Source organism: Phasianus colchicus, chromosome 4 (assembly GCF_987193195.1).
Source record: "Phasianus colchicus chromosome 4, bPhaCol1.hap1.1, whole genome shotgun sequence".
NCBI classification, from domain to species: domain Eukaryota; kingdom Metazoa; phylum Chordata; class Aves; order Galliformes; family Phasianidae; genus Phasianus; species Phasianus colchicus.
Genome location: NC_143439.1, coordinates 64,754,599 through 64,825,909, shown reverse-complemented (window position 1 = coordinate 64,825,909; position 71,311 = coordinate 64,754,599). Strand labels below are relative to the sequence as shown.

The window sequence follows — 71,311 nt, the reverse complement described above, 5'->3', positions numbered from 1 at the left end:
GTCTCTCACAGCCTGTATGATACAAAACAGTGATCTTAGTCAGATCCACACTTCTCCTTCATTTTTCCTCTCCTTCTCCATCATTTTGTCTCTTCTTCTCCTTCATTTTCTCTCTCTTCCCTCTCCTCCATCTCCTTTTCAATTTCCCCTCCTTCTCCTTCCTTCTTTTCTCTCATTTTTTGGGTATTGCCAGGAGAAGCTGTCGTGTTTAGAAACACATATCCTGAAATTGCACCCCTCAGCTTGCTATGATGCTCTTGAGCATTTGGCTGCACAACAAAGTGGCACACCAACACATCCAGGATCAGCTCCAATTAGCTTACATCACAGGGTGTAAGGGCCACAAGACGTGGAAATGGGTTCATAATCATAATTCTTGTCCCTTATTCATCCTATATCCATCACCAGCAAGCATCTTGTGATATATAATTTTTCCTGAACCACAAATCCCTCCTACCTGTGCCTGGACTCACTGCTGCTGCTGATGAAGCACATGCTGCACTACATTGTAAACCATGAGGCACCATCTGCAGAGCAGCAGCTGGCTCTGCCAGAGTGATCCCAGCTTCTGCAAAATCCAACAAAACTCTGTGTAAATACATCACACCAACAAGCTTTCTGGAGTTGCTACTCCTCCATGAGATCAACCAATCATAGAATCACAGAATCATTAAGCTTGGAAAAGACCACTGAGATAATCTAGTTCCAACCATCAACTCATCCCCACCATGCACACTAATCCATGTCCCTCAGTGCAGCACTTACATCAATGATCTCATTGACTGTGTCCCCCTTCCTACATCCCTTGGAAGCTCCTAACTTTGAGCTAGTGAGCAAAATCCTACACCCAGGGAATATGCTGCAGAGTTGGATTGCTGAGTGACGGGATCATAAAGCAACACCAAATTGACACAGCAAGTATGCCAGAAATCAAAGAGTTTAAGAAGATAAAATTTGGATTGCAAATTCAGGGTCATCTGAGCTAACAATTTCAGCCAGAGGGAAAAAAAAAGAAAAGAAAAAAAAAAAGAGAGAGAAAAAAGTAGGAGGGGAATTCTGAAAAAAAATTGAAACATATTGTTTCAACATCTTCTAAACAAAATGGATTGTTTTCTTTCTCAAATACAAAAATGTTTCATTTCAACATCTTCACATTCATATCTCAACACAGCTTTTTTGCTTGTTTGTTTTTAAAAGAATATAAATTAAAAGAAAAGAAAACAAGCTTGAATGAAAAGGTTAATAAACCCAGTAAAATATTTTGGGTTTGGATTGAAGAAACTATTTCAGGGTTGACCCTACAATAATCTTTTCCTTTTTTTTTTTTTTTTTTTTTTTTTTCTAGTTTCCCAAGAAAACTGAAATGATTTGCTTTGGTTTGACCCAGAGAAATTTATGTATCGTTTTTGGAACCCAAAATCAATTGTTTATGTAGAAGAACACATCAGCTCCCTGACAACTTTTTCTTGGGGGAATTAGGAAGACCAAGCGGGTTAAAGAAGATAGCATTGAGTTGGCTGTGAAGGGGGTTGAAATGGGGTCTGGATTTTCTGATCACAATCAAGGTGTTTTGGTGCTGCCATAGCCACAGCCCCCTCAGGACTTAAACCAGATATGGGGAGATACGGGATATTCTATTAGACTAAAATAAAAGATCTAATAGGTAATTAATCTGCACACACAAGACTTACTATGCTTGGAGGATGAAGCATGGTCACTGCTGAAGCACAGCTCTGTCCCAGAGGGCATCATAGCATCCTCACCAATTTTTTGACATCTTGGATCAAAAAACAGCAGGACCAGGTTCCTTGGCTTGCTTTCTTCTTGAGAAAACAAGGAATAAACTCCATTCCTGCCAAGCCCATTGAGGATGTCAAGCATCCCACCCCAAGTATGGTGATGACGTGGAAGCCCCAGAAATGGGACCTGGCCCTAGGTTGCACTCCTTGCTGTGCTATGCCAGGGACTCTTGCATACATGCTATTCATTTCAATTGCATAACGCTGAGCTGTAAGATCTCGTCAGCTGCTATTCATTACATGGGCACAGCCCTTCTTGAATAGAAACCATAGCAGAAAATAGATCTTGGGACGCAAAAACTGACATCTTGAATTCATAAACTGAGCGACAGCATTCTTGTTTAGAGTCTGAGGGTGGCCTGTTCTGAACTTGCCTACCAGATGAATCTAACCTCAGAGTCAGGATGACTCCAGCAAGTATCATTACCCTCAAGTGAAGAAAAGAACATGACTCAAGTTGACATGTTTGAGTCGCTACAAAGCGCCCAAGCGGGGGACACTGAGTCTGATTGCTGCCATCCAGCCAGCCCCATCGCCTCAGTCTCCTCAGTCCCACAACAGCAGCAACAAATGGTCTGGGCTGCAGGCAGGCTGCTTTCCTCACACATGCAGATTTTCTGACAGGGAAGTGATTTGGAAAACTCCAGCTGCTAGGAAGAGGTGGATAAATAAGCCAAGAAACTGCCTACTTCCACTTACAATCAAACCAGCTCTGTGCCTACTCCAAGCAACCACCTTGAAGTGGTGAAGTGGTTCCAAGGCCAACGGCCCTCTCTACCAACACAAGGCTAAAGGAAGGCAAGTTCTGATGCAGCTTTCATCTGAATAGCAGGCCTGGAGACACAAGACCTTGCGAAGCTGCAGTATCCGTCAGCAAAGCTGTGACAACTCCATCCCCATCACTGAAGTTGCCTCTTCTTTGCTGCTATAGAAAATCAGATAAAGGAGATAAATCATTCCTCCCCAGGTGGCTAGAAGCTCAGCTGCAGTTTTCAGAGTGTAGCTGTCATGAAGGAAGAAAAGCTGAAGGAATCAATACCTATTACCTCCTGCCCCCAGAGCTGTGCAAAAGAGAGGGCCAAGCTAGCTGATTTTCATCAGGCAGCGGAAGAGCTGAAGGAAGGACTCAATGACCTCCCAAGGTCTTCTACAACTTGATTTTTTACAGTTTTATGAACATGTTTCATTAAGCCACAGGCTTGGAGACATTGGGGAATTATGCCAGATTTCCTGTAGGAGATATCTAACCTCTCCCTGCCTTTACAAAACCAGGATAACACATACTGATAGTCCCATCCATGTTACCTGGGTACTTGGACAATTGTGCTGGGGACATATGGCAATGCAAGTCCCCTTCTCACCTACTTGGTAAGAGGGAAGAAGACAAATATACAACATAAAAACACATCCTGTGCAGCAGTCTGGATTAAACATTGTCACTGGGGTCTGTCTATTTATTCTTTATCGACTCTCTCTACTAGCTCCATCTTTCCTCACATATTTTAAATCTGTGTCTAATCCAAGTACCGAAACTATTTATTTTCTTAATACTTTTATTCCTCCGAACAGTGTTTTCATGGTGGGTAGTCACTGCTGCAAGTACAGTGCTGAAATGAGGCACTTATTGGCTGCAGCTCCAGGGATTTTAACCGGATATCTGCCTTTGTTTAAACTAAGTAAATCAGGATGTTTCCTAAACACCATACGGACAGAAGTTTAGACTTCTACTGAAATCAACTTTTTGACCTCAAGCCAGCAATGTTTCAGTCGAGCCTGAATATCCCCATCAGAGTTCTCTGGAGCTCTAGGGTTCCCCTGCTGGAGACACCAGTCTTGGAGGGGATGCCTATCCCTACCAAGGTTAAAGAGACTGCTTGAAGATGAACCTGTAGTCACTCAAGATTGACTGAGATACATCCCACCGTTCAATTTTTAATCAAATGTTTTGGTACAGGACTAGTTCACATACTCATCCATACCCTCAGATGAAAAAAATCCTGCAGCTGTGATAGGGTAGGTACAGCTTGAGATGTGCTATAAACACATCTTTGATGCGGAATTTAATAGAGCTATGTGCTGGTGGATATTGCCTTCACTTTTTACTTGGTGAGGAGTTTCTAATTGCTCAAAGCTGGGCATAGTAGTAAGTCGAAAGAGTCCTTTCTTGCACTGGTATCTTTTGGAAGCCCAGAAGTCAGGTAACATCTATAAGGAAGAACAAATGTCAGAGACCAGACTATGGCTAGAGACAGAGTCCCAACAACTTTCCAAAGGATCTGTGCATCCTGGGACATGCAGCCCGATTTCCTTCAGAGCAGACAACTGCAGTGGGCCAGCCATGGTCCACAGGCACTCAAGTGAACTGGCTGGGGAGTTTCAGCTCACCCAGAGGAAATGGAGGCTGCTTCAAATATCAATGAATAATTCCTATCAGAAATTGGCCAAATTATTGGAAATGCTGACAGAACTAAATGCAAAATAAGCTACAGTTGTGCCCAGCACTGAGATGCTCTGAGCCAGCAGGAGTTTTAGTGTCCTTCAGCCAGAGGCCACTGACAGAGAAAACAGAAACTGCTGATGAAATTAATCATTAATTGCCTTAATTAAGCAACCAAGAAAAAGCTTTGTCATCAAAGGTCCACCTTTGTCTTGTTAAAGAAAGCTAACGTTTATAACACAAGGCTGGGAGAAGAACAGTCTCCCAAGGCCAGATTTAAACAGGTTTCTTAACCCTATTCCCATTTGAGTCTTTGAGGTGCTCAACTCAGTTGTTTCAGTGCTTCACTCTCAAACTATTACTTGAGTTTTAGGCTTTCAACCATTTCTTAAAGTTGTCTGGTCTATGTATGGCACAAGGTGCTTCTCCTTATGGATGATGTTAGTAAAATATGACCAGCAGTGCTTACTTTAGTGTACCTATGGAGGTCACTTGGCTTTGAAGACCTTCTTAAACATGGTTTATTTATCTCAGCTAGTATCACTGTGGTGATTCACCCTGGAACATGTCAGCGTGTTCTTCCATGCCAGCAAAATGAATGAGCATCATTAATGCTTTAAATGAAGGTGCAGAGTTAATGTTAAGCTGGGCAAATGCTTTCATACAGGCACTGACATCACAAAATGATGTTTTCCTTCACCTTTCCTCCTTGGCATTGCCCAGGAAAAAAAAAGAATACATAGATACAACCCAGGCTCATTGTGACTCCCCAGTAGTTTCCTATATTGCTTAGGTTTTACTAGCAGTGCAGTTTTCTAGATGAAAGCAGTACTGACATATAAACAGAGCTCAAAATATTGTCCAGATCAGCAAAGAAGGAGGTTAAGGAATTAGCTATAAAAAAGTAAACTTAATGAGAATCCAGGTAATGCCTAACTCAATGTAATGTTAGAAAGCAAAGGAATCACAGTGAGACAACTTACATATCTTGGCAGCTCAGTGTAGCTCAGTAGGAATGTCTGGAAGGAAATCACATCCACAGTCAGCACAGCAGTGTTAACCAAGGCATAAGCCTCAAAAATCCACAGCCATAAGCCCCATCACTCTGGCTCTGTTTTACATGTTATCCCCATGTTAACAAATGGGTAGAAAACCAGAAAAACCCTTCACAGGTCCAGCCAGCTAACTCAATTTTGGATGCAAATCCCTTGGGAAGAATGATGTACCTGATTAACTGAATTTATTGAAGAAAGTGCAGAACTTGATCAAAGCCTCTTCTGTAGAGGAGATAGCCAGCAGACACACCTTTAAACATGCTGAGCACTGCATCAACAGCAGCCTAACTCAGCAGCATTGTGCACTAACTGCCCACATCCTTACTATGTTCTTTGGGTGGGTTCTGTCACTATTTCCCCAACATCTGCTGCTAGGATGCCTGGTTTGAACCTAAGGCAGAAGTGTCTGCTCTGTGCTACGACCACACCTGTAAGGGCAGAGTGGATCCAAAGAATTCAACAGAGCTGAGTCTCCAGCATCACCCAGAAAGGGAAAAAACATGCACTCAATGTGTGCTAACACTGAAAGCAAAGCAGTGGTCATCATGCCACCAGACAACTGGAAGAAAACCCAGATGGAGGCTGCTCTAAGCCACTCAGCAAAACAAGCTGGGAGGGAACATTTGTGGGGCTTGAGTAACTCAGAGGACATGTGAAGAGCAGATCAAGCTAGACAGGGGTGACCAAGAAATGGCCTTAAGCCTCTGATGGTGAGGAAAGCATTCAAATTCAGATTTTTCTAAGTTTTGTAAGTGGGCAAGCAGAAGAACTGAAGACAAAAAGAAATAATTCACTTTTTGGTTTGTTTCCACTACTGTCCTTCAGTGTTTTCTGAGCTAAAAGTGACTGAAGCTCAGCTGGATAAACACAAACAAAATCCAAAACCAGCCTGCTTTATGAAAATGTCTCTACTAGCCTCTTGTTAGCAACTATTCTGATGCTCAAGCCTATGCTGGATTTTTAAACCTGACAGACCTGGGGATAGGGAGCAAAGGTCTTCCCCAGCTCAGCACTGCCCTGCATGATGGCCCTTGAGCAAACACGCTTTCAAGGGCAAATGCCCTATCTTTTTCTTTCACTTCTTTAATCTTATCAGTACTGCCTAAACCTGGTCTAACAGGCCATCCAGGGGACAGCAATTGCCTTAGGGGTGGACACGCAACTGGAGAGCACCAGCCAAGTATGCAGATGGTTGTTATCTGCAACAGCCTTGCTGTACAACAGGCTGAGCCAGGACTCTCTGGCCATCTCCTGAGGAAGAGTGTGCCCCAAGAGCACCGCATTTATCTTCAGCCTTTCGAATTTGGCCTCTGCAGAGGCTGCCTTTGATCAGAGCATCACCGAAGCCTCGCCAGATGAAACTCCACCAGCCAGACCCTCAGATGTGGCAGATTATTGCAGCTCCCCTGGGTCAGTGGAATTATGGTGTAAACCCCTCTGGAGAATCCAACCCTGTCCTTCATCCAGCTTGAGCACTAGTGATAAATGCAGCCCGTTTTAAATGCCTTTGTCCATTTCACTGTAAGAATGCTGATTGCGAAATGGGAATTTGTGATGATAACAAAATCCTGAGACAGGCAGAGGAAAATAACTACAAACACACCAGGCCAAATTGTCTCCTCACTCAGAAAACCCACAGCATCCCAAGGAGGTAGAGAGAGCATGTGAATCTCACTGCTTTAGGAGGAAGATACATGGGCAAAGGGCATCTGGTGCTACAGAGGCCAACTGCTCTGCTAGACTGCAGCACTGAGATATAGCGTTGTGTTGGTAGGTGGAAATGATCCCCTGTAAAAAAATATGCCTCTGTTCCTCAATTCTCTCTGTTTTTTTGCACCTTCTCTCATTTCTGAGAAACTTGCCCCAGGCTCATTTCCTCTGTCTGCAATGTCTTTCACCTGCAATTAAAAATGGGGTTGATGCTGGCAATGCCTTGAACTCAGCGTGAATATGAAGAGGTGAGAAGTGAAAACTAACTTCCCATCAATCCTAGCTCAAACAGCATGGATCTTACTTGTGCTTTCTGCCTGATTGAAAGGGCTGCACTGAAGACTTTGGTGAAGAGTCAGCTTCATTGCTTGGTCACAGAGGTACATTCCTCAGGCTCTGCATTTTAAGGTTTTGGCATCCTTGAGAAGCCAAAATAGTAACATAGACCAAGGTGAGACACATAGAAAATTATAAGAACAGGTGATCTGGGCATGGCAAGACCTCACTGTTTTAGCAACCACCACATTCTTCTGCAGATCTCAACATGGAGATCCCACACCTCCTCCCCCAGGTCCTCTCTCGTAGCTTATGCTCTCCATAGCTATGAGGCAGGTGATGCTTTCTTGTATTTTTTCACCCAAACAACAACGTGTCCTCTGACATATATTTCCAAACAGATCTTTTAAAGTTTTTGAACATCATCAAGCAAAAAGATAAAGACTCTTGGTTGCAAACAGCGCGGCAGCCATATCATAACATGAAAACCTCTCTGTCTGCAAAGTATGTGGCATGAGATGATGAAAGACTCTCCTGAATTCAGCATGATTGGAAAGGATAGACAGAGAATAAGGATGGGGTGAGGAATCCAATAGCAAGCTATTATTTGTTCCCTTTTAGACTACCATCGGCCTGAGATCATGGCCCTACACTGTGGCTTCTATCTGGATAAGTCATTGACAACATGGATAAACTATTTGCTTTGTGTAATTCAGGTATTTCATGGAATTATAGAATCACAGAATCATAGAATCATCATTATGATCCACAACATCTTACTTAAAATTGTGCTTACATTATACTAATATTATTTTTTTCCAATCATTCCATGAAGTCTTTCACTGATACAATTGAAACAGATGTTAACTTCATGGTCAGCCCCAACAGGACCAATATTTACAAGGTTTCTGAAATCTGCCCAAGTATATTTTCATAAGGAAAACATATTTTTCAAAGCTGTGGTGAAGTAGGAGCACATATGATATATTTCACACATTGTAAGAGACCGAGAAAATTAGAATTTAAAGTTGGAATATAACTTCATTTCCCAACACAACACTCATGTATTCTCTTCTCCTTTATCTGAACACAATATTCCTCCTGCAAAATGACCCACAACCAGCCATTGGTCTGACTTCAGAACCTCTCAATAATGCATATAATTTCCTCAACAGTCAACATTTATTTTCAACTGGCTGAGTCAGGCTACAGCTAATTTATTGGCTGAAATAAAAATTTAAAGTTGGGTATTTTGAAAGATAACGTATAACCCTGGATGAAATCCACAGTGCCGTGATTTGTTTGTAGATAGTAATAATACTTATGACCAACAATTGTCATCATCTGTTGTGCTTATCCCAAACATTACAGTGTTTTGTCATATTTTTCTGCACAGCCAAAACCCGTATTTTAATTTTAGAGCTGTCTCACAGCATACCATGAAAGAAATGTATGAGAAAAAAATAGCATACTTTAGTCATCTAGCATGTCTCTCCATCGACCTTATCTTTCTTATCTTTAAAGAAAACTATAATTGGATAATCTTTACTTAATGTAAACTTCTGAAAGCTGGAAGCCATTTCAAGATCGCTCAGATTAACTGTGGCTACCTGTGAGAACATGCTTCGACATTTCTATGAATTCAGGGAGGATAAAACCAAGTATTTCCAGTATTTATGAAACTATTTTGGCAAAGAAGTGGCTGGAAATTTGTCACAAAGCCTTCAAGAAAAAATGATAATTTCTTTGTAGTGTCCTTGCCTTTCTTATTACCCTGTGAGCTGCTCGATTTGCTGGGAGCAAATACTTGTTCTCTTTTTCTGCTGGATTGCAGATAGAGCACTGCCTGGCTCCCAGGTTAACTCCAGCACAGAGAGGAAGATATTTTCAAATTTTGGACTGTTTGATTTGGATATGCTTTTTCCTCTGCAGATATCTCTTGTAGCACGGCTGCACAGCAGCCTGCAGAAATCAGGCTGGCAGTGGATGATCCATCCCCCTTGTTTCTGTGTAGTGAGATTACAAATATTTTCATATTTCTATGGTTTGAGGCAACAACAGCCACAGAGAAAATATGCCCTTTTCAACCAACTTCTTACTTGTGTTCTCAATTGTAAGAGGAGCTAATATATTCCTGGCAATACGCAACCCTTTTGTCTTAACCATGGCATATTACTAATACTATGCTTGAGTTTTGGAAAACAACACGAATTTGCTGTCCCAGTTGGGTGACTTGTGTGAACACAATGGATGCTGCAGCTGCCCCTCATTGCTCTTTCTGAAGTGCTTATCTCCATATCCTTCTTCTCTTCCACAGTGAAATCAAGGCTTGTGCTCCAGAGCCGGGCTGGAGACATCTATATGATCTGCCCTGTTTGCATGTCACCTCCCATGAGCCTACCAAGAGGAATTAAGAATCAGTTAAGCAGCCATTTCTGTTTAAACTACATCAAGTCTTTCAACAATTACTGCTATTCTCCTGATTCACTTGAACTCTTCTCCACTCCTTGCATGAGGTTTGGCAACAAATGATTAAGTGGAGCAACTTGATTTGTTCATTAATGTTCCCAGCTAATGTCATAGTTATTGTCCACATAGGGATATCACTAAATCAATTGAAAATACCTAAATAATATTTCTATTATTATAATATTGCGTTGGAGCAAATTTCTTCCTCCTCACCACCAGACCCAGATTCCAGACACTACAGAGGCTGAAGTAGACAGTCTGTATAAATACAAGGCCAATATATATATATATATATATATATAATATATCATATTTAGTTACAGAAGAATAAATATATAGTAGTTTTCAATCGTTTTCATAGTAGTCTGTGGGTCTCTGGGGCACCCTGACTTCTTCTGAATGGTCTACAAAAACTTTACAAGAAAAATGAGCCTATTGTCAGTAGGCTTCAATTTAAGTATACAAGGGGCTGAACCTCTGCTGGAAAAAATGTCGATGTCTGCAAATGAAAAAGATGGAAAACCACTGACTGAAAACCACTGGTTATTCTGGCTGCATTTTTTTGGTTTTATTTTTTAAGGAAGACTAGGATTTTGCTGCAGATATGCCTTCAGAAGTACCTATTTGCCTCTTGGTTCTACCAAAGGCATACTTGGGTATGATTTGCAAAGAAATTATTTTTCAGATTTAAAGATGTTGCATCAGTGTGAAATAGTGGTGGGCACTGAGCTTGAACTCAAGCATGCTTGGAGAAATTAAGCTTTCAGTGATAGCAGCTTAGAATCAGAGGGACAGAGTTGAAATCTGTGCCTCTTTGCCATGAGAAAAGACGTTCCCAGCTCTTTTCTTTGCTCATGGCCAGATCCTTTGGCTGTTGAGCATCCAGGATCTCTCCATTATCACTGTAGAGAGACAGCCACCATGAGAACCAGTTTAGTTCAAAAAATCATATATTGAAAGCATCTCTCTCTCTCCGTTGGCCATAGGGATAGCCCAGTTCCATCAGGTTCCTAACTCATGCTTTGCTAGCTTCACTTTTTCAACTTACGCAGAGAAGGGTGGCAATCTGTGGCAGTGTCAGGAGATGCTCAAAGAGGGTGTGAAGCTTCCAGAGTTATGCAGTTAATAATAAATCTGAGAGTAAACTGTGGGTCTTCTCCATAAAAACAAAATTCACCTTTGACCAGCTGGTCAATCGTTGACAAAGTTCTCAAGACAAGCAGTACCTGGCATCCCGTGTTTCCAAATGCTCATCAATGATTCATCTGATCTATTGACTTAAACCAGAATCAGTGAGAAAAGCACGGCAAAGACTCATGGGGCTGATCTCAGAGATACATTTGTCCCCCAGCACTTTTCTGGTCACTTTTGAATGACTCAGTGTTTATTTTCAGAACAGATAGAGGTGATCTGTGCCAGCAATACATGCAAAAAAAAAAAAAAAAAAAAAAAAAAGGGGGGGTGCAAAATCCAACAGATGAAGGGAGACAACCACCATGCTCGATTCCCTATGATTGTAGAATCACAGAGTCATAGAATGGCTTGGGTTGGAATGGACCTTAAAGGTTGCCAAGATCCAACTCTGTCTGCCAGGGATCGGGTTGTCAACCACTAGGTTGGTCTGTCCAGGGCTCCAACCAAGCTGGCCTTGAACACTTCCAGGGTTGGGGCAAAGGATGGAGGGATAATCTAGAAAAGAATTTCTCAGGAGGAGCTTCCAGCGTTGAGCTCACCTCTCTTCCAACATGCCTGCAGGATAATCTGTGGGGACAAAATCAGTCCTTTATTAAAAGTAGCCACCAGCCCACCTCCAGCAGTGCCACCAGGGCACCTTCAGTGTGGCATGCACTGCCAAGGCTGCTCACACACAGTAAACCCTGATATAGCTTGAGCTATCAATTACCTTCCTAAGAAACCCGCTGCTAGAGCATCGCAGTGTTCCTGGAATGTTTGGAAATACTTGTCAAAACACAACTCTGGTTTCATTGTTAGCTCTATTAACATTCAAACATTTCCCTTGTTGATTAAAGGCACTGACTCCACGCAACATCTTAAAGTCAATACCTACCTGCCTCCAATCCAATTTCTTATGTAACTGCCACTTTACACACCACAAATGTTTTTCTCTTAATGATGAATGAAATTATTTCTGCCACAAATCCTAGATGGAGGCCTTTCAGGGATGATGGAGGCCAAACCCCCCAACCACAGGTTGCATTCTTCTCTGTGTTTGATCTGGGTATCACTACGCTCCGGGAGGGGATCACATTTCTGCAGTAGCACAGGGTCCCTGAGCTCAATGTCACTTTGCTAGAATGAAGATGGACATTGTCTTACAACCAAGAGCCACCAACCAGGAGTTGGCTTTCAAGAATGCTGCTCACTCTCCTGGGTTTAATAGTGATTGTTTGTGATGGAGTAATGATATTCAGCCATCCCCAAGAGCAGCTGCAGGAGTTATCTTTGCTAGTAAACTATCCTGAGATCCTTGGTTGCTTTTCCACTGTGCGCTGGATGCACACATTGGAGCTCAAACGTGCATGTGTATGAAGTTGTTCAACTCTGCAGGACAACTTGTTGGTTGAGTGCAGCAAAAGCTAGAGATAGAACAAGAGGTAACAGCTTTAAGCTGCACCAGGGGAGGTTCGGGTTGGATATTTGGAAAAATTTCTTCTCAGAAGGAGCGATAATGCACTGGCACAGGCTGCCCAGGGAAGTGATGGAGTCACCATCCCCGGAGGTGCTCAAGAACTGTGGAAATGTGGCAATGAAGGACATGGGTTAGTGGGCATGGGGGAGATGGGCTGATAGTTAGACTAGATTATCTTAGAGGTCTTTTCACAGAATCACAGAATTGCCAGGGTTGGAAGGGACCTCAAGGATGATGAATCTCCAACCCCCCTGCCACATGCAGGGCCACCAACCGTCCCACCTAATGCTAGACCAGACTGCCCAGGGCCCCATCCAATCTGGCCTTGAACACCTCCAGGGACGGGGCATCCACAACCTCTCTGGGCAGCTGTTCCAGCACCTCACCACTCTCTCTGTAAAGAACTTCCCCCTGACGTCCAACCTAAATCTCCCTTCCCTCAACTTAAAACCATTTCCCCTCGTCCTGCAGTTATCAACCCTTTCAAAGAGTTGATTCCCCTCCTGTTTGTAGACTCCCTTTTCTAACCTTAACAGTTCTATGATTATATATGCCTGACCCAGAGTGCTGCACTTTTTGGAACAATAAAACCACGGCAGGGACTGCAAGGAGATGGCTGTACAAGTGGGCCTGTCAGCGTGGCAGGGCTGGAAGCAGGCACTGTGTCAGCTCTGCCTTGTGGAGCACACAGGCAGTATTAAGACAGTGCAAAGAATGACCAATTTGTCCCCACGTTGCAGTCTTTGCCTGCAGTGAGATAATGCGCCATCCCTGTGTCCTCCCCTCCAGACTCCAGAGCATTGCTATCATTTACTCCAAGGACTGGGAAAACCCGGTGATCAGCATCTCAGAGGAAGGGATGCTCGTTGGGGACCGGCTGACTCAGCAGTATTTGGGGATCAGCTGGAAATCTGTGCTTCTCACACCCTCCTCAGGCTCTCTCCAGGCTTTTTCCTCACCGCTCTTCCAACTGTTTGCTCTCCAGGCTGTCAAATTACTGTACCTCTGCCAGCACCTCTCCATACACAATTCTTTCAGCAGAGGCGTGCGTCTCTCCAGCTCGCTCTTCTTACTTCACTCCAAATTTCTCATCCCAATAGGATTCAGACTCATGTGACCACAGCTCTCTGTAATTCTGATCTATCTTTCTTGGTTCTTAAATTTTATATTACAGTCTAACCCTCCCCACTTGTTTGCTCCAGCTCACGTTGATTTGAGCACTGCTTTCTGCATGCCATCCCCACACACATCAGCACACACAGTGTCATCAAAGAGGACTCATTAGGACCAAGGCCTTTGGGACACCTCACAGCCCACCTCATCCCTGTATTCTGGATAGAGAGGAAGAAGGAATGGCTCCAAGCACTCACAAGGCTCCCAAATTCCCCTTCCCAGAACAGTGATGGCAACAGGCTCAGACACTGAGCACATCACCAATATATGGCTCATGGCATCAAGTCCTAAAAAATGACAAAGCATTCCCAGAGTCTGCACTTCATATTAGTTCTACACGTTGCTTGGGAGTCACTCAGCAGAAAACATAAAAATGCCCCTGCTCCAAGGGAAAGTGCAAACCTGAAGTCCTTCATGCAGGAGTACCCTGATGCCCCTTTGATTTCCTGTGGAGATCAGAACTCAGCTTCGTTTTTCCAAAAAGCCACCTCAGTGACAGTGTCATAACCACACTGTATTTCGCCAACTGCTTTTCCCTCCATTGTTTTCCTTTAAGCACGCTGGTGTCAGCGGTGAGGGTCCGTCTGACATGGAGCATTTCCTCCCTGCTCTCACACAATGCGGTGCTATTGAGATGTCAGACCCCCATGCCTATTGGAGGTGTCAGGACAGAGCCTGGGAGCTCTGAGCCATCCCGAGCTCCGTGCACATCGTCGGGACCCAAACAGCCTGGAGCTTAGCTGTTACGCTCAGTCTTTGGTGCATTTGGGCCCCCGATGCCAACCATTCCCAGCTCTGATATTTGCATCTATTTTTGGTGAGTGCGCTGCTGCGTCAGGGGATTAGAGCAGCGCTGTGATTTCTCCTAGAGCAGCGCTGTGATTTCTCCCTGCGTGGAGGCAATGAGCGGTGCGCATCACTCAGGTGGGGTGGCGACGGTGGCGCGGGAGATGCCCACAAAACCACCCCCCATGGGAGCTGTTCACACACCGGTGACACTGGATCAGATTTTGCCACAGCTCAGAGCCCGAGTAAGCTGTGATTCCTCCTGTCGGTAACAAACTCCGGGTCCCTGGTGGGTGAAGGAGTGCTGGCGGCTTCACTTTGGGGTACAGTGAGCCAGTTCCCTTTCACCACGCTGCGCCCTCCTGGGTTGCCCCGACCAACAGATCCCTCTCCAGCTCTGCCCTCCCGCCTTCCTTCAGAATGCACACCCTTGCCGTTACAGGGCCACAAAACAAAACCAACGTGCGGACGTGTGTCCCGGCACAGAACCGCCGCGGACCGGCAGCCAACCCAGCACCGTTCGCTTCGCTTCACCCCCGGACAAAAAGCGTGCGCTCCCTCTCCCCGCTCCCACCTCCCCCCTCGGGCCCCCGCTGGGGCCGGGCGCGGAGCGGAGCGGGCGGCGGGCGCGGCCCCCCGCGGCGGCAGCGGGGCGGGGCGGGGCGGCGGGGCGGGCGGCTCGGCCCGGCGGGCGGGGACAGCGCGGCCGCCCCGCTCCGCTCCTGAGCCGCCGCGGGCAGACGCAGGAGCGCCGCGGCGGCGGGAGGGAGGCGGCGGCTCCTCCATGCGCGGTGCGCGGGCGGCCGCGGGGCTTGCGCAGGTACGGAGGGCCCCGCCGCGCTTCTTGGATCTCCTACTTTTTAATCGCTTTTTTCTTTTTTTTTTCCCATTTTATTACTTTTTATCTCTTACTACTATTTTGCTTCTGTTCGTATTTTTTCTATTACTGGTTTTCTTGTATTACTTTTTAAGTGCTGTATCCCCCTTTTATCACTTATTTTCCCCCTTTGTCACTTATTTTCCCCATTAATCGCTTATTTTCCTCTTTTGTCACTTATATTCTCGTTTTTAATCACAATTTTCCCTTCATATCCTCATTTCTCTTTCTACCCTCATTACCCTCTTTTACCCCCTTCTATCCCCATTCTACCTTTTTATCACTTGTTTTCCCCTTTTATCACTTGCTTTCCCTTTTTATCACTATTTCCCCTTTTTTCTAATCCCCATTTCCCCCTTTTACCCCCATTATCCTCTTTTATCCCCATTTCCCCTTTTCATTTCTATTTCCCCATTTATCCCCATCTTACCCCCATTCCCTTTTTTATCCCCATTTCCCCTTTCCCCCTCCCTCATCCCACCACTCCAACCTCGGGAGGACCGTGCGGAGCTCCTCCCGCATTCAGCTCCTCTCTCCCTCTCCCGGCAGCGCAGCAGCGGAGCGGAGCGCTGAGCGGCGGCAGCATGCGGCCGGGGGATGTCTGAGGCGGGCGGCGGTGCGGCGGCGGCGGCCTCGCTGCCCCGGAGCCGCGCCGGAGGGATGCGGGCGGCCTGGGGCTCCGTCTGGTGCCTGTGCCTGGCGGCGGCCGTCGGAGCGCTGCCGGCGGCGCGGCGGCGCGGAGCGGAGCGGAGCGGCGGACAGGCGGCAGGTAAGGAGGGCAGCGTACGCGGGGCGAATGGGAACAGCCGGAGCGGGAGTTATGAATGAAAGCGGCGGGATCGTGCGTGGTGGTGGTGGTGCTCTGGAGGGAAAATGGATTTTGAACAGTTGTTGAAAAGGCTCTCGCGGCGCTGAGTGCCGTTCGGGGATTTGTGCCTCCGGTTCTCTGCGGTGCTTGGGGCGGCGGGTGCTTCTTACGCACCGACAGTCGCAACTCATTGACTTAGGGACGAGGCGTTGGGGAAGGAGCCGCTAAACACCTCGTCTCGAGGAAAAGCCGGACAAAAGCTGCTTTAAGGAAAAAAATCTCTTCGGCTGGGTTTGCAACTTCTCGCTGATCCGCCTCAGCTGCTCCCTGAGCCCCTGTTTGTTTTTCGAAGCCCCTTCGCAGCCCCCCGGCTCCAGGGTTACATGTACCCGGCAGAAAGTTTCCATTGTTCACCATTGGGTTTCGGAGCCCCCGTTGCCAAAAAAGTGACAGGGGAATAAATGGGCTTCGCGGAGGCCGGGGGTGGGGGCATTACTTTCATACTCCTTTTGGTTAAAGCCATAAATCACGCCGGGGGTTGGTTTTGTTTTCGAGAAAGTCCTAATAAAACCCCAGATTCTTAGTGTAACTCGTTTGGCTCATTTTTCACAGCCAAAAGAATTGATTTATGGGTCAAACACGGCAGCGAGCGCATCGAGGTGGGCGTCTGGGTGGAAGCGAAGGAGCAGGGAGCGTGTGTCAGTCTCTGCTGTCATTTGGGGGACAGTTTGGAGGGGCTAACTTGGAGGGATATCACTGCTTTAGGATTTCTAGTGGAAATCACGGGATTGTAGATTCACTTGAGTTGGAAATCGTCGGGATGAGGCTCTCTCGCTGCTGTCGATGACCATATGGGTGTCAGTATCAACCTGACAGTGGCCATGTGGGTGTCACTGTCAACTCCAGGGAGTGGGACGAGACTCTGAGCATTCTGGGCTCTGTTCCTCATGGGCTACTCAGTGATATCCCTAGGAGTGACACTGGCCACGTGCGTGGAGATGTGGGAAGCCTGGCATCGCCTAGCCTGCAGCATCCGCTGGAGGGGAAAAGGTTGTGCAAAAGAAACTGTAAAGAACATAAACCCTCCGAGCCGGGTAAAAACACATTTTGCTTTTCAGCCTTTGAATGGAATGGTAAAAAGCAAATTCTTTCTCCTGATCAAATGGGCCATGGGGTGTTGGCTCATTACTGAGGATTGTTGTTCGCTGGGCTTTGCATTTACAGTCTAAGGCCTTATTTTCCATAAAGGGGCTTGGAAGGATTTTTCCCCAGTGATCTAATTCTCCACACGGGGCTGTGAAGGCTGTAACAGCTACTGCTTTGTGCCTGTCCCCGGCTCCATAAAACACACATTGAGGGGAGGCGTTCTGGAGGTATGTGTGTGTTTGCTAATACGGACGCGCGCTGCTGGCGGAGGTGGAGGGGTGCAGGTTTTAACATCTCCGCGGGGAGGTGTTGGGCTGCTGGCAGGAAGGAGGCAGATGGCGGGGCTGTTGCTGAATAGAAGCTCAACTCAAAACACCAGGGGCCTCATCTGGGCTGAGTTTCTCCCCTCTCTCTTTCTCGAGGCTGCCGCAGGAAGAACAATGTCAAAATTTCCTCCCTCCCCCCCCCAGCTCCCCCCCCCCCCGTTGTGTTTTTTCTCTTTTTTTTATGAATGAAAGCGGAGAGGCGAGGCAGGAGTGAATGTGTGTGTCATTCAGGGGCTATGGCAGAGATGATTAGGGAGGTCAGTGAACTCCTTTGCAGCCCTGAGCATGCGGTCACTCTATTCAGCAGTCACAGAATAGACATCCCTATAAAAAAGCCCGTCCAATTTGCATTAGTATTCAGATAAAGATATTACTGGGTACGATTTGTGCATGTCAAGTGATACTGCTTGCTCTGAGAGCAGGGCTGACCAACGGCAGCATTTCACTTTGCAAAACTTGTGATATCCATCCCATCTCCCAGAACTGTATGTAGAAAAAGAGGGAATTTCTGGGATTCCTGGTACTGGTGCTGTGGAGCCATGTCTGTGTGTTGAACTCTGAAGTTTGTGCAGAAAGCTGAGCTCTGTTAGGTGCCAGGACTGATGGTCCCTTTGCTGTGGTCACGTTGTCACTGAGCAGAATGTGTGAATTCAGGTTCTAGACAAGCAGAGGCACACAGGGGCTCTGGTGACTTCCCCATTTCAAAATGACTGGGGATGCACTGGTTGGGGCTGATAGGCTTTGTGCAGCTGATGGCAGAGGTTCAGGCTGCTCTGCTGGGCTTTGTGTACCCAGATGTTCCAAAGTTCAGCCTAAATTGCCCTTGTGCTGAGTTTGTGCCACACGGCACCGGAGCGGTTCCCTTCAGGAAAGTGTTCTGAAACTCTTTATAAAGGGCCCTTTGTAAATGGGTAGTGCTCCTGATCTTGTGCCCGAAACCTGAAATCCTTCAGATTCAGTGCTATGAGCGATGCAGTGCTGAGATAAAAAGTTGATCCATTTGTTCTCCAAGAATAGCTGTAGAAAAAGGTGATGAAGTCCTTTATGTTGAGTCTAGCATATTTTATTGAGGAATGAAATAAGAGGACAGAGGAAAAGGTGATGAAATATGGCTTTTTTTAGTTGTCCCTTACCTAGCAAATAGAGAAGCAGAGAGCCTGTGGCAGTGCAGGGACTGACTTGTTACAGCACCTGACAGTGGCTGTATAGCACCGCGTATTGACAGGGGTCACTCCAATTAAATTTGAGGGTTTTTTTCCCTTTAATTAAGACTTTATGAACAGCCACTGGGTAGGGAACGTGATGAAAGTAAATCTGAAGATTGTGTAGCGAAGTGCTGATCTGCTAATTAAATCCTGCAATTAAACTAAGCCACTCTGACCAGCACGTTCACTTTTATGACTCTCCCGAAAGCATCGGCACTGTTGGGGACTGTCTCTTTCCAGCAGCCCCAGAATGGGTTTTGGACTCTGGGCTGCAGCACCCACTGCCCCAGAGGTGATCCCATTCAGTCCTTCTGCATGGACGAAGCTGAAATGTTGTGTGAAGCTTTGAAGGTTTTTTTTCTCATCTATAACTCTGGGAAACAAAATTTTTCTTCTCTAGTGAACTGTGATGGCCAACTGTATGACATTTGAATGGACAGGAGGCAGTGCCAGGACTTCAGAGGAGCAGGAGATGTGGCCGCATCTTCCTCAGTGTTTTTGATGCTTTGTAGTATATGTGGATACTGATCGGGAATGCTACAAATTTACAGTAGCTCTATAAAGGATAGAGTGAAATCCCTTCCTAGTTTGGTGACTTTTCCCAGATAGGCTAAACCCGGGCGTCAATGAAACCCACTCGATTTTTATTTCCTTTCCCCATCTGAGAGGGCTTCCCTTTTTCCCAACGTGCTGCGTGCTCAGAACTTTCCCCGTGCTCTGCCAGTCGGTCGGTCTGGCTCTGCATAGCGTTTTGTCGGCTTTTTGAAGCAGCCTGCTGACTCAGCACCCTCCAGAGGAAAAGTCCCACAGCACCCCCTGAGCAAACCGCTGGCTGAACCACGTCTCAAGCCACTTATAAGGGCTTTCATTGCCTTTTTCTCCTGGGCCTCCTCCATAGCTTATCGGCTTACTGTTGGCCCCTTTGGGGCCGTTTATCTGTGTGATCTGGTACTTTTTCTCTGAATTGGAGCTGCCGGCCCTGGTGCCCCCTTCCTGATAGCTCACAGTTCAGGTTGCCGGGTGGCAGAGATAGGATGTAGAGACCTGGATGAGTGGAGAAAGGCTTTTTATTCCTGCGGTGACAGCGCTGTGATCCCAATGTGTGATGTGCTTTCCCCCAAAGTATCAGCTCCTTGGCTCGAATGACCAGGAAGTTTCCATAATATCAAAAGCAAACAAAAAGTGTGTGATAACAGTGGAGTAAAACCTTTGGTAAACTTGGTAGTTAGAATGTGAAAGGTAATGAGACGTAAACCTGCCCTGTATCACCCTGATAAGGGGGAGTTGCAGTGCCCAGGTGGATGGGGGAGGTTAGATCTTACTTTTTTTCTGCTGTGACACTCAGGTTACACAATTTAGCAAAGCTTTTTTTTTTTTTTCTTTCTTTTTTAAGAATCACGGTGCAGCAAAGCAAGAAAACAGTTCTCCAGTAACTGCTTCAGTTTCAGATGTATTCATCTAAAAAAGGTGCGGTATTCATAGCAGAGGGGGAGTCAGCTTCAGTGAGCTGGCATTGCTTTCCCAAAGCCACAGAAGGGGAGAAGATAAAGACTTGATAGAATAAAAAGGTTCTATTAAAACTTGGAAGCACCTCGGAGTTTCTTTATCATGCAGAACTGTATGCAAAACAATTACCATGTGCTTACACGTTCAGCATCTGTGAGAGTTTGGGGCCGTGCCATCTCCACAGGTTGCGAGGGGTTAAACGTATTAATGACTCACAAGCAGAGGCTTCCAAGGCTGCAAGTGAGGGAAGGAGGAGAGCTGGGGCTGCTCTCTGTGGCTACAAAGCTTTGTGCACTGCCCTGTGATGAGTGCCTGCACCCGGTCCTAAGAGTTGTGTAACGCATTCTGGCTCATTGCAGTGTGTTTTTATTTTTATTGCTTTTGGGGGGGCATTTTCCTTGGGAAGAATCAGGTACGCATCCATAGGGGCTGTTATTTGAGGGATAGAGAAGATGCTTCTGGATCTAGGTGCTGAGATCAATGCTTACTAACTCCATGCTCTCGCCATCCAAGGGCTGAAAATCTTTCTAGAATTGGAGTTTTGATTTTATTTGGATGCTTGGTAGAGTTTATAAAGACCCTTCAGGGGCAGCTTTTCGGAAGTTCCACTGTCTGCTGCTGCCTGTCATCCTTTAAAAGTCATACCAAGGTCTTCATCTCATGCTTATTTAATCCCAAGCAGAAATTTCCAAGGGAGCAGGCTGGAGCCCTTTGCAGATTGTGGTGGAAGCAACTGTTGAGCATAAATAGAGATTGTTTGGAACGTTTTCTAATGACCTAAGTGAGGAAACTCAAGTGGTGGGGATGTGCTTGGCTCTACCTGGTTGGGGCTGTCTGCATCACATCTCATCCCACCTTCACTGTGTACCAAGTGAGGCGAGCTTTTGTCACCAGGTCCATCCTGGATGCTAGTGGATGATATCACAGTGACCTGATGTCTGCAGGAGAGCAGGAGCTGGGTGATATTTATGGTAAAGCAGTGGCGTTCAGCAGTAAACCCACTAGGAGCTCCCCTATTGCTTTGTCCAGGCATGGAAAACCACTTTTTTCAGAGGATTGTTGTTGTTGTTGTTTCTCCTATTCCACCCCCTTTCGTGTGCAGAACTCAAGAGCAAGAAATTCCCTCCCAGCAAAATATCTCAGCAGCTTATTAGGAGACTGTAGGTCTTGAAGTAAGTGGTGATTGGATTTTTTTTCCCCTAATTTTTTTTTAACTTCTCTGTATAGATCCTCAGGGCAAGAATTTTTCTGCTTGCCAATAGCAGGACCTGGGCGAGATGAGCATGCTGCTTCCCTTTTGTGTGCTTGGGCTATCGGAGCTACAGATGAGGAGGGAAAGCAGTTGCAATGGGAAGATTAAGGAGTTTGGTGCGTGCTGACAACTCACATGTGCAACCCAAGATAAACCCTGCGTGAGCCCGTCTTTAATTAAAAGAATGATCGGAATTAAGCACAGCACCATCTCTGCTGATCTGTATCATGCGCATCCCTACGAATAAAGCATTTCTGGGGAGGGAGAAGAGGAAAATGCCAGATTCTAATCTTCCTTTGCTAGCCCATAGGTCCTCCTTTTGAAAGGGCATATTTCTCCCTGTCTTGGAGCACTCGGGCATGTTGACAGTAAACAACTGTCACTTGGCAGTTTATGAAAGACGGGGAATGTTGAAGAAAACATGTCCAGTTTAAATAGTTATGTTAATGGGCTGAGGATTCGTGCAGGAGTGGGGCGGGTGGTAAATGGAGGTGCATAACTTTGCTGGTATTTACTGTGTAAGACACGAGCTGCAAATGAATACAGTTGGAACGGTAGGGAATGCTTGCAAAATCAAATAAAAAATGCATTCATTTTACAGCCAGCGTGTTACGCATGCTCCCACAGCTTTGCATGAAAGCATGTGGGGTTTTTTTTTTGTTTGTTTTTCCAGGGAAAACTCAGAAAGCCTCTTTATATGCAGCGTGGTGGGTTGGGCGCCTGGCGAATGGAACCACAGGGCTGGGAGCCCAGAGCTCCTTGGCCATCACCTTCCTTGCTCCTTGCAGCCTCCTTCCTAAGCCTGAAGGGAGAGTGGGCTGCGAGGAAACTCGGCCTCCCACTTTGCAAACTGATAAATTACAGAAAGGAGGGGAGGGGGAATTAAAAAAAAGTAAGAAACAGCAGATGGTGTCCTCACTGCATCCCTTCCTGAAATTTCTCCAAATCCATCACCCATCTCCTTCTTGTGAGTGGAGTGAGTGATGATCGAGCATGAAACGTTCCTTCCTGGTCAGCCCAAAGGCATCAGTGTCAGCAGTGTAATGGGTGAGTGCTCGGTGTTGAGCACTCAAGATCTGTAATCAGGCATAAAAATAAGTTTCAGGCTTTCCAGGCTGCTGATTTCGCTGCCTTGGAAGCAAGGATGTAAGCCACTGTTGGAGTGTGCTGATGTTGGCTTTCGGATACCCTGTAAACCCATGTTACTGCTGTGGCCCTTCTGTGCCCCTAGCTTCCAGCCCTGCTAGGATACAGTATAAATACAGTAAATACCATAGAATTTAATTGTAGATACCATGTTACAGTTGCCATGTGTTTCATTTAGTGTTGGATATCTCAGAAAGGGGCACCTTGCCCTTGGAACCTTCTCTTGCCATCATTTCTCCTGTGTGACCCCACACAGCATAAATGCTTTCTAGGATGTTCCAGGGGAGGCTCAGCTTGGAACCTGAACTCAGAAAGAGTGGTGAGGCATTGGAACAGGCTGCCCTGGGAGATGTTGGAATCACCATCCCTGGAGGTGTTCAAGAGAGAAGGAAATGTGGCAGAGGGACACAGTGGGTTAGTGGGCATGGTGGGGATGGTTGACAGTTGGACTGGATGATCTTAGAGGTCTTTTCCAATCTTAATGATTCTATGATTGCATGAGTTCTATGCATCTGCGTGCTGTGTAAGGGAATGGCTTCAGTGGAATGTGTTAGTCCTGGCAAAAAGCACCTGAAAGCTTCTCAGGCGCTTTCAAAACCTGTGTAAATGTTTGAAGTGAGATTTTCATCTCCTCTGCTCCCCTGCTCTCAGTGCATAGCAAATGAGGTGCGGACAAGTGATGCAGTCTTTGCTGGAGTGGCTTCACCCATTGCGTGTGTCTGCCTGTTTTGGGGTGAGGAGGAGCAGCTGTAGGAGTAGCACACAGCAGAGAGGAGGACGTGACTTTGAATTAGCTGCTGGTCCTCTGAAAGGGGCCAGAGACCAGGTTTTGGATCACTACACACTCAGTGGCCTCAGTGTTTATAGGTACATGTGTCTACATGGAGAAATAGGTGAAAACATGAGGAGGTCGTCCAATTTTGTCTGTGAAAGTGTTGCCATATGGTGGTTCATCCACCAATTGCAGCCGTCCTGCCCAAGGCAGCCCACCTGGAGCTTACTATCTCTGCTTGACTTTCAGACCAATCCAGGCTGCTGGCTTCAGTTATAATCTTCCACAGTTTTGTCAGCAGAAGAGAAACAGCTGTTGGCTTTCTCCTTCTCCATGCCCATTGCAATGCCCAACCCTGCTGCTACAGTGGCATCTGTCTCTGAGGGAGCATTGGACACTCCTTCGCAGGGAGAAGGAGGTTTTAGATGTGTTTTTTGTTGGGAAAACATAAAGAAAAGCTGGAAAGGTCAGACTGGAGGACAGGGATGGGGTCAGAGAGCCTGAGGAAGGTCCCACAGGCAGTCAGGACTGGCTGTGCCCCAGCACAGGACCCTCTGCAAAACATGCATTTCCTTACAGCTGTATTAAAATAGCTGCATGTGGAGATGTCAAACTTGCTGCTGGCATATCTGGAGCCCAGCATGGCTCAGTAAATAGAGGACAGTGATTTGGAAGCATTAAAACTGTTTGAAGGGAGTGGGAACTGAGACACGCATGACTTCCTTGAACTCTCCCTTAATTTATTACGTGCAGTCCCAAACCTGCTGTAATAGATATGGTTGCACGAGACCATTAAAAGTGCCGTTCTGCTGAACCCAGTGCCCCGCTGTTGCTGCTGGAAATGATAAAATGCCACGCTCAGGCAGGACGGTATGCAGCCCTGTGTCTGTGCCTTTGCATGTATGCTGGTAAGTCTTGCTAATTTAGGAATTGTTTTCCACGTCTGTTTTCTATAAGTCCGTAGACTTAATACAAATAAAGAGCTGAGCAAGTTTCCTGTGAGAAGCACAGAACAAACGCTGGTGTGGGATTTGAATGCAGAGAGGTGAAAACACAAATGTATACAGAAACAGCAAGTCAAACAAGCTGAAAAAATATAGTGAGGTTGATTTAACAGAGCAGTGAACTCCAAACCTTCTACTCCCTTCGGCAGCCCTCTTTATAGAAGAGAAATAAAAGAATTTTTGATATCCACTATTTTTACCATCTCTGAAGGGTAGGAGTTGAGTTTAGCACAGCGACAAAGCATTGCAGTATTGATATGAGATGTGCTTTCTAAAGAATAAAATCTGGGTTTGTTGCTCACGACTTCAGATTGAACTGGCTCAGACTTCATGAACAGGAGATTAGCGTTGGGCTCCTGCAACTTTGGGTACCTGGCACCTCCATCCCGCTTGAGGCGTTGAAATAACAGGCTTGGGTTTGAAAGATGCTGAGCCAGATCAGGCTCTGCATTTCAAGCTCTTAAGCACTCTTAAAATCTGGTTATTCATTTTGATGCCTAGATATGGATTTCTGGGCTTAATCACCAACCTTTGCATTTCAAATGTTTGGCCTTTGTTTTCTTTGCTAAGTATGCAGACAGAGTGGCCCCCATTTTTTTTTTTTTCTTTTACACAGCTGAAAACAGCCGGCAGAGAAGCCTGGAAGTTCTGTGTCTTATTACTGAGTAATAGAGATCTTTGAAATATGCCATTTTATGTAACTCAAGGGAAGCTTGCAAAAAAGGGGAGCATTCACTTTTTCATGTAAACATGATCCGTAATATATCTAAACCTTACAATCAGTTGGAAAAAAAAAAAAAAACACCAAAACTACGCTAAACCTTTGCCCTCTCTTAATCCATGTATGAGAGGGTTTTTTTTAGATGTGCTTTTTCCCCCCCTGAAATAGAGGCAATTGATAGGCTCATAAACAAATACCGAACATAAAGTCCTAATCTCCATATAGAGGGGCCTGACCCTTTTTATGGAGAGAGAGGGTAGAGGGAGGAAACAGGGCCAGGAGTTTGAGGTTTAATGCTTATTAAAGTTTTAGTGGGTGGGAAAATGCAATCAATAAATTTTGTTTAATGCCTCGAAACTGGTGTTGGTTTTCACTAGCTACGCTGGAGAGTAGTTTTCATTTTGAAACTAGGACACTCGTAGTTGGAATGACAATTAATGTGGAGTGAATATGGTCCCAGTTGGAAGCCAGTTTTTGAATAGCATGAAAACTCCCCCCACCTCCCATCGCTGGCTCAGGAGTATGGTAGCTTCCGTTTTTAATTAGCGGGCCAGGCAAAATTTAGCTCATTGTGTCATCCTGCTCTTTTGGCCAAATGGCTAGCTTGGGTTTCTCCATCTTGCTGTCATGAGGCTGTTCTTTTCATTTTTCTTCAGTTTTGGTGCAGGGAGGAAGGGGGGCTTCAGGATCCTTAGGATTAAAGTCATTGTTCTGGGGTATTTACAGCCAGCTGCCTGCATTAAATGAAGATTAGAGGAGCGCGCATTGGAAGTGGAATGGAAACACGGAGGAGCTGGGATTTGGTCACTGCATAGCTGTGAACCGAAGGGGAAAGGTTGGGGCAGGCTTTATGGCAAATTTTTTCTGCAGCCATGTGATCTCCAAGTGCACTTCAGGGACTCATTGCGAGTGACCAGGTTGGAGTTGTAGCGGGGCTCCAATTCTTTGCATCCCTTAGAAAGTTATTCTGTGGTGAACCTCAACTGGTGGGCCTGGTGACTACACGTTGTGTCAAAAAACTCACTTGCAGAGGCATTGAAGAACATGGTGAATGTTTGGCTAGAATTCACCAAATTTTATAATTCAGCCAGAAAGCTGGAGACTTTCTCCAAGCTCAGGAGCTCCATCAGCTATAAATTTTTGAAGGAGGAGGAGCCCAGGAGAAATAACTCAATGATTTTTTTTAACAAAACTTAAAAACATTTCCTAAGATTCAGTTTTTGTCCTTTGTTTGTGCCTTGTGGACCATTCATCTGTGTAACGTGTAGTTCTGGCTGGATTGCCTACTGCATGTCACCTGTAAAACCCAGCAAGGTGACCTCCTCTGGGAGGGCAACACAGCATGCTGATGCTTGCAGGGCACGAGTTTGCTCAGGACCTATGCTCCATGGGGTTTTTGGTTATTTCAGCATGTTGCTGCAAACCTGTTCTGCTGCAGTGCAGGCTGGAGATGATTTGCTCTGGCCATTGGGAAGCCCAAGTCTGAGCCTCAGTTTTCATAGGCCTCCATTGGTTTGAGAACAAGGTTGTTGTGGTTTCTTCAGTACAGTGGTGAGCTTTTTGAAATTCCTCAGGCATGAAGAGTGAAAATGTAAAACCCCAACCATTTTGTGATAGGATCCATCTATTGACACCAGGCCAGGACAGCCTGGCAGCCCTGTGCAGCCAACAGTTTTGGTTGGCCTTCTTTCTCCCTTACAGGCTTGTCACTCTCCATCTAAAAGCAAAGGCTGAGTTGGCCATCACTCTTGAGTGGATGAGAGGCAGGCTACAAGGGGATGGCCTATGGTCATGGTCTCCTATGCTCCTCCTAGAATTTGTGCAACAAGTGTGCCATCACTCTGCATTGCGTGGAATGACCAAGCCAGGATTGACCAAGTTTGACTGCCGTGGTTGGGTGAGGTGGGCTGGTGAAGGACATTTCGTATTAGGATTATTTCAGAAAAAAAGAAGAAAAAAAAAAGCATGCAGAACTGTGGGGATAGACATGGGTTGTAATTGGTAATTGCTTCTTTTTTGCTTGTTTTGCACTAGAAACTAATGAAAGTCTGGCCTAATTTTAAGGAAAATACCCATCTGAGTCTGTTCCTTTAAGCCAGCAAACTCGCAGCTAAAAGCTGTCCTTGGGACAGCAACCAAAGCTTTGTGTTCCTGGGGTTTTGCATTCCCATGTTTGTTGGATGTAGCCAGGAGACCCCTTTGATTTGTTCTCTTTTTTACTCCTTAGGGCTTTGCCAGAGGGAAATCCTCCTGGCTAAAGTGTTTTTGTAACTATTTTAGCTTTGTGACGATTTATTTCTTCTTCTGACTCTCAGCATCTGAATTGGGTGATTTGAGAAAACAGTCCATTAAAAGGAGGATACTGTAGAGTCTCGATGAATCCTGTTTTCTACTTGGCCGGTGGAACAGAAAGCTAATTGCCAGTAGTAAATCCATTCAAAGGAGGGCTGGAGGGAGGGAGAAAAGCTAATATTCCTCCTTGAATGCCATTTAATCTCTGAAACCTTTCATGCAGATGTAAATTAGGATTTGCACAACAGAGTCAACAGTTGCTCCGTAGATAAGGCAGATTTGCAACATCTGCTTTTCCATTTGAGAAGCCCTTCCAAAGTCGCTGTTGGGGATAGCCAAGCTAAACACTAGAGATTTTTTTTCTCCCATAATCTCTTGCTTTTGGGGAGGAAAAAAAAAAAAAAAAAAAAAAGCATATGACTTGAGAACTAACCTTGAGAACTAACCCTGGTCATGGTTCTGCATATTCTCTAGGAAAAAAGTTTGCTTTCCTTCTAGTGCACATGCATACACATAAAAACAATCCTGGGAGGTAATAGAATGGAGCGCACTTCTTAAGGTCTTTGGAAGAAATACTGACTGACAGCAGTTGCATAGAAACTGCAGTGGTAATACTGAATAAACAGTTTACCTGTCTATTATTAGGAAAACTATTTTAAGTTTTTCCAGGGGAACCCCCATCCCACACCAAAGCAAACATACATAACAGGTGAAAGATAAATTGACCCTTTCAAATGACTGAGGCAAACTGTTTGTGGATATGGTTTCTTAAAGGCAATTTTCTAAATCACAGCTTAGGTTTTTTAAGGGAAGGACCAAGTCAGCTCACTTCCAGAAGTATCCAAACTATGGGGAGAAAAGAGAGATTGATTCCCATTTCTGGCAGTAGGGCTTGCTCATCATAGAATCACAAGGTTGGAAAGGTCCTACAAGATCATCTAGTCCAGCCATCCTCCCATTACCATTGCTACTGCAAGCCACTAAACCATATCTCTTAGCTCCTCATCCAGACACAGCACAGAAGCCCTCAGCTCCCATTGTGAGGACACACAGGTAAAATGGCAAACACAGCTTGGAAGAGGAAAATATAAACCACCAAAGAGCCTCTTGGTCCATGTCAGAGAAAAACCTCCCTGGGATTTTCAGGGGCACGTGAGGGATATTCTACTCAGAGAACTGATGGTGCTAAGCCTTGAGCCCTCCACCCTGGCAGTGTGGTCAGGGCCATCTATTTATGAAATGCATGATGAATTGCTGTGCCCCAGCTTTGGGATGCTCCCTTGAGGAGTCAGAGCTGCAAAGGATGCTCCCGAACACTGGGGTTTTTCAAAAAGTGGAGCTGTAGGAAGATATTCCAGTGGGAAAATCACAAGTGAAGAGAAGGAATAAGGGAACAAAGTGTCCTGGAGCTGAAGGTGATTGCACTTGAAAGGTGGTGTGGGTTCCATGAGCATCCAGCGGGATCTGTCATCCCTTGCTGCCCTCGTGCTTCTGGCACAGCACCTACAAACAGTCCTCAGTCACAGGGAGGCTGTCAGCCAAAGTGCAGGAAGGTTTAAAGGGGTTTGCTGCTTGCCTACAGTGTGGACGGTTTGCTTAGGACCCAGGACTGATGCTTGGGTGATAGGTGTTGTAAATTCTGTCTCTGCTTTTGCATTTGTCATGTTTGAAAGCTGGATGAGGTATAATAATAACACTAAATCTTCATTTTCTGAAGTCCCAGTTTGACAAAATACTGAAGCGCATTCAACTTTGTGGAGGTCTCTGACTTGGGTTCTGTTTAGTTTTTAGCTGTAGGTGTGTAAACTGAAATTTGAAATGCTGTTTAAAGAGCTGAAGAATGTCAGTACTGTTCTCGTTTTCAAGTAGCCACTCCTTGAAATCTCTGGATACTGTACTCAGCAGGAATGAATACAGTCAGTAGGACCGAGGTGTGCATGCAGTGGGCATCAAGATACCTGCTGGGGACCAGCTGAGCTGTTGGGGGGCAGAGATGTCAAAATGAGCAAGAGATGAGTTTCCTTTCTTCAGAAGAACTGCAAGCCCCAATTGTTCTGAGTTGAAAGTGAATTGACTCTTCATTTTGGTATTCCTTTGCGATGTTTTATAAAACTGCTGTAGTGCTTTGTCATTCACACGGATTCGTTATCACTTTATGAACAAAGTGACTTCTTTTTAAATGACTAAACAGCCTCATTTGGTCTGTATTAAGTCTGGGCTTGTTCCTGTTGGTAGGTTTAGGGTGCAAAAGCCAAACTGCACAAGTTACCAAAGGTCAGGTAAAAGTGTGCATTTTGTATGGAGGAATGGCTCAGCTGCATGGGGTTTGTTTTCCAGTAAGTTAAATTAGCAACAGCTTCCATTGGAGTCAGCAAAGATCAGCACCCAGCACTGCATGCAAAGCTGCAGGAGGGACTTTTAATCTAAAGCCAAAGTTGGTGCCACTGAGAAAATCCTTATAGTACAGAGGAGAAAGGCTTTATCCTGAAATCAGCAGCTGAAACAGAAAATGCTTCTTTACCTGGTGCTGCAAGTTTCTTCTTCTCAACCATAATTTCCCAAGGAGCTCCTTGATGGGAAGAGACAGACCATGGGCAAGCACAGAACTGCAGCAGGAGCTGCTCTGAAAGGAGAGAACCGCTGACGCTCCTTCAGCTTCTGTTTTTACTAATAGGATATGCGTTCAGGGAAAAGCTTTTCATTAAAAATAATAAAAAAATAATAATAATAAAAAAAGAAACCCTTGTCTATACGAACACCACAGCATTCTAGCCAAACCCAGAAATATTTGAGTTGGAATTGCTGCCAGAGTATAAGGGAAAGGTGCTTTGTGACCCCAATGTGTGTGGGCTGTGCCTACTGTGGGATGATACCTCCCATGAAATACCACATTTTCAGGCCCTCAGAATTCATCATTTGCTCTATGTAAGACTACTGACTGAAGCATTTTTATATTTTTAAAGTTCCACGAGAATGAAAAGTTGCATGACAAGGGGAGAAAAGCAGTATGTTTTTCTTTAATTACCTCCTCCAATTCTTTGACTTAATAGCAGAAGAACAACTTGAAGAGTTCATCATCAAAACACCATCCTCAGGTGTTCTGAATTGCTGTAATCACATTTGGTTTCACAGTTAAATTCTAATCTATGCATATATGTAAGCAGTAAAATTAAGATCTCTATTCATATCTGATTATTATCAGAGGTAAAATTGGGCCACCTGAGTTTGGATCATGGGAATAGATTTGTTTTGCATTACTTATTTGTTAATTATATAATCCTAGCACCAGAGAGTCTTTGCTAGGAATTAGAACCCTATAGTGTACAAAACCAAGAAGACTTATGCCTGGCAGAGCATAACATCTCAGAGCTGGTGTAAGCTGGAAGAAGCACGAGACATGTAATGAGAAAATGTTGGCTGGCATTGACAAGGCAGTGGTGCTCATGCTGTTGGAATAACTGGGTTGAGGGCAGCTATGGAGGACTGAGTCTTCTTGTTCAAAATGGTGTAAAGGAGGAAGAAACCACTGGGTGTCTGAAGTGACTTTGTACATCACTGTATAGGAGTCTGAGGACTGTCAAACCATCATGCCTTGTGTTCCTTTGTGGGAAGCCTTCTGAGCTCAGACCTTTCCTTTTGTTATTGTTCTACTGTAAAACAGAATTGTGCAGCCAGGACAGGATTCACTGTCATCACGTGGAAGCATCTGTAGAGCAGATACAATACACTTTTTAAAATATTCTTTCATCCTCTGATGCATGCTCTTATTTACTCATTTCCCTCTCTTTTTCTCTTTGCAGAATACTTGAGAAGCGAGACCGCCTTTCTGGAAGAGTTGGTGTTTGGAAGTGGAGATACCATTGAACTTTCCTGTAACACCCAAAGCTCTTCTGTGTCAGTTTTCTGGTTTAAAGATGGTATTGGGATTGCACCTTCCAACAGAACTCATATTGGACAAAAACTGTTGAAGATAATCAATGTGTCATATGATGATTCGGGGCTGTACAGTTGCAAGCCAAGGCATTCCAACGAGGTCCTGGGAAACTTTACAGTCAGAGTGACAGGTATGTGCAGAAATTGAGTAGATTTGCAGTTGGTTTTTGCATGCGTGTGTATATTTTGTCCTTTCACTTGTTCAGCATAGCTGGTGATCTGCAGCTTTTTGTCCCTTCTTGGTTGGTCTGTACCTCCCCAGCAAGCCCTGGCAGTAATCATTCTGACCAAACAAAACAACAATCTAAGAATGCTTGTGTGTTAGTACCAAGTGTTAAAAGCTCAATGTTGAGATTGTGAGAGTCTTGGAAACAGTGCTGGTCAGATTTAGCTCCCGATCCCCCTTAACACTCAAATAGACACAATGCTACGTGTGCCTTTGAAGTGTGAGTGAGCGAGCTGTGGCTTAGAGAGGTTAAATGACTTTTCTTTACTTTATGTGGCGAATCATTGGCAAAATTGGATGTAAAAGGTAGAGATTTCGAAAACTGTTTCCATATTTTAGAATGCTTGTGGAACAGCTTAGATTGGAAGGGCATTAAAGATCATCAACCATCTCCTCCTTCCATCCCACTTGTAGAAATTACTAGTTTTTTCAGAAGTAGAGGAACTTACTGCTGACCATGTATTACAGACAAGTGGTGCATTAGCAAAGCACTTGCTGCCATTTGTGTGTCTATATTTTCCATGATGAGGACAATAGGACAGAACAGCTAAAAACTGTACAAGCCTGGATCACTCTACTGTGCCAAAAAAATCTATTATTCCCAGATAACAAACAAATAATGCTAAGATCATCTTGATTTCAGCGTGCTGCATTGGTACAGTGCTCATCATCGTGAGCCTTCTGATCATATAGATTCAAGGCCTGAGTTTTCACAAGGGTTAGCCTCTTGTGGATCTAAGGTTCTGAAAACTTTCCTTCACCCATAGGTTCTTGCCTCCAAAACCTGAGTTCCCTCAAACAGCACCAAGCTCTATTTGAAAAGGTTGTGACAAAGTGGGAATCGGCCTCTTTTCCCCAGGTAGCTAGTAGTATGATGAGAGAGAATGGCTTCAGGTTGTGCCAGGGGATATTCATGTTGGATATTGGAAAAAATGTCTTCTCTGAAAGAGTGGTCAAGCACTGGAACAGGCTGCCCAGGGAGGTGGTGGAGTTACTGTCCTTGGTTCAAGAAAGGTGGTGTTGTGGTACTTAAGGACGTGGTTAGTGAGCAGTATTGATGGTAGGTGGATGGTTGGACTAGGTCATCTTAGAGGTCTTTCTCAACCTGAATGAATCTAATTCTATGAAAACTGAACACAGGGGTGTCTGTGATAGCAAATCGTGTCCGTTCCATAAAGTTCTTTTTCCTGCCAGAAGTAGGATTTGTGTGAGAGAATCAAACCATCGTAAGAATAAAAGCCCGTTTCAGCAAGCCTTCACCAACATCTGCTTTTCATTGAATGTTACTGGAGAGTGCTGTGAACGCTTCAAGGTCATATCAATTAAATGGTTGAAGAAGAATTTGGCCCTTGAAAGGCTTTCTTTAACTAGGTACGATTACTGGGACTACCCAAGGAACTGCAGGTTGTTAGAAATGTTACTCTCTCTTTTTTTTTTAAGTGACATTAAAATGCTTTTGAGTTCAAGGGGCAGCAGGGAGGCAGAGGAGGGCAGCTGGTTCCATATTCAAGTGAAACAGCTGCCAGCCCCAAAAGTTTGTAAAGTGAGAAATTGTTTTTAATAGTGGAAGGGCTCATAATCCTCTGCTTTTTAAAAGTTTAAGCCCCTGTGTTTTTCCTCTTCACTAATAATAGCTAATAACAGCTTAAGAACAAGCGAGTAACCTGAACCTGCTTTCTGACAGCATTAGGAGTCTTTGATTCTATTAGCTCGCTGTCATTACCATCGAAGTGCTGGCAATGTGGGAGCCTCTGTTTTAGCTGTCAGCAGCACTCCTTTTGAGTTTTGAAGCCCTGCTGTATGTGGCAATAGTGGCGCCTCTCATGCACGCAGATATTTCTTTGTAATTATTATTGATTGCTCTGTGTTCCGCTGCAGAGAGGAGATCATTATCTGAGATCTGTGGTTTGCGTTCCCACTTTGTGAAGGTAACTCCAGCGATGAGCTTGGATATCTGGTTGGGTGTTTCTGTGGTTATCTGATGTTCGGGATTGGAGGTGTTCTCTGTGTTAAACTGGATGAAATCTCCACTAATGAATTGGAGTTGCTCCAATCTGTGCTCCGAAATGAGCAAAAGCAGGGTAGGTTGACAAGGTGTAATGCTGAAAATGGCCGATAGGCACTGAAGTCCCCTTTTTGTGAGCTGCTTGCAGATCCTGGCAGGGCAGCAGACTTACTGAACGCACTCTGCAAACCCATCTGGGGTTTGTGATGGGGACAGAGCGTGGTGGTGAAGGATGGGCTGCACAGAGCGGGTGGCATTAGAAAGCAGCCTGTACCTGAGGAGATAGAAGCTGCTACTGCACAGTGAAAACTAGTCTGATAAATAACAGGGTTTAATTTCTTCAGAACACCTCAATTGACAGACATGGGCTTGATTGCTTTATGAATTTACAAGATGAAATGTACTGCCCTCTTAAAACATGAGCGCTTGGTGTGGATCACAGATAGGGGCTGCATGCCCAAACTGATCTCTTGTTGACAGAGGCTCTGTTTCTGCAGCCATTTCATACGCTCCCCTGGGATTTAGTGGCTGAGCAGCACCCCTGCAATGAGCAGCAAAAAGATATTTCGAGGTACCCAAGACAAAATTCCTGCCTGCTTGTAAATAGAGCCGTTTTGGAATAGCATCCAGCAATTCCTACAGATGCCAATACTGGCTGTCTTTTGGAAGGGAATACAGTTTTTGTAAATGATTAATAAATAGCTTGTAGATTTTTAGTCACTTATTGAAGAAGGCGATTTCTAGTAACCTGAATAGAAGTGTAGCTCTGAGCATGGGATATTTTGTGTTAAAACCCAGGCTGCAGCTTCCCTGCAAAGCTCTCATGTGAAGCACAAGCGAGGTCAAAATCAAGGAGCATGGAGTTGGACTCTGTGATTCTTATAAATCCCTTCCAACTCGGGATATTCTATGATTCTGTGATTCTCCCCTTTGATCTTGTGGAAGCATTCTGAATTGATTTCAAGATCGATTCTGCTGTTTTGGTCCTGATTGGTTCATTTGAAACCAGAAGAAAACTTCAATGGCATGTTAATATACAGGTAACCAAATCGTGGAGCACAGGGCTGAGAATGTACTTGTTTATCCAGTGTTGGTGGGTGTTTGGCAGGGCTTCTGCCTTTGCCAGGACTTGAATAAACCTGCTGGTTCAGCCGAAACGCCTCAACAGACACTTCACTCTCAGCAAGCCCCATGGCATTTCCCTGGTGCTGCTGCCAGCAGGACCTCAGCTGCGGTGTGCAGTTGGGTACGTGCTGCAGGGCTGGGGGCTGAGCCAAGGAGAAGGTGCAGCGCATGATGCGCAGCCGCGTGCTGATGGAGGGAGATGATTCCTGGCTTATTGCTCCTATATGCGGTGAATACATTTGGAAATACCCTCCAGATTCTGCAGAGATGTGATATTTGTTATTACCTTTCCCCTCCTTCTGTTTTCTACCTCCATGCTTTTTTATCGTGCGGAGAATAGTGTCCAGTTCTCCAAACAAAATGCAGTGGATCGTAGAAGGAAGGAGCTCTGCCCGGGTCGGCCTGAATCAGTGCTTTGCTGTCCTGGCACATATTAAACACTCATAAAGTTTCCTGTTTGCTGCTGTTTCATGCCAAGTGCTTTTACCTGTCTCAGAATATAAATGCTGTTGCATTGTTAGCATTTTGCTTTTATTTAAAAAAGAAATTCCTGGAGATTATATAAAGTCAGAAGACACTAAATCTTCCAGACACTGAATTGTGCTGAATAGTGTAAACTGAATCAAACACTAAGCTGCTGTTTTATCGTGGGATTCACAGCTACAGACTGAAGCTTCATTGTGCGCAGCCTGGAGAAGGTGAGATGTTAGATCACATTTAGAGAATGAATACAGAAAGTTTTAGAGATACACTGATGGAAAATTCCCACCTGCTAACCTGGATTCTGTTACAGCCTTGAGGTTTATCTGTAGAAGGAATATAAGCGAAAGGAGCTGGTTCACGAAGCAGCCATCAAAATGTCTGTCTAGAGAGAGGTTCAATTTCAAGGGGAAGTTTTAAAAGCTTTAGTTGAGTCGTTTAGCAAGGAGTTAACACGGGAGGATGTAGCAGCAATGTATTGAGTTAAAAGAGTACAGAGTGAGTTGAAAATGCTGACCTGTCGTTTTGAGACTTGGTGAAACAAGAAGTCTCTAAGAGTGAATGCTAGGGGGAAAAAAAGCAGGGGAGAGCTTGTTTTGCAGGAAGAAACCTCCTCTTTTGGAACTGCCTTTGTATTTAGGAGAAGAGCTCTTTGCACATCGAAAAGTAGTTGGCACTGACCACTGCTCTGTGGTAGCAGAGCACTGGCAAACTTGTGTCACTTTTCTCCTTCTGGAAAGCTCCTGGCTGCTCACCCCAGAGTGTCACCCACATGTCACCCAAGTTCCTCCTCACTGGAGCCCGCTGTGGCATCCGAAGCCTCATCCAGCCTCATCTCCATGTGCTGTCCTCTTTCTGCTTCATGTCTTTCTCCTTCTTCTCCTAGATTCTCCTTCGTCAGGTGATGATGAAGACGATGATGATGAGTCAGAGGATACAGGTAATTTGTTTCTCCAGGATACAGAGAGTTTTTTTTAAACAGAGATGTGGCTGCCATGTGGCATGGCTCAGACATTTGCCTCCACCCATGTTGAAATGTGTGTCCTTGGGACAGGAGCACAAACTCTTGGGTCCTGGCACCAGAAATTTAGAAATAGCTGCCAGAGTGGTGTAGCTGCTCCAGTATCTTGTGGCTTGATATTTTGGCCACTCAATTCTGTCAGTTTGACTTGAGCTCAGGTTATCAGTTCCCCTTGCATGTAGATTCCAGAGTAACTCATTCTGTCATCATGTTTTTTTACTACGCTGAAGTTACACCTTGCAGTTACGCATCACAAACCTCAGCCTGCTTTGTTTTTATCGGGTTTAACTCTGGTCCTAATGAGCATCTCAGCTGGAGGCAGAGGCAGCTCGGAGAATAAAATCGACACTAGCCAAGCACCAAATTTACAGCTGCCATAAGCAGGAGCTGTAAGCAAAGCCCCTCTGGATTTTCTTTAACTTGTATGGGGAAGGGAGCCCCAGAAGAGAGCCTCAGTGCTTCCACACTAAACCTCATTCAGTCGCAGAGCTTGTTTCCCTAAGTGCAGTATCATTAATCAGTATTACATGCTTCATAGGCGTTAGTGTTGTGTTTTATTATGCTTTTTATATTTCTGAAAAGCGAGCTGCCTGTGCTTATGTGTTTTTAATAAATAAATGTCTTGCATTTGAACTCCAAATCAGCTATGTACGTTGGCAGAAGTTCAGCATGACTGGAAAATTTCTCCTGCCCACAGCATTTGACATGGAGGACTCTTTAAAACAGGTCTCCCACTGTAATAAATTTGTGCTGCTGTGTCGTGCAGCGTGAGGACAGTAATTGTGAGGTACGGTGCCAGGCAGCCCATCAGCAGCAGTTAGTGGTTTTCTTATAGCCTTTAATTAGGGGGCTGGATGCTGTGAGTTGAAGAGCACCTTTGCAGAGGTGCTCGGCGCTCCTGATGCCAACTGAAGCCCATTGGAGTCATGGGCAGCGTTGCTCAGGGTTTGCTCCTCTGCAGAGCAGCTTCTGAGGAGCACAATACGTCGCTCTGTGCTTTTTTAATGTGATCTGTAGTAAACTCCATCTCTTAGCAGCAGGTATCACGAAACACGAGCTGTTTTATGGTACAGAAAGACACGTTTCTCTTCACCGAGAGGGAAAACATGCATTTCACCACATGTATTTATAGCCCGTGTTCTGGGTCTTCTTGACTTCAAGACAGTCTCTTTTTTTAGATCCAAAGGTATCCACTGGCTTTGCTTAAAGGTCTCGCTATAAAAAGTTGGATTCTCTTTTGCTTTAAAAACTGTTGATTAGCTTAACATACCAGAGAGGTGAAGCCTCGTGTTGTGAAGTGACACCAATGTGCTTTGTGTTGCTTTGTTTAATGTCAGACCTTCCAGTTAACATTGAATCTGAGGAGCTGTGTGTTAACCCCAGCACCACTGCCACCACTGGGACATCTCAGCAGGGACAGAGGCTGCTGGGTCATCCCAAGCAGGGGGGCATGGCTGTCGCCAGTGCCACGTCCCAGAGTCCCATATCCTTCATCTCTTGAGGCAAAAAGTACTCTGATTAAATGTATGAGCTCTTGCCTGGCCATCAGACATCACCATGGTCAGGAGTCAGAGGAGTGAGGGCAAAAAAATGCCTTTCATGCAAAAGCATGATATAACTAAGAGTTATTCTTATGCAGAGAGAGATAATGTGTCCAGGACTGACTTACTGTGTGCTGCATATTTCACACATCACAGTCATAATATGTCCTGTTCTCATGTAACACTATGTATATTTTCTGGTTTGTTCCTGTTTTTCAAGAGTTTCTTACCCTTGTGTTTATAGAGAGAGGCTTGGAGAGCTGATACTAACAGTGTCATGAGTTTAAAGCCAATCTCATTGATTTTGGAGATTACACCCAAGGTTGCTGAAATTCAAACTGGAATTAACCAAAGCCAGGATGATGAGAGGAAATTCCACCTAAAGGAAATAAGTATTTGGTGTATCTCGGAGAGCATGGAGACAGCATCCCTTAGGGGCAGGCAGCCAAAGGGAGGAAAGAGGAAGCTCAGCAACTTCATATTGTCCCGTTTGTTGCAGCCTTGTCACAAACTGTGATCTGCCTTTGCAAAAAGAGGCTTTCCAGTACCTCTGTTCTTTACAGCTGTTTTTCCTGGCCCTGGAACAAAAAACCAAGCTCCATTTTCACACAGTGCTCTTCTGCCCCAGTGCTCCCTATCCCTCTGTATCTGTTTGTTTGGAGCCCCTGCTGCGTAGCCCCAGCACCTTCAAAGAGCCCCTATAATCTCCAATTAAATCTGGCTGTGTACTCAGAGGCGTCAGCTGGGGAAATTACACAATTAGGGTTGATTCTGTCTGCTGCAAAATTTTGTGGCTGCTCCTAATTGCTAAATGAGCGCTCGGCTGTATTAATTATTCCAAGTACTCCTCTCAGTTTTTTAATTGGTCATTCCAGGTGGATGGGTGGCCAGTGTCTGACAAACAAAACGGACCGGCGAGCTTAGTGCTCGATGATGGGAAAGGGCTGGCGACGGTCTTTGCGGGTCCCTTTTTTCACACCTGCGCACGCAGAATCATTGCTTGTCATTAATTCAGAGCAAGCAGCTAAAAAAGAAAATTTTTTTTTTCTGTCTTCCATTCTTTCTCATTCCCAAAGCTCTCTGGAACTTTGCAAGCTTTGTGTGAAAAGAAGAGTTAAAATTTTCACCCCCTTTAAAAAGCAGTGATGAAAGGACTCTTGGGGCACAGTAGACCAAGTGCTGATGTTTTGTTTGCTACTCCTGAGAGCAAGAACAAAGGCACTGTTCTGAATGCCTTGGCACTTCTTGCCAGTTCCAGCATGACATGTGCTGTGCCCTGATTGGTGTGTTAATCTGGGGGTGCTGAGCCCTGCAAGCCCCAGATCACATGGGAGAGGACCCAATTGCAGAGATGCGCTTGGGGAAGAACCCATGTCTAATGATCAGAGCCCATTTGGAGAAGATCCCAGGATGCTTAGTAAAACAGTGAGCAGCAGGTTATAGGATCATAGAATAATGTGGAAGGAACCCATTAGGATCATTGAGTCCGATGTGTGGAAGAGCTTGTAGGGCTACTGTTCTCTGCAGCAGTGCATCATCAGCACCTGGCCTCTCCCTGAACCCACTCTGTGTGTAAAGTCCCTGGGAAGTCAGGGTGCACTGCCAAAAGGAAGTGTTTCACTGAAAAATAGCAGGAAGAAGGACAGGGACAGGTCCATCCGTGTGCCCACATTCCTTTGATGCATGCAGGAGACTGATGGGGTTCATGACGTGTTGTGTGAGGCAATCTGAGGGCAAATGAAAGCCATTAATACTGAATTTTCACCCCTGGCAAGGCTGTGGCACTACCAGGGCACCAATGTCCAGCAGCCTGGCCTCAACTCTGTGAAAGCAGATAAGATACAGGAGCAGTGCACCCAGATACCAAAGGGAAACCAGGCTACATGGAGTGCATCCACAGGTACTAGAATAGTGCGTATCAGAGTCAAGCTATATTAGCCTGCCTGAAACATCTCAGGAGCTGAAGCTAGATGAGATTCTGAGCACCCTGATCTAGCTGTTGGTGTCCCTGTTCATTGCAGGGGAGTTGGCCTGGGTGATCTTTAAGGGTCCCATCCAACTCAAACAATTCTGTGATCCAAGGAGTGGAATCCACTAGCAGGCTCTGCTGTTGGTCAGGTCTGCTTCTTTCAGTCATGTCTGTCAGAGGCTTTCCAAATCCCTAATCCTTGTTCATTGCTGGAAATGCAGAGTGCAGTGATGTAACAGCAGTATTTATCATGCATTTTTGTCTAGTTGAGGGCAGGGGCTTACCTGGAGTCAATACAGGATGGAGCCAAACACATCAGGGTGTACTGCACTGCGGAGCTCATGAGAAAGTGAAGAGCTCGAGTGCATCTCAGAGCAGCTTAAAATGAGAGAGAAGACCTTGCACACTTCTGTAACGAAGGGGGTCTTCTCTGAGGTGGAGTTTCATTGCTGTTCTGCAAAGCAAACACTGTGTGTGCCCATCTCCCTTTGGCCTTGGCTGAAGGTGCCTCATCATGGCAGGGGAACATAGCAAGCTCAGCTCTGCACTGCTTCCTTAAGCAGAAATGAAAGTTTGTTTTTAAAGCTTTCTCTTTCTTTCTGTCTTTCTTTCCTGTGTAATAAGTTTGCTGCTGCTGCTGCCCTAATTTGGAGTTAATATGTAATGTTTGTAACGGTGCCAAGAAACATTGCTGTACTTCAGGCAGATTATAAAAGTATCTTATGCTAACACTGGTATTTTAAAACTTATCCCTGTTCAAAGGTAACATGAATCTCTAAAACTGAAATCACTTGAACTTTCTGAACATAAACGTGATAAACCAGTTTGGCACTGGCTTCTTTCCCTTTCCTTCCCTTAAGGAGGCTGCACTACGCTTGTTCTCACCAAGAAACAAAACTTTCCAAAGCACTCAGCTAGTTTTTTTTCTCTGCATTCTCACTCTCTCTTTTTACAGTTCCAACATCTTTCTGCTGTTCATGCTTCTTGGCTACTATTGTCCCACTGGTACATCTGTATCTTTTTACACACCAAGGCCAGATCCTCACTCTGATAGCTCTCTCCCTGTTGATTTAAAAGGAGATACTCTAGATTTATACCAGCATTACAGAGACAAGAACCTGGTCGTGAACCTTTCATCACAAACCTAAAATGCAAACACCCTGTCTACGTATATAAGAGTCATTTAGCTGGAAAGCATTTCTGTGTCATTTATCTTAACTGCAGCAGGTAGCAATTTAACTGTCACTCTGCACATGCCAAAGCCTCTCAAATGCATCTGCATCTGCTCAGCAGATGATATCCTCTACTGCATAAATGGGCTTTCTCATCTTGTCTTCTTTTCTCAGGTGTCCCCTTCTGGACCCGGCCAGATAAGATGGAGAAGAAGCTGCTGGCAGTTCCTGCCGCCAACACCGTTCGTTTCCGATGTCCAGCAGGTGGAAACCCAACTCCCACCATCTACTGGCTGAAGAATGGCAAAGAGTTCAGGGGGGAGCACAGGATCGGGGGCATCAAAGTAAGGCCTCAATATGGGTCTCTTTCAGAGGTTTTCTGCAGACTGTAGGAAATGGTGTTTTGCTGTGATGAACATTGGTACATGGAAGAGTGTGATGGCAGCTGTGCTGGACAAGGGGTGTTTCTGGCAGTCCTTGCAACTACTCAACATGGAAATGTTAGATAGGGCTGCTGTCCATTGGGATTTAAGACCAGTTGCCTTTGAGTTTGTTTACATGGCTATTCATGGATTAGTTGAAAAAAGGATGAGTGTATTGGGTGCATTGTGGACAGTGGTGAGAAAGTAGCTTCAGAAGCTTCCATCCTTTTTTATGGAGATGAGCCCAGGACACTGTGCATGAGCAAGCTGTAACTACTCCCAGTTTTCAAGGAGAAATGACTGTGCCATGGTTGAAGGTGTGGGAAGGACCTCACCAAAGAACTGGACAGCTGTGCTGGTGGTCATTCATGTTCTCATATTCCTGTAGTATAAATCATTGATCCCTGATCAAGTGTAGGATCCCCCTGTATCTGCAGTAATAGCGATCTGCTACTTGGTTTCTTCTTTCTCCCTCTTTCCTTTCTACCATAATGTTCTGGAAAATACTCTAGCTTGAGTGCACACCAAAACCCAGTGCACTCAATTGATTGAATTATCCAGAAGTTTCTTTGCTACTGTACATGACAAATAACAGGATTTTAACTAGAAAATCAGCTGCTACAATTCTTTCTGTTGTTTCTTTGTCCCCTGAAGGTCACAATCAAGACATATTTAGGAAGAGTACAGCTGGCAAAGCTGGATATAACAGTATCAGACTCAGGGCAATTATTTTCAGCTTGCACTCCGCCAGCCCTGGCATTTCTCTGAGCTAGTTCCGAGGAAAGAAGGGGATTTTTCAGAAGGTACCTTCACCAGTACCTTAAATAGCTCTATGCTGATGCCTACCACATCTGTAACCCTCTGAAAGGGGCTCGGCATGCGGAGCGTGCAGGGCTCCAGAAACCAGAAAATGATTTGAAAAAGCATTCCCTCCCCACCGTTTTCGGACTGTTTCTTTCCTGTTAGCTCAGGCCCACTCCTGAAAGAGCCCATTGTGGTCGTTTCAGTAAAGCCTTTGAAGGTCCCTCCTCAGCCCTGTTCCCATTCCAGCCTGGACGAGGCTCAGGGCACGCTTGGTTTTAGATCTAAAAATTTAAGGAGAGCGAAGATGTGGGGAAACAACTTCTGTCTGTAAGCAGTCTTACAGCAGAAAACATTTATGAAGCACAAGCATCTTTTACTCATTGTATGCTGTAAGGATCATCATGAAGTGTTTTCAGGCTTGCGTGCGCTGCTTAAACAGCTTTTTACAAAACTATGTGACATCAGCTGCACTAAATTATGCTTGCAGAATAAAATGTAAAGCTGAAAGCAATTCCCCTATCCACTTCCCAGTGGTTTTAATCTATCCTTGAGTTTAAATTGACACATTTCATCCTCTGCAACACGGTAGTGAGTCTTTGGCATCGCTGTGCTTTGTTTCTCTAGGGACACCTTCCAGCAACAAGCCAGAGCTTAAAGAGCTGTTGAAGGCAATGTCAGGCCAATTACAGCAAGATTGGTTTAAGCTTTCTGTCTAGTTATAGTTCCTTGTCCTTCTCATGATATAAAGACATCTTTCTCTCTCTGTAATTTTCCTTCTCATATTTGCTTGCTTTTGCTCTTGAGCCACGGTTAGCTGTAAGTAGTCTGATGCAAATCTCATCCAATATAAATATACTGATAGATATCAGCTGAGATTTGAACCAGAAGAAGAAGTTGAAAACCTGCTCAGTATCTCATGTATTTAAGATTTAAATTCCCTGTTACAGCTTAGCTTCATAACAGGATTAGGCAGCTTGAAAACAATGGGCAATATCCAGATCTGGCAGAGTTTGGTTGGCTAGCTTCATGTCAAGATCTGGTCTTAACCCAGAAATCTTTGGGCTGGGAATTTTTTCATTTGTTCTCAACATGCGGGAGAATTTAAACATTGATTGTGAAAGGTCTGAGGCCAGTAGTTGAAAGTTGACTACTGTTCCACTTCTACCTCTTGCAAATGGCATTTAGATCCCGTGTGATTGTCAGAGCCCTCTGTGAATTCTGTAAGAGAGAAGGGCAAGTGTTGAAAACATGAAACCTGGGTTAAACTGGGCTTCTTACAGTTCATCCTTAACTGATACAGGAAAGAAATTCATATGACTTATCATATGAAATTTCCCAAAGAGCATTAATGATTAAATCCTTGTTGGAATCCCTAATATTGTAAGCCTGTGTGTGTTAAATGACCCTAGAAGGAAAGATCCAGGGGGAGGGGAGGTAGGAGATTATCCCTTCCCCAGACCATCACACTGACTTGCATACCAGTCTGGCAAACACTCACTGAGTTTCCAAGTGCGTCTGCAAATGTTTGTTTCACAAGAAGCCAAGAATGACAGCACCAAATAAACCAGAAGGGTTTCTAGTATCTCACCAACTTGATTAATAGCTGCACTAAATCATGTCATGTGTCTAGTGTTTTATCAAGTACAGTAAGCATCCTAAGTTGGGAACATCCCTTTTTATTATCCATTGCATCTAGACCTTTAAGAAGTGCTGTTGCTTCTAGAAGAGTTTTCTCCCAGAGTTTGTGCCCCCAGGTTCAGATCTTTGTTCAGAGTCCAAAGTCCCTGTCACAAACCCAGTGATAAGAGGTTCCTTGAAAGTAAATACAAGACATGCTAAGTAAAAGACCTAATTGGGACCTGATTCTATAATACATTTTAGACTAGGGAGTTAGCCAGGTGTCTGGAGTCCCAGTTCCTTGGAGTAGTTCCTTGGGGTTCCATAGGCAAATGCAGTGCTGAAGAGTGGATTAAAAAAAGTCTTTAGATACATCTAAGAGACAAACATGTATGGCCATAAGCTACTAAGCAGCCACAAATTTGCATTCAAACTTTCTTGATAGTTCAGATATTATGTTCAGATGTGAACTTGGGGTTCAGCTCTTACAGCTCTTGTTGCCCTGTAATTGCAGTGCTGTTAGAGATGAACCAGGTGGGATGTTGCTTTACAAAAGGTGAAATGTTAGTTCTGCATTGAGCTCTGTATGTGCCATTCTGGGTGGACAGTGGGTACAGTCAGACATCTGCAACAACCATGGCTCCTCTGAAGATTATAGCCATGGCCTCCTGCTACATATATAGAATCATAGAACCTTTTGAGTTGGAAGGAACCCATGAAAGTCAGCTCCAGTCCAACTCCCCTGCAATGAACAGGGACATCTACAGTTAGATCATGTTGCTCAGAACCCCATCCAGCCTGACCAATGCTGAAATGGAAAGAAATCTTATATTCACTCATCTGAAAAGTAGGATTCTCAGCACTGCTATTCCAGGAACGTAGAGGTGTACAAAGCATAGGGCTTCGTCAGAATGGCTTTTTGCTAAACCAGCTGTTTAAACTGTTAGGTCATATGACTCTAAATCTTCTCTTTCTAAAATTCTGTCTTTAATTGCAACTTGGCCCTTTAAAGGAAAGCATGTGGATGCAATTTATATGTGGCAAAAGAGGTTAAATAGCTTCGTATTTGAGTTCACCTGCTGCAGCAAGGAAACTGCAGGAGCAGTTACATCCTTGTTTTTTCCATGAGCCTTTGACATTCTAAAGCTCACCATTATTGTAATCTCTGGCTTCTGTGTGCTTGGAGTCACCTTCACAGTGTTTACTGAAGTTAAATGTCCTGATCAGAGTGGCAGAAGGCGTCAAATGAATACTCAGAGATTTGGAGAGCTTCTAGATGCTGTGCATCTTGAAGTCATTTTGTTTATGTTGGTTGCTTTCTGTATTAATTCAAGATTTACTTTCCATAGCCATTATTTCCTCTGAACTTGTTAGAAACAAGCATTCTATCCAGGAGAGAAGTGCAGTGGGTTGGACTGAGACATGGGTTGTGCTTTCCCTTCCTGCTGCTGAACAGCCAGTAACTCTGGACATAAATCACATTCAGTAAAAACAACTAGAATGAAGGCATAGTCAGAATGAGAAGGACTGATCAGACATGAGGCTGAGCATATTTTCTACTCAGTTCTTGACAGAAAATGTTGGGGGCTAACTCAGTTGTAGTCGACCATTTCTGTTCTGAAATGGTCATGCGTCCCCATAGCATAGACATTCAAAATATGTGAGGGTGAGAATTATGAGCTTTATTGTTCTTAGTTATCTTTATGAGTTATGTAGAAATTGGTAAGATTCTGCAGACAAGAATGCAGTGTTTAGTGCTGATGGAGTCTCTGGACCTGAGTGGTCTGGCACAGGGGACGAGCACATTGAAACTAGATTATTGTTATGGTCCATTTCAACCTAGGCCATTCTATGATGCTATAATTCTGTGATTCACTTCAGGGCTGTCTCAACGGTTGTCTTCTAAACTCATTATTCTAATGGAGGTGCCACATCCAGTGCAGCAGTCAGCAGGTTTCATTGCTGTTAATATTGTGAAAGCATCTATAGGCCCCCATTGTAATCTCAGTGTGTTACATTGCATGGGGCTGTTTATGCTCATCTTAATTTCTTTTCAAAGTAAGCTTTCAATGATCCTTGAAATGGTGATGTTCAGGCCGGCTCTGGGGTCCATTCATGCTGGTCAAGAATGCAGAAGTTCACTGATTGCTCACTGAGTGGTAGGTCTGGTGATGATAACACTTGACCATGGAATTGATGGTTTCACTTCTTCTTCCAGTTGCGACACCAGCAGTGGAGCTTGGTGATGGAGAGCGTTGTGCCGTCAGATCGAGGAAACTACACCTGTGTTGTGGAGAACAAATATGGCAATATTAGGCACACGTACCAGCTTGATGTTTTAGGTGAGATTTCATTGTTTTCCCTTGGCAGCTGATCTGTGGAGATGCTGAACAGGTGTATGTATGGTAGGATGCAGGAAGCAGGAGCCTGGTTTCTTTCCCAAATAACTGGAGCCAAGAGGAAGCCTCCTTTTGACCAGCAATTCAGTTTCAGAGTGTGATGAATAATGTAGCAGGCCTCGAGAGGGACCAGAGAAGGAAAGGTGTGAGCAGGGCTGAGATTTCTGTTCTCTTCTCTGTGGTTCCTCCTTGTTTGGTTTGAGGAGCACTGGCTGGTGAGGTGGGCAGGATACCTGAGATGACACTCCCAGTCTGCACCCTTTCTGCTGAAAAGCGAGGAGATTTCCTCATCTGGAACAACTCCTGCAAGATCACTGTGAGCTGCTACCACTGAGCAGTGTTGTCTCTTTCCATCATGAGCACTGAAGGATGCAGAGAGGAGTCCTTGCTGGAAGGAGAATGGGATGGGTGAATTCACGTATTCCTCTTCTACATTTTTCAGAACGGTCACCCCACCGACCAATCCTGCAAGCAGGACTCCCTGCCAATCAGACCGTTGTGGTTGGGAGCAATGTGGAATTTCACTGCAAGGTCTACAGTGATGCCCAACCTCATATCCAGTGGCTGAAACATGTGGAAGTCAACGGCAGCAAGTATGGACCTGATGGGACACCCTACGTCACAGTGCTGAAGGTTGGTGCTCGCTCCTTCTATTTACTCTCAGGGCATCCCTTTCTCTGCCTTGGTCTCAGTGTTAGAGAGACCAGCTACATTGTGGGGTTACTTCTAAGAGAAGCCCACTGTCTTGTGGCAAAAGACATTAGCACTGAGTAAAGGTTCTTGCCATCCATAAAAATTTATAGATATGTTCATAAATAAGGTGTAGACTAGCAGTGCAGTGAGAACCAGAAACCTTCGACAGAATATGCTCAATACCACAGTTCCTAGAAGGGTGTTTATTATTTAAATCAGATTTTTGTGAGCTCCGGGTTTCATTTTATATGATTGTTTCATGTCTGTGAGAAAAAATAATGAGAATAAGCCAAGGATCATTGTTGGGATTGTTCTTTTCTTTAAGCCTGTGCAGTGGAATACTCTGCTTTTGGAGGGGGAACAGCAAAAATGTCCTAACATCAACGTTCCAGACTCTTCTGTTTGCCAGAGATAACACAACTACTGTAGTGGCATAGATAAGCAAAGTGGTTGCAAGGGCTGAGGCAACTGTGAGAAATGCAGCATTATAAAAGGGAAGCTGTCAGATTGTATTTGACCTAAAATTGGAAAAATAACCCTTTTTTACTGCTTCAATGGAGGTATTTTCAGGGCTTATTAAAACGAAAGGCTCCCAAGTAAAACACATTCTTTCCTTTTCCAAGTACGCTGCAGCGCACATGTACTAAATAATGCTCAGCTCCCAGCACCTGAGAACCACCAGAGCCTTGTTCCAGCCATGAACATTTGTGAGCCATGCTGTTACCCATGCTCAGGAAAGCCTGTATTTTATTGAGCAAAAACTCACTTAGTAAAACTCCACATTGCAAATGCTTTCTAGAAAGGGAGTTTCCAGGTTGCAGGCAGAACAAAGCCAGAAAGTCTGGTTTCTCCTGAGCCAGTGCAGATATAGAAGTAGGGAAAAAAACATTGGACTTCTAAGCCCCCCTCCTCCTCTTTTTGTTTGATAATTGAAGGCATCCTGTGCTTGTGTATATTAGAACAGTGCCAAATCCAGTTTTTCTGCCTCTGGAAACAGATTCTGTCCTTGCAGCTTAAAGCTGAGGCTGTCCTCATGGACATCTCCTGTGCACATCCTGCTGCACACATCCTTCTTTCTCTTTGTACGAAGTTTTGTTGTTTTTTTTTTTTTTTAAAAACAAACTTATCAGACAGCATCTACAAAACTGTAACTCAGCCAGATGCATGATAATAAAAGCCAGAGACCCTGGAAATAATTACACAGATTGAAATAACAGATCGGTTGGAAGAAATGGCTGGAGACAGCTCTTCAGGATTGGCAGCAGGCGCTTCTCGCGAGTTGATAAAACTTTTTATTTTCTGTCTGTGTCTCCAAATGTGTTTGAATTATGCATATTTGAATTTCCCCCTGGTTTCACAGCCTAGCAGCAAGCTCTGAATAGCTGCCTGTGTCACATGCCATCTTGCATAGTCTCCGAGCTCTGTGTGTGGTCCCCATGGGATAAAGTGGTACCTTTTGGAAGTTCGCAGAGCCGCTGCGAACAGTGCCTTGTGTCACAAGCACAGGCTCCCATTTTGCTGTGGCAAAGAACATATAAATAGTCCATATAAATAGCGTTTTAAAATTACGTTGGAGCGGCACCGGGGTGGCTAGGTAATTAGAATTGCCAAATACCTCCTCTTCTGTGGACGCATTCCTCGAAGGGGAGCACGGGCAGGCGTTTAAAAGCAGAAGTTTTGTTTGGTTTTATTTTTGCTGAATAGGACCAGCACACGTCTATTTACTACTTCTGGTTAATCAGGAATGCTTTGAATTGTGTTAATGCTGGCATCAGCACTGGGGCACGGAGCATTTCCATTTTGGGATGCATCTTTTGTGTGCCAGTCCTGGGCCTCCACAGAGCTGTAGCAGGCCCAGCTTTGCGGGGATTCTTTTCTGGGTTTTTTGGGTGTATCTGCTTATTTTTTTTCAAAACAAAAGATGATCTTGCTGTCATCTTCAGGCCTGTCCTTTGGCTGCATGGACTTGTTGACCTTATGTCATGCAGTGCTTTTGCTTTCAGGCAGGATCCTCTTTAATGGCCTTAAACAAAAAGAGGGGAGATTTAGGTTAGATGTTAGGAAGAAATTCTTTACTCAGAGGGTGGTGAGGCCCTGGCACAGGCTGCCCAGAGTGCTGTGGGTGCCCCATCCCTGGAGGTGCTCAAGGCCAGGTTGAATGGGCCCTGGGCAGCCTGATGCAGTGAGGGCAGCCAGCCCAGAGCAGGAGGTTGGAGCTGGATGATCTTTAAGGTCTCCTCCAGCCTTAGCCATTCTACAATTCCGTGATCCTGGCCTTGCTGCAGGGTCCTGGTAGTGGTCCTTCTGACCGCAGCTCTTGAGAAAGGGCCCCCCACTCCCAGCAGCATGGTGCCTGCAGAGATAAGGCTTTTTTATCAGCCTGCCCTTCCCTCCTGCTTTTGGGAGATTTACAGGAGCTGCTAAGGGGCAGTTTGTATAGGAGGAACATCTCAGTCTCCATCAAAGCAAGGAGAGGTGCCCAGCACGTGAAATTTCCCCATAAATCTAAATCGAGGACAAAACCCACCCTAGACCAGATGGATAAATTGAATGCTGTACTTTCAACCCATTTTTCAAACAGCTCAACAAAACCAAGCCATCACCTGCGCCAGTTCCTGAAAGCCAGGGCTCATTTGTGATCAAAGGCAAGCCCTTGTTCTTTGCAGAATGCTAAACTCATTCCAATTTCAGGGGGAGGCTGGCAGCACGGTGCCCAGGCTTTGTCAAAGGCTAAATTGCACGTTCTGCACTGAAACATGCCTGGTTTAATTATAAACAAGGCAGCAACAGCAGGCAGGCACATTTCCCAATTGGTCAGGACAGGCAGACCTTGCAGCATGTGAGTCTCAGAGATGAGATCAGGTCAAATCCAGTAGTGTTTGCCATCAGGCATAGACACAATGGCTCCATATTGATGCCACCTCTGGGTTTGGCTTCCAATAACCTATGAGATATGTCAGCCCCATTGATTTTAATGGGCTGAGAGCCACACACAGGATCAGGCCCTGAAAATGGAAATCACTGAGGTGGGGCTGGAGAACATAAGAACAAAACTGAGGAATGCAGTTGGTGTATTTTCATTTCCAGGACTGAAGCTGATACTTTTCTAGAGTTTCCCCAAGCTACTACTGAGGCCACCCAAAATAGTTGTTTATTTTCAAGCAAAATACAAACAATTGTTTAGGAACAAACTGATGTGCAGTTGTGGCAGCGTGGAAGAAGAGAAGTAAAACCCTGCTTAACAGTCCGAAAGCTTGTTTGATTTATGTGCGCCACTTTATTTAGTAAAGAAGAGGCTCCTATAAGCAGTGGAAAAAATTACAGCTAATTTCTGAAAGGCAAAGTCAGCAGCGAGTTTCAGACCGCCACTGCTTATATTTTGTTTCCAAATTCTATTTTGGAATCTGATAATTGAAACAGTATTTGCCGAGCAGAGTTGCAAACACAAATCTCTGCTTAAGCCCTTTCTCTGGTGCTCCTGTCTGCAGAGTTATTAAGGAATTGCTGTAGGGTCTTTATTGTCAGATGGAGAGGTGGGAAACTGTTCTGTTTTGGGAAGAAATGGCATGTTCCAGCAGCAGGAACACCAGCGAAGGGCAGGAGGGTGACCTGTGTGTGATTTGGGGAATTCTCTTCTTTGCCCAGGTCCTGGGTAGGTTGTTCATCACAGGGTGATGTGGGGATGTTGCTACAGCCAGGAGGAAAATAGGCTTGAACAGTCAATCCTAGCTAATGTAGGTTCGATTGAGGTATTGTTTGGTTTACTGAAGTTCAGGTTTCTGTCTATTCCTGCAGTCTTGGATCAGTAAAAACGCTGAAGCCGATGCTAACCTAAATCTGTTCAATGTGACAGAACAAGATGAAGGAGAATATCTGTGTAGAGCCAACAATTTCGTAGGCATAGCCGAAAAGCCATTTTGGCTCCACATTCGCAAACCAAAACCAGGTAAACCACAGACTCTGTCCCAAGGCCCTGGCAACTGCAAGAATGAGCTATAACATTTTAAGAAGCTAGTGATTAAAATTACTATTCATTTTGTATTACACCCTGTCAACTGACGATGAATGGCTTTATCTTATTTTCTTGCTATTTTTTTTTTACAAGAATGTAACGCCTATACAGCAATTGCCATGGAAAAATTCCCACAATAAAATGACTGTCAAATTTTGCTATCAATCCTTCATGCTTTTATTCCTTTCCCTTCCTTTCAATTGAGTGCTGATAACAGAACTGCATGCTAATGACCTGTGACGTTCAGCACTCTGGAAAACCAAGCTGTTGCAAGGTTTTGCATCCAAAACTGATACAGTCATTGTGGACTGTCTTCTGTCCCTTGGAGAAGTAATTGGGAAATAAGTCATATATTGGCTTGTACAAGCAAACACATTAAATGGAGAGCAGCACAGTGTGCTGAACTCTCTAGTTTGACTCCAGCTGTTGCATCCCTGGGGTGTTTGACACCTTGTGATCAGTGATACTGCTGTATCAGAAGGTGGATGATGGGTTTGAAATGCTCGTTCTGAACATCATTCTTTAAAAAAACCAAAGAAACAAAAAACAAACAAACAAAAAAAAAGGGATGATGCAGTATTCTTAAATGAACTCAATGTCTGTGTGTTCATCTGATCAGCACTTGAGTCTTTCCCCACCATCTCTCCCCGCCTGTCTCGTTCCCTTCCATCTTTCCCCATCACTTTCTCTCTCTCCTACCCTGTACTCACCTACTAACCAAAGTCAGTCATATTGTGGGGGCAGTTTTTCATTTGGATGCTTTTGCTTGCATGCTTCTTTAGTGGGACAGAGTAAGAACCTGGTGAAGGGAACTTTTTTGCTTTTGACTGCAGGTTGCAGAGGGGAATGAATGAATATATGTGGAAGATCGGCCAATAGAAAAACAACAACAAAAAACACTTTAATCTGCTTTTGAAATTTGCCTGTGGTGTCCTCACACTTGCTGGGAATGTGGCTTATTCTCTTGTTTTCCTTCTTTCTATATGTGTGTGTTTTTTTTCCCCTTAGACAGCAGGTGTTAACACAACGGATAAGGAGCTAGAGATTCTGTACTTGCGAAATGTTACTTTTGAGGATGCTGGGGAATATACTTGTCTCGCAGGGAATTCTATTGGGTTCTCACATCACTCTGCTTGGCTGACGGTGCTACCAGGTATTTCCTTCTGTGCTGGCCTCTCCTTCCCTCTCCAGGGTGCTCTGACATTTGCTTTAGAGATGCCAGGTTCCTGCAGACATGTTACCCAAGGAGGACCCTGTCTGTGATTTGCTGTGCCAGTGGCAAATTGGCACAGCAGAAGACCCCTGTTGCATACTCACAGCTGACAGATTTTGCATTTCATACAATCATAGAGTCATTATGGTTGGAAAAGAGCAATAAAATCATCTAGTCCAACCATAAGATCATCTAGTCCAGTCATTTCATCCCAGGGTTTAAATTCTTACTGGAATAATGATATAGAATGGTGTATATCTTCTTAGATGGTGATAACCCAGAGGTGCTCACAGCCTCTGCATTTGGAGGCTGTCATTAGATACCAGAATAGACATTTTGGCTTCATGTGCTGCCAGTGTACTCAGTGGGAGAAGAAAACTCCTCATCAGACGGTCCAGGGCATCTAAAACCTGCACATACAGTGGATCAATTTATGGAGAAACCTTTCTGTTCAACCTCATATCTCAACCTAAAATCAGATGCATAGATGGTTGGTATGAGTGCACCTATCCCCTCCTTTAGCATTATTTCTGCTTCATGGACAAGCAGGCCCAGACATTGATCTTAAACAGAAGGTCCATCAAAGAAGTCATCCATGGTCAGAGCTCAGGAGCTCAGGCTTCTAGTGCACCAAATGCCACAGCTGAAAATGATGAAAGCTGTTGTAGACTTGAAATCTGAGGCCCGAGTGACCTCAGTTTTGTGATCCATTCATGTGCAAAGCTCTCACTGACAATGAAGTCAGCACAGAATATGCAACAGGACTGGTCTGCCTTCAGAAGGGGTTCAAGGCTGTGCCTTCACCTGCAGGATCTACCTCTAGCTATGGGGGCAGCCCAGGAAAGCACCAGCAGTGCTTCCACGTGGAAGCTAAGTGAGTGCTATGCCTTGCAAAGGCTGCAGCAACAGCCCTGAAGTATGTTCTTTACTGAAAAGGCACCCAGATTGGCTTACCCAGTTGTAAACCACATTTGTGTCTAACTCAAAAAAACATCTATATTGAGGTGTGTTTAACAATGAGGAACTTTGGCATCTCTAGTCTTCGCTTTGTCTGTGTGGGTGATTTGGTCTTAAATACTTCTTCTGGGTCTCATGCCTGACCCTCTGCAGGTAGGATCTGCTGGTCTTTTCTCTGTTCATTTGCCAGCTTTAAAATAGCTAATCTGATCCTGGTTCTGCTTCTGCCATCCACTGGATGAGAAATCACTTAATTTGGTTAGAGCACTAATATCTCTGTTATTTAAGAATCTGCTCAACCTGTCTCATTCAACCATTAGATTGCTTTTAAAATGTATGAACCCATGCCACCTATTCAAGCAAATTAAAATGGGAAAGAAGAAAATCAGCTGAACTTTACAACGAAGTCAGCCATGGAAAAGGACAGCCATCTGTGCAGCAGCAGGCTCCAAAGCACTGCCTTCCACAGCAAAGGAGGAGCAGAATCCAGCCCTCCTGGGGAAACCTCTGCTTTGAACCTCTGCGCTCTCTAAGGGAGGAAATGGAGCAGAGATGCTGTGATCCCAAGAGGTCCGGGAGCCCTTTCCCATAGGAAGAGGTTGCCATCTGGCACATGGGCACACCTGTGCTGGTGCAGCCCCCATGGTCACCCATGGCTGTTTCTCCATGTGCATCTTGGACATCAAAGACCTGATTTGGAGCCTGCTGCTGCAGGTGGAAAAGCTCCCACTGACTGCAAAGCATGGATTTAAATGAGACATTAGCAAGCTAATCAGGCTGGCATGACTTCATTGTAAAGTTTTCCATTGCTGACTGTTCCTCTGATGCTGATCTACCTTTAGGGGACAGAAAACTGGTTCCATCGTGGCCCTTCTTCTGTCCTGAAGTGAGCAAAGTGCCTGTCCTGAAGGGAACAGTTGAGAATTGCAGCTGAGCCTTGCTGGTCCCAAAAATACATTGGTGGAAGGTGACCAGCCACTGCTGATGGGCTCATGGGCCATCACCCTCCTGGCTCAGTCACCTCTCCAAGCCATACCCTCCAACAGAACTGAATTTTCACAAAATAATGACATAGATATCTGCTGTGAGACTTTTTCCTTTTGTGGTGTTTACTCCTGGGTGCCCTTTGAGCCCTTTGGTCCTTCAGAGCAGGCACTGATCTGATGGAGATCATCATGTGAGGTCCAGATGCGCTCACCAGAGGTGCCAGATCAGCAAAGGGTAGCAAACCCCCATCCTGCAATCCTTGCACATCCAAAGCACCCCGTAACATGGTTTGGATGTGTGGAGGAAGCAAGATGTGGTTCAGAGGGACAGACACATGAAGGTGCCTTCAGTCTAGAGCAGTGGTTTTCAACCTGTGGGCTGAAGGCTCTACAGCATTATGTCAAAAGACAGTAAAAGCGTCCCAGGGAAAGGCAAAATAATATTTTTGCTGCAGCTGCATGTGGAAAACCACTGGCCTAGGAGGGTCACCCCACTGGAGTTAGTCAGAACGTTTGTGTGGATAAGCAGGTCCTCCCCACATTCTTTGTGCTGTGTGTGTGTGGTTATGGACAGGCAGTGCTGGCCCCACCTGACCGCTGTCTCTTGTCGCCCTGCAGCAGAGGAGCTGATGGAAATGGATGATTCAGGCTCAGTGTATGCTGGCATTCTCAGCTATGGCACTGGCTTAGTCCTCTTCATCCTGGTGCTGGTCATTGTGATTATCTGCAGGATGAAAATGCCAAACAAAAAAGCCATGAACACCACCACTGTACAGAAAGTCTCCAAATTTCCACTCAAGAGACAGGTAACAGAAAGTAGATACAAGATTCCTATTCCCCCCTATGTTCATTCCTTTTTTTTTTTTTTTCCCCTTGCCATTTTCTTTATAGGTGAGAAACTCTACCAGAAGGGCATTGTCCAAGAGCAACATAAGTTGGCTGCAGTGTAGGAGTTTATTGCCCTTTTATTCATTTGTTTCCATTTCAGTGGAGCAGTACCTGGTGGCAGCTGCTTCAGATTCATGAGCAGCTCCCATTGCTCACAGTGCACTTGTGGATGGCACAGAAAGCTGATCTTGCGAGGGAACGGTTTGATGCTGATAGAGGTGTAATTTGGGGAGCAAGAGGCTGTTTTCACTGAGGTCATTAGCAAACTGGAAACCATTTCTCATAGAGGTTCCTCTACTTCCATGCAGCTAGAGATGCTCTGCCACATGTAATTACAAAGGGGCTGGAGCAAAAAGCACTGTGTAAAACCACATAGGGAAGTATACAGATGTCCCAGCTTTGACTTCAGGCATGTGGTGGCCACTTGCCATGCCAGAAGAGAAGTCATCCCATAGCCTGTCATGCACACCCAGACATGTGTTTGGAAGCAGACAGAACAAATTAATTCATTATTACACAGCTGCCAAGAGTCTTCCTTGCAGGAGAGCCCTGGCTGACCTGTCTCTGCTTTCCACCAATGAAGAATCTGACCATGTTTGCCTAGGTCAGCAAAATTTTGCAAGGGTGGGGGGCAGTGCCCATGTAGAAATTACCAGAAAGGCGTCAGTGTACAGAGCTACTTCAAAACCCAACATCTTGAGCACATTCTCACGTGCTTGGGATACAGTTGGCAATAACACTTAATTTGCTCTACCCAAGCAGGTGTCGTTGGAGTCCAACTCTTCCATGAATTCCAACACACCCCTGGTCCGGATCACTCGTCTCTCCTCCAGCGATGGGCCGATGCTGGCCAACGTCTCTGAGCTGGAACTTCCTCCAGATCCCAAGTGGGAATTGGCACGCACTCGGTCAGTCAAACCCACCAGCAGGGTCCCCATGCTTCCTGGGGGTGTCACCTTCCCAGCACTTGCTAACACACCTGCTTGTTCCTCCCTCCAGCCTGACCCTGGGGAAGCCGCTTGGTGAGGGCTGTTTTGGCCAAGTGGTGATGGCAGAAGCAATTGGGATTGATAAAGACAAGCCAAACAAGGCCATCACGGTGGCTGTCAAGATGCTAAAAGGTATGGGGAATCTGTGGAGGGGGGAGCATCATATTGTGCTCAGGTTTCCTCTCTTCCCCTGTCTTTTAAGTCCTTTGTACAAACAGATCCAGTAGAAGAAAGCAAGAAGAGCCAAGAGCCACTTTTCCACTTCACCCACGTAGCCTCGGGGTGAGGGCTGTCTCCTTGGAGAGGATGTAAAGGCGTAAATCCCATCAAGAGAAGGGAATGGGAATTAACTCAGTTCTTTGCCAAGGGGTAATATGATCACAGAGAAGGAGGGAAAGCACCTTCACTTCTAGCCATTTCCAGGAACCAGTCTGCTCTTTTCTCCCTCCATAACCAAAACTGGCTATTGCAGCAACAGCTTATGCAATACGCTCAGCTGGAGCTTACAGAAATTCAGCTGCAAACTCCTTCTGCCCTCTCATTGAATAACCTCAATCCAAAAGTGAGAGCTGGAAGGGAGCCCAAAATGGGGAATGCACGGGACACCTCCATAGGAGTCCTTGTTCTTCATGCCTAGACAAAATGACCAGGAGTTCCAGGAGTTCAGCAGGAACAGGCAGGGCAGACACTCTGGCAACATGTAGCCCAGGTCTGAGGTTACATAGCGTGGCATTTTTTACACAAAAACATTTCTTATCAGAAAAAAAATCTTTAGATTTCTTTCAGTCCGTTCTAAAGTTGTTTTTGGAAGCAGGAACATTTCCATCTCTTCACATCAAAGCATTCATTTGAGGAGATTTCCACCCATTTTTCTACTTCTGTAGAAAATGTACAGTTTTCCATGCAGAAAAATACATTCTTTACACTGTCCCCCATCCCAGCTCTGACCTTCCTGCAACCTTAACTTTAAGCCCCTGGACATAAGGGAGGAAACAGTCATAGAATCATAGAATGGCTTAGATTGGAAGGGACCTTCTCGTTCCAACCCCTTGCTGTACAGGGGATACAATGCAAGAAAATTATGCCAAATACCCAAACTGGTTTTTTTTCTTTAATATCTGTCAGGATGAAACAGAAGATGACCAGTATTCTTGATTTACATATGAGCATTTTTCTCATATCTCATTTCTCTTTATTCTGTTTTTCTTTTTGAACTTTTTTTTTGATAGTAGTTTTTGTTCCTAATTTGAGACTTCTTCCCAAAATAGAATACAAAGAGTGACACGTTTTGCATATTCGTTCCCCATCAGTCTCTGCATGTCTATGCCACAATTGTATTAAATGCTTAACAAAACATTCATTTTGTTCCTCTCTTGCTCTCTGCAGATGATGCCACAGACAAGGATCTTTCAGACCTGGTCTCTGAGATGGAAATGATGAAAATGATTGGGAAGCACAAAAACATTATTAACCTCCTTGGTGCCTGTACGCAGGACGGTATGTGCTGTCAGGGCTCAAGGAGCTGTTTCACATTCCTGCATCCACAGCATTGGTCTTAGTCTCCTGCATGGCTTTCTGGAGCTATTCTTGCCCTGGATAGGACCAAACCACTGTATTTGATCGGTGCTGAGAAACTTTTCCTCCTTCCTCTGGCTTGCTTGCAAATCAACTGTGTGGAACTTGTCTGGGCACTGCTGATGACCAAATAGCTCCTGCCTGTTTCTGATGTGGTTTGGCTCGAGTTGCACCTTTCCCCGAGGTCCACCTCTGTGTCTTTCTCCTTTTCTCATAAGTTTACAATTACGTCCTGGAGTTTTGTGATTATTTAATTGCTGGCTGACTGTCCAAATTTACCCAAAAGATGAGATTTAGAGTTCAGCCTGAGCCTATGTCTCTTCTAGCTGCTGATGGTGCTCTTGCTTGCAGGACCACTCTACGTGTTGGTTGAATACGCATCGAAGGGGAACTTGCGGGAATACCTCAGGGCACGTCGCCCACCTGGCATGGACTATTCCTTCGACACCTGCAAGCTGCCCGAGGAGCAGTTGACATTTAAAGACCTGGTTTCCTGCGCCTACCAGGTGGCCCGGGGCATGGAGTACTTGGCATCACAGAAAGTGAGTTGAGAAAGCTCAGTTTTGATAAAAACATTGGTCATAGAATCACAGAATGGTTTGGGTTGGAAGGGAACTGAAAGCCTACCCAGTTCCAACCTCCTGCTGTGGGCTGATTGCCTCCCACTAGATCAGGCTGCCCACCTAACCTGACCTTGAGCACTCTAGGGATGGGGCATCTATAGATCTCTGGGCAGCCTGTGCCAGGGTCTCACCGCCCTCTGAGTAAAGAATTTCTTTCTAACATCTAACCTCAATCTCCCTTCTTTTAGTTTAAAACCATTCCCCCTTGCCCTATCATTATCTACCCATGTAAAAAGTCAGTCCTGCTTGCAAGTTTCCTTTAAATACTGAAAGACTGCAGTTGAAATCTCCTCAGAGTCTTCTCCAGGCTCAAAAGCCCTTGAGAGGAGACCCATGTGTTCAAAGAGAAGCAGTGCTGTGTGTGTGCAGGACATCCTCAGGCTTCTCCCTTTGGAGGCCAGATTTTTCATTACAAAGGATCTTAAATTTTTTTGCGAAAGGCTTAAGCTGTAGTAACCTGTTCCTATGTGCAGGTTCCATCCATGAGACATGCGGCTGAACCAGTCTTGCTGTCACCTGCAGACCCTTTAGCATCTCCAAAATGCTAACAAAAAACACAAACAGCCCAGACCTTGGTGCCTGCCCTCAGCAATTAAGCATCTGCCACTTGTAGAATTAATTTATTTTCAGGTCGGGACTCAGCCAGCAGTGGTTTGGGTGAACATCATGCAGAGTTGTGAGCTTTCACTTTGGGAAGCATTACTTTAGTGTCAGGAGTTCCATATGCCCCGACTTCCCCCCCCCCCCCAACTCCCTTGTGAGATTGCTAAAGATAAAGGACACCCAAGAGGAAGCCAACATCCCTTTTGCTGCATACGTGTTTGTGGTTGCAGCCAGCATGTGTAGGCTCATAGCAAGCAGAGATGGCAGTGGATTTGGCACATCTGTGCCCAGGATGCTCCCTGGGGAGTGCTTTGTTGGCATATGACTGCAGTTCATAGTGGTGGTTCGCAGTGGCTTAAAGCGCTTTCTGCACAATGTTGGCTACTTTAACTTTTTTCTCAGCTAATGACTATGATGTATTTTGGGTAAATTGGGGATATTTTAATTAATTTGAGGATTTTCACTCCAAATATCAACCAGCACTCCTCTTTGTGGAGCAAATGCATTAGAGACAAATTAGTATTAGTATAGGCGTCTACAGAAGAGGAAGATTTGATTTCTTACCCCTGCATCCCTTTTGGAGAGAAATGCTGCATGGCCGTGTCAGTGCTGAGGCTTCTGATGAGGTGTTGCTAAGAGGTGGCTCCCACTGAGCATGCATGATGAGGCGGTGACACAGAGAGCCAGGAATTAAGCAGTACTCACAGCTTTATGAGCTTGAGAGTCAATGAAACGGCAGCTCATAAACCACACATTGCTGTTAGATCCAGGCTCAAGCAGCTAACAAGCCCTTATTTATTGACTTGCTCACCTTTCACAGTGCATTCATCGTGACTTGGCAGCCAGGAATGTGTTAGTCACTGAGGACAATGTGATGAAAATAGCTGATTTTGGCCTTGCTAGAGACGTTCACAACATCGACTATTACAAGAAAACCACCAATGTAAGTACTGAACTGCCATGCACATGCAGCTTTCTTTCTCACAAGGAACTGCTATCCCTGCAGGAAGTGGCCCTCACTCCACATCTCCCTTTCCAGAGGGTCTTAGGGGAAGGAAATCTGCTGTAGCCCACCTGGTGAAGAGCCATAGGCAGGCTGGTCCCAGTCATTCTCCCACCATTCATTTTCTTCCTAACGGATGTTGCAGTTGCTAGCAGCTGGTTGAGAGATTGATACTGCTGTCAGATAGACTCTAGGTTAAGAGAAGCCAAGATTTTTACCAAAGAGAGCCTTTTCTAGCTGACTGCTCAGCTGTTCATAAAGGTCCCAAGGAGCCAACCTCTGGCTCTTCCAGAATCCTTTTGAGACAAATGTCCCCTTTTTGTGTGTTTCTGGAGCTACCTGGCTTTCACGTATTTCTCTCTGCTTTTTACAACAGCTCCATGGCTCCACTACCAAGGGTGAGGAGATGGTCTCAAAGCAGTTTAGATTTTCTGTAGAGTTTAGGATCGAAGAGCAGGAGAGAAGACCAGTGTCATAGTTCACAGCCCTACAGCAGCTGTGAGTTCAGAGCAGCCCATGATACATCCCTCCCCATCACTGCCACAGTGCAGAGCATGAAGCACTTCCCAGCACTCCACAGCTTTATAACTGCAAGGAGTCTAAATGCTCAGGCAGTTCTGCAAAGCCCACCAGCCCATGCTAATCCCTTGCAATATCATAACATGATTTTGAGAAAATATTGGGAATTTTTATTCCAGCTAAGATGGATTTCCCCTGTTTGAACTGCAGTGTGTAGCTGAAAGTGTAACCCCATTTGTGCACTCTGCTTATGTCCCATCTCTAGCTGCCTATCCTAATGAAATGAAGGGTAAGAAAGAACAAAAACCTCCCATAGCCAAATTACACCTCAGCCTAGCAGCACTCCTTTCTTGGACTCCCGGGGCTGGTAAAACTAGTATTTGTTGGCTCTTTTCTCGAATGGGACAGGCATGTTTATAACCCTGATGCAGAATGGTCCCCTGGAAACCTGGGATCAGGGCTCTTTTTCACTCCAGTGGGATCAAGATTTGATTCTTGGAGGATCTGGCCCTGGTGAACACTTTTGGAAGTTCCCCCTGTAGTTCAGCCTAAGCAGGATTTGGGCTATGCATCACATTGTTTTCTTCCAATCAAAGAGATGAAAAGTGTTGTGCCATGCTCTGCTTCAGTGCTAGGTGCATATGTGAGCAATTGGTGTAGTTCCCATGCTAAGATTTAGATGCTCTGATATGTTAAACCTGCCTTGGCAGGGAAGTACGGTTCTCTGCAGAGAGCACTTACCACAAAGATTGTCAGCAAAGATCCAGGGATCAAATGCTGTAATCTGTTTATATGTGGCCACTACTGCTTTGCGCAGTGACCGGGAAGACAGATGTGACTGTTAATGAAAATGTTTCAAACTGGATTAGAAAAGAAGATTCAGATGGTGCCGTTGTGGCTGGGGGAATATGCTGATGGGATGTTCCCATTGTCTTCCTAATCACAGGGTCGGCTGCCTGTGAAATGGATGGCTCCAGAAGCATTGTTTGACCGGGTCTATACTCACCAGAGCGATGTGTAAGCATTATCCACATTTGAAAATAATAATAAAGTGACAGCAAAATAAGCACTATCCCAAAGACAAACGTACTGCTAAACTCAAGCTCTGTCCAGGACACCGGGGGATGAAAATGCAAATGAATCAATTCCAGGCTGCAGCTTTGCACACGTGGTTCTGTTTTACTGTTATCTGGTTGCTTTTAACCAGGGATCTCTAGTAAGCTGTTGAAAAATTACTGGAAGGCAGGCAGGTATTTCTTGTGTGGTTTATAGGTGAGGAGACTCATTCTGTAGGCTGCTCTCTTAAAGACTGCTCTTTCGTTTTCCTGACTCGAAGGGAAAGCAGTTTCAGCAGTTTTCATCGCATCTGAACTTCACACGGACCAAAGTAGCTCAATATGCACACACTTTATTTCAATATTTGGTTAATAATGGTTTTTTTACAGTAATTCAGCAGACAGGCTGCCTGTTCCCCAAGGCTTGCCACTTGCAATTGGACAAATGAATCATTTCTATTTCTGTAAATTTCACATACTTTGGCTTTATTGATCTTAAATCATAGTTTCCATGCTTAGGTAATGCTGCATTGGGCATGACAGATAAATCAAAGCTAGAAAACGGGAGAGAGAGCATGCCTGAAACAGAGACAGATAATCCCTGTTTTTAAAAAGAAAATGAAGAAGGCAGAAGATATTTTTGAAAAGAGGACTTTTAACCGGAGCACAGCTGCAGGAGTGGAGTGTGTAACATTAGTGCTCTGCTGATTTTTGTTGGGGTATTTTTCTCTCAGCTTGGCCAGTGAAATGAGTGTTGTAACAAGCAAGTTTTGGTATCAGCTTGCACAATTAGTGGCCTGTGGTTCCAAGCCTGCGATTCAGTGAAGCTGTGCATGAATAATTTGATTTGTTCCATTCAGTGGAGCTGGTGGAAGACCTAACAAAGAGCTGGGGGTAATAGATGGGCTGTCACCTATCTGATTAAATGCTCATTTCAATTTCAGACTTGGTGCCTGGGATTTCTTTGCTATTGAGTTGGATCAGCAGAGATCTCCAAGTAACTAGTAAAAATGGCCTAGGCAATTAGTCATGCTATTGATGACTTTGTTAGCTATGCATGGCTGCACAGAAATAAAGCAGAGCAGGGGGAAGGGGATATTGGGGGAATGGGGGGGTGAATGTGGAGGGAAAAAAAAAAAAACCTCATTGAATTTTAAAGATCTTTCTTTGGTTTCCAGCTGGTCTTTTGGAGTGCTACTATGGGAGATCTTCACTTTGGGAGGGTCTCCATACCCGGGAATTCCTGTTGAAGAACTCTTCAAACTCTTGAAAGAAGGCCATCGGATGGATAAACCCGCCAACTGCACCCACGACCTGTGAGTGGAGGGGGGTGACCCTTTCTCCTCTTCCCATCCCCCTTCCCTCTGTGGCCACAGACTGCCAGGGCCAAGGCCAGGCCGTGCTTTGGGCAGTTGGGGTATCACGTTTCTTCCTCATTCGTTGGGTGGCAATTTGGTGTGCAGATCTGGCATCTCATCCTTAGGGCAGGCCCTCGTCCTGCTTTCAGATCACATGCACACGTGAGGTGAGGGCTCCACAAATCCCTCCTCCCGTCCCCAAAGTGAGGCTGCAGTCTAACATCCTCCTTGCCCCGCACCTCAGGGATGCCGTCTTCGGAGTTACGACCACAGCCCATTTTGTATCCCAGAAAATGACATAATTATACTCAGTTCCTTCCTCATTACTTCAGCTCCAGTGACTCCTCAAGCCAGCCTGAGTGGAGGAGGCTGTGCCTACCCGTGTTGGAGGGGAATTGCAGCCATCCCCTCAGCGCTGGGCTGCCTCCCTGCTGCTCCTGACATGGCAGCAGGGGGGCTGGGCTATGTGGTTCCCCTTGCCCATAGCTTTTTTCTTAGGCAGACAGAATTCTAGGGGTGAGCCTCACAGTAAGTGATGAGCACTGCCATGGGTGACAGCCCACCTTCCCTGTCATCTTCCTGGAAAAGCTGGAGAGTTGGGCAGAGAAGAACCTGATAAGGTTCAACAAGAGCAAGTGTAGAGTCTTGCACCTGGGGAGGACTGACTGCATGCATCAGTACAGGTTAGGAGATGACCTGCTAGAGAGGGGCCACATGGAGAAGGACCTGGGTGCTCTGGTGGACAGCAGGTTGGCCATGAGCCAGCAGTGTGCCCTCGTGGCCAAGACAGCCAGCGGTAGCCTAGGGTACACTAAAAAGAGCATGACTAGCAGGTCAACTGAGGTGATCCTTCCCCTCTACTCTGCGCTGGTATGGCCACATCTGGAGTGCTTTGCGCAATTCTAGGCTTCCCAGTTCAAAACAGATAAGAGGTACTCTAAAAATAGTCCAGCGAAGGGCTGCAAAAATGATTCAGGGCCTGAAGCATCTCTCTTATGATTAAAGGCTGAGAGATCCAAGGCTGTTCAAGCCTGGAGAAGAGAAGGCTGAGAGGGATCTCATATGTATCTAAAATTCAGGAGTCAAATGGATGGGACCAGTCTCTTTTTGGTGGTGCCCAGCAACAGCACAGGGGGTAATAGACACAAACTGGAACGCAGGAAGTTCCATAGAAAACATGAGCATGAACTTTACTGTGGGGATGACAGTCATGGAATTTGTGGATTCCATGGATATCATGGATAGGTCATGGAATCTCCTTCTCTAAAGCTTTTCAATAACCACCCAGATGCTTTCCTGCTCAACCTACTGTAGGGAACCTACTTTAGCGGGGAGTTAGACTTGATGATCTCCAGAGGTCCCTTCCAACCCCTGTGATTCTATGCCTGGCAGGTACATGATCATGCGGGAGTGCTGGCACGCCGTCCCCTCGCAGCGACCCACCTTCAAGCAGCTGGTGGAAGACCTGGAAAGAGTCCTCACCATGACATCCACTGATGTGAGTGTGGTGTTGGTGTGGGAATACAGGGAGGGGTGGCTTGTCTCCAAGCACGCTAACGGGTCTGTCCCCCTTCAGGAGTACCTGGACCTCTCAGTGCCCTTTGAGCAATACTCGCCCGCTGGCCAGGACACCCACAGCACCTGCTCCTCAGGGGACGACTCGGTTTTTGCACATGACCTGCTGCCTGATGAGCCCTGCCTGCCCAAGCATGCACCCTGTAATGGCGTCATCCACACGTGACGGCCTCCCACGGGCAGATGGATGGACAGACAGGCAGTGTGCCCACCCTGGCGCAAGCGCAGAGCGCCGAAGACAAACCCATAGTGAAGGATGTTTCCATGAAACTGCTCAGTGATGCCAGAGGATTTTTGTTGTTGAGCTGTTCAGGGTAAAAAAAAAAAAAAAAAAAAAAAAAAAAAAAAAAAAAAAAAAAAATTAAAACAGATCTTTTTTTTTCCCCCCGTTTGCTGTATAAAAAGTCAAGAAGCACTGTTTGGCCTGAAGGAACTCATCTCTTGCCAAGATGATCTATCTTTGTACGATTTTTTTTAAATTTTTTTTCTTTATTCCTAAGCAGAATGTTAAACCTGAGGGCACTGCCCTCCCACCTGCGCTTGCTGAGCGCCAGAGTAGCCAATCTGTGCCTACAATACGAAGAAGAGGAAAAAAATCTTCCTTTTTTTTTAAAAAAAAAAAAAAGAAAAGCTAATGAAAAAAAAATGTAAAGAATGTAGAAATTCTTTGCTTATGCAATCTGTACATGAACCTTTTTGGTGGAGCTGAAAAGCCACGTTGCCTGCAGGGATTCATATATTTATAGAAATATCTATATTTTTGTTGTCGTCGTTTTTATAGCTTCATGACCTTATTTCCCAGCTACGTAGAAGGAATCTTTTTCAGAAGAAGAAAAATAAATAATACGCAAATCAAGATGGAGGAAGAATTAAAAATTAAAAAAAAAAAAAGACAGTCAAGTCATCCTATAGGAGGAGAGCACCGCCTGGCCACTGGCCATGTCCCGTAGGGATTGCACACCCATGTGGCATCTTGAGCTGTGTCCCAACCTACAGGAAGAGCTGATCTGGAGAAAATCCTGCTTTTTGGAGACGGGGGTTTGCATACTTTTGCTTACAAAGGGCAAGTTGTAGGGGAGAAGCTCCTCCAGCCCTTGGCACCAGCGGTTTGGCTCCATCTACACGCAGTGACTTGGAGAAAGAAGTTACGGGTACCTGTAGGCAAGAGCCTTTAACTTATATCAAAAAGGTTTATTCCAGAGAATCTGTGTATATATCTATAAATATATCCTGTATATATATAAATAAATATATAGGGGAAAAGAAAAAAAAAAGAATGTATAATACTAATTCAACATAAAGCAGTACTGAGAGAGAGTCTCAAAATATGAGCATTGCAATCTAGGATATACTGATCTGGGTGAAAGAGAAGAGTTGTGTTTGTTTTATATCTTCACAGTTTTGTTTTAAAAATTGTACGTTAACATGTATATTTGTAAAGTTATTTATAGACATTAACATATCTGTTCTTTGGTTTAAATAGCGTAGCGTTACTGTAAACTTTAAATTTCACCAAGTTTAAGGGTGTTTTTTTTTTTTTTAACTTATTAAAAATGGAGAAAAAATATATCAATCAAGTTTTTCTTTTGTGTTTATGGGAAATATTGAAAGAATGTATAGATGTACAGTCCTTTAACAAATTACATTTAATGTTTTATATATATATATATAATGTATTCATTAAAAAAATATTAGTTTATCCTGGATTGCAGTGAGCAAAGGTAAGTTTATTTTTCAATACATCACCAGTGGTTAAAACCAAACAAATAGCAGAGAGATGGTTTTTACGTATTTCAGAAAAAAGAGGGCCAAGATTTCTTCCATCACTTTAACCACTGTGCATTACGGGGGCGTGGGTGTTTATTTTTCTATTTTCGAATGAAGGTATTCTTTGTGGTCCAGTCAATAAGTAGCACGCAGCAAAGCAACGTGTTGACTTTGGATGACGCGCATTAATTTTTTTTCCCCCTGTGCCAGTAACGTTGTATTTTGGGTTTAAGAAACACCGTATGGGCAAAATAGCAAGAGGAGTGACATTGTTTGCAGGGGAGATGCAACGACTGCATATTTCTTTTGCATTTAACACATTGAAAAATGCCAGTAATGCCTAGTTTTCTGTTTTTGAAATGCTGTGCTTTTTTTGTTCCTAAATGTCAGACAGCAGTGAAAAAAGAACCTTCACGTGGCTCAAGCTGACAAGGGGGGAGGTTTGGGGTAGGGCTATTTTGTTGTTGTTTGTTCCTTTTTTTTTTTGTCCAGAAGACTTCATCTGCTATCACAAAGAGGCAAGGAGAATTTCATCCTGAATCCCTCCTTTACATTTTTCTCTGGTGCATATTACATATCAAAGCTTCAGAATAGCAGGATGGCAGCATCTCATTTTTAATTTTTTTTCTTTTTTTTTTTTTCCTTCTTAGAGCCACAAAATCCTTATCCTAAAATAAATAATTTATAGTTTAAGGTTATTTCAATGGAAGTTTGAGAAGGTAGATTTCTATAGAATTTTGTTTTGTTGGGATTAAAAAAAAAAAAAGAATTTTTTGGTATTTTCTTACAAATGTCTGCTAATTGTGTACATTCCAAGTACTCGAAGCATTGTGTTTCGTGTACTGAAAAAAGAAAATGTACAAAACTGTGCATGATTTCAAATGTTACTAGATATTATAAATATATATATAATTTATTGAGTTTTTACAAGATGTATCTGTTGTAGACTTGTTGACTTAACATTTCTTATTCAATGCTTATATAGTTTTATAGCCTGGACTATTATCTTTAAAAGCTTAAAAAAATTAAAATTCCAATTTTGTTACATTTTATACTGTTGATGTTACAATCCACAGGTTTGCATAGCGTGATTTTTCAACGAGCAACTCTGTTCAGTTTTATTTTAATAATGTACTTCTGTGCCTGACAGCTGCAGCTGTCAAAGGTGTGAGACAAACACTAAATAAAACTGTTCTGCTTTTGTTAACATGGCAAACTTAATTTTACAAAAAAATAATAATAATAAATAAATAAACAAACAAGTTGTTAAATTCTGGGGTTTATTCCCAGTTGTGAGGGTCCTTTGGAGAAAAAAAGTAAAGAAAAAAAAAAAAAGTAGAAAAAGTAGCCCTAGCACAAGGGCAGGGTTTGCTAATGAAACCTGTGTTTATTCAGAGCAGGAGCTCTCCCACTATGAGAGTGGTTTCTGGGAAAGAGAGCATGTGAGCACTCTGAGCAGGCATCCAGGGCACTGGGATGGGCACACAGAGCCTCATCCTGCCCAGCACCCAAGGGGCAGATGCATTTGGTTCCTTCATATTTGGGAATGTGCAAGGGAACTCTGTAATCTGGGCTTTGCTGGCAGCAGATGGGGTGCAGGGGGTTGCTGCAGCTCGGGAAGCATCAGCTGTATAAGATTAATAGACTCCTATGAGTGGTTCTCTGAGGTGCTTCCCAGAAACGTTTTAACTTTTGCATTCAGGTCTTATGGAGTGGCTGAGGGAGCTGGGGTTGTTCAGTCTGGAGAAGAGGAGGCTCGGGGGAGACCATACATACCACTCTCTACAACTGCCTGAACAGAGATTGTAGTGAAGTAGGGGTCAGGCTCTTCTCTCAGGTAACAGTAATAGGCTGACAGAGAATGGCTCTATGTTGCACCAGGGGAGATTCAGTTTAGATATTAATAAAAATTTCCTCTCTGAGGAAAGAGTGGTAATGCATTGGAACAGGCTGCCCAGGGAAGTGGTGGAGTCTCTGTCCCTGGAGGTGCTCAGCACCCATGGAGATGTGGCTCTGAGTGATGTGGTTAATTGATTGGGATGTGTTGACGGTTGGACTAGATGATGTTAGAGGCCTTTTTCAACCTTAATGATTCTATGATTCTAATTTTATCTCACTACGAGTTATTTGCAGTTTGAAGTAAGTGGCCCGGCAGCCAGCACAGGGGTCTGTGCATTTCTGCAGCACTGGAAGCAATGTCACTGCTAGCAGAATTCTTTTTTTTTTTAAGAGTGATTGCTTGGTATTTAGGTCATTTCCTTGACATGGTAGGAAAAACCTTTTTTAGTACTACCAAGATGCACTGCGCTGTGGGAGGAGAAATCTGGCTTCGGCAATGGGTTGTTTCCATGCTTTCAGGACATGTTCTGATGGCCAGCACTGAGCCCTGTCCCAGCAGGAGTGGCGCAGAGTGAAGAATGACCTCTGCTCATTCATCATGGCATGGAGGTGAGGATGTCGTGCACCGCTGGCCACCAGGATGAGAAAGTGCAAGAGGTGCAGTTAGCTGCAGAGTTTAGCAGTGCTGTGTTAAACTTGTGTGTTACAGCTGCAGAGAAAAGTCCTCCAAGCACACAAGACAAAAGTTTGTCTGTGGCTGACCTGCACATGGAGCTGGCGTGATGTTTGCTTTTCCTCTTGAGTTTCATGATGTCATTCTTCCTCTGCCAGCCTTCATGCACTGCACTGTTCGCTTGCGGGTTAGAGAGGGGGATAATGCTTTGCTTTAATTGCCCTACTGTGCAGCGAGTTCTCAGCCAAGGAGTAATATTTGGCTGGCTGCTGCAGTTGATATGCATTTAGCAGCTTGCAAAACAATCTCAAGGACCATTGAAACTGCTTCGGAGGGGGGCTGTGTCACTGAGCGTGTCCCAGCCCAGCCATCACCGCTCATCCTCCCCTTCAGTGGCTGCAGCTTTCCACCCAAACCATGTTTCCTTTCCACATGAAAGAGGTATTTTTCAAAACAGAACAAGTGTCTCTTTTCCTCTGCGGGTGACTGCACAAACAGGGCTTCACGCTGGCCCTTCTGACCTGTTTCATAGCAACGTTCAAACAAGTTACTAATATTGTAATATTTTATGTGTCCTCGTTGGCCATGGCTCCATGGTAAGCCAGGCAGGCTTTGGCTAAAGGAAAAAAAAGTCTGAAGTTCTACAGGTGTCAGTAGGAAATAGAGGCAGTTAGAATGAAAACAGCCAAGTTTCCTCATTCCTGGTGCCATCTAAAACTCTGCTGCTGGTGGACTCCTCTAGCAAGTTAGTGCTTTCCGGAGGCTCTATATGACCTGCAGAAAGGGAAGGTGGAGGCATGAGTTTTATTGACATTAAAAGGGAATAGAAAGAGGGATGGCTCTGCTCAACATCACAGAGCTATCAGGAGTGGGGAGACATGAGGGAATGGCCAAGCACTGAAGTACTTAGTGGCCCAAGACCATGGTCTTGTCAGAAGAGATTTGTCATGCTTGCCTGTACCCATCCTCCAATTTCTCAGCTGCACTGGCTCTGTTTCATCACCATCCCCACGTGCCACAAATGAAAACTGATGCTGAGTAGCACAAGATAAGCCGTGGATAATCAACTCATGGCCTCCAGAGTGATAACACACCCTGTTTAGCCATTATTACAAACATTTAGCTAAATTCCACGTCCGTGTGCCCGCAGGTCTACCTCGCCATCCCCTGCATCCCCTTGGGGCATGCTAGACTGAGATAGGAGAGAAAGATGGTAGCACTGCCTGACAACAAACCTGCCTCAGGCAGATACTGCATTTGGGTTCACTCTGCCCTCAGCTAGAGGCAACACAGATGACAGGGTAATCAGACACTTCCAGGCATCAGAGACTGTATTACAGTGCAGGGGTAAGGAATAATGCTACCTTTTAACTCACTTCCTAATAGGAGAGGAACAGAACATAAAGTACTGACAGCAGAAAATCTAAGCTAAGAAAGTTAATAAGGAATGTCACATGCCCTGAAGACTCTGCCAAACTTGTAGAACGGGGCAGAACCCAAACATCTTTTTAATAGCAGTCTCTGAAACTACCTTGAGGAACTATCCAGTTTTGAGAGTAGCAAATGCAAGATGATCACAGACTGCACAGATATCAGCACAACACCTTGCACTTCCCTAGAGGCCTTCAGATATCTCTGGTCCTACCAAAAATGGCTGAACACAATTCAAGAAAAATAATACCATATCTTTCCTGGATAGCACTGTGGGTATCTTTTTTTCCCCCAGTACAGCCAATAATATGTTCAAGACACAATTCTTTGTGCTGACCTTCCATCAAACACTTGTCTAGTTTGTTCAGCAAAGCAGAAAACCCATTTGTTTGGTTCCAACAAGTCAATGCCAAGTTTTCCACTTCCACACCAGTAATATGAAAGAGGCAGGCAAATAGAACTTTCTCCAAAAGTAAAAAGTAGTTAGTCTTTGTAGAAGTTGTTTTCAAGCAGACCCTTGTATTAAACCTGCTTTAGTCATATTGGCACGTAATCCCTTGTCATTAATAGGCACGGGATAGAGATACCTGTTTTCATGCTCTTGTGCCTCCCTGCAGCATTTATCTCCTTCTGTTCTCCAGGCTGCACAGCCCCAGCTCTCTCAACCTGTCCTCATAGGAGAGGTGTTCCATCCCTTGGATCATTTCTGTGGCCCTGCTCTGGATGTGCTCCAACAGCTCCATGTCTCTCTCCTGTACTGAGGACTCCACATCTGGATGCAGCACTCCAGGTGAGGCCTCACCAGTGCAGAGCATAGAGGCAGGATCACCTCCCTGCTGGCCATGCTTCTTTTGATGAACCCAGATACGGTTGGCTTTCCAGGCTGCAAGCTTGCCATCCACCAGTATCCCACAGTCCTTTTTGGCAAGGCTGCACTCAATCCTTTCATCCCCCAATACAATACATTTCCATATACCTGTGAGTTCACATGCTGCAGTGTCAGGAAGGGTTAATTATTTATAACCTGCATATGAAATGTTCAAAACTGTGGTAGTCAGAATGACATCTCAGAGCTCTTGTTACACAGGTAATGCAGATTTCTGGTATTTATTCTCCCTTGCTAAGAAACCATATAGCCAACTCTATGCTGCAGATGAGAGGGTGAATTTTAGGGCTGATTGATCTGGGCACTATAAAATACATTTGTGGAAACACCCTTGACAGTACGAACTCCTATCTAATGCTTTTCTTGGAGGTTTATGGCTTGTACATGAAAAACTGCAAATCCCTCCCAAAGGCATTTTTGGTCAAATTCTTGAAGAACACCTAGAAAATCAAGAATCAGACCATCTAAATGAGACCCTGCACAGTCACACAGCCTGCCTCTTCAAAAAGGTGGTTCTGCTCAGAACAACTCTTATTGCCTCA

At 44.8% G+C, this 71,311-nt stretch overlaps 1 protein-coding gene across 2 annotated transcripts; it reads left to right on the top strand.

The window, feature by feature from the left end:
• Positions 1-15,829: 15,829 nt before the first annotated feature.
• On the top strand, positions 15,830-65,725 carry FGFR3 (fibroblast growth factor receptor 3). Of its 2 annotated transcripts, none has more exons than XM_090139776.1 (17): positions 15,830-16,001; positions 31,211-31,474; positions 36,066-36,119; positions 41,057-41,226; positions 45,944-46,067; positions 46,567-46,757; positions 51,838-51,982; positions 54,604-54,791; positions 55,636-55,781; positions 55,873-55,994; positions 57,249-57,359; positions 57,789-57,979; positions 59,484-59,606; positions 61,132-61,202; positions 62,419-62,556; positions 63,991-64,096; positions 64,175-65,725. In XM_090139776.1, exons 1-17 carry the CDS (start codon positions 15,830-15,832, stop codon positions 64,337-64,339), a joined length of 2,481 nt encoding a protein of 826 aa, XP_089995902.1. In that variant the 3' UTR covers positions 64,340-65,725. The 2 variants fall into 2 exon arrangements, with proteins under 2 accessions (XP_089995902.1, XP_031444134.2); XM_031588274.2 differs by having other exon boundaries at positions 55,633-55,781.
• Positions 65,726-71,311: the final 5,586 nt, after the last annotated feature.

Excerpts from the sequence above, each read along its gene's own strand:
- FGFR3 (XM_031588274.2), top strand. The coding sequence starts at position 15,830 with ATGTCTGAGGCGGGCGGCGGTGCGGCGGCGGCGGCCTCGCTGCCCCGG. Across the intron at positions 36,120-41,056 it reads TGATGAGTCAGAGGATACAG|GTGTCCCCTTCTGGACCCGG; the intron begins GTAATTTGTTTC and ends TTCTTTTCTCAG. Across the intron at positions 51,983-54,603 it reads TTGGCTGACGGTGCTACCAG|CAGAGGAGCTGATGGAAATG; the intron begins GTATTTCCTTCT and ends GTCGCCCTGCAG.